The sequence below is a fragment of the Acomys minous genome, assembly GCF_964271855.1.
Source record: "Acomys minous genome assembly, chromosome: 10".
NCBI classification, from domain to species: Eukaryota; Metazoa; Chordata; class Mammalia; order Rodentia; family Muridae; genus Acomys; species Acomys minous.
In genome coordinates, this window is record NC_140491.1 from 55,575,439 (window position 1) to 55,647,527 (window position 72,089).

Here is a 72,089-nt window from a genome sequence, read left to right on the forward strand (position 1 = left end):
GGCAACCACTGAGATGCTAATAAACTCTCATTGTGTTCTTTAGAAAAGCAGTGACCAGGATTTACAATATGGCCTTAATATTGCCAAAGCCTGAGGCAAAGATAAATAAATAAATAAGCAAATAGTGAAATATTAAATTGAGAGTGATTTAGCCATTTTCTGTTCGATGGGCCTTCTGAGTAGTCAAATGAGCTTGCTATAATGTCTTCCAAGAACTCTTATAATCTAAGAAAAGATGAAGACCATGTGTCCATTAGGTGGCTATGAAGTTGAGAAAAAAGGCACTGTGCCTTATTTTCCTTAATTAAATATGATTTCAGAGTTTCTCACTTGCCAGTTCCTTTGTAATATAATGAACTCTAACACTGGTAATATTTTTATTTAACTGGGTTATTAGAAGTAACATTACTGAGAGGGTTTCCTTTTTTGTAATTAACCTTATTTGTTCCCATGGGTATCTTAACTTGGTAAATAACCAAGAGTTTTATCACACGGTATTCTTGCCATATGTTTTATATCTATGCTTTTTCTACACGAGTGTAGAGGAGGGAGCTCAATAAATATTTATAGGATGAATGATGAATAAATAATTGAATGAATGGAGAAAAATCTTTTCATTAAATTTGCTTTCTTAGGTAGAAATAATGTTGTTCAAAAGAGTTGTTAATACATAGCCATATAAAATACCTCAAGATCCCACTGGGCTTTGAACACTTTGTGTTTTTGGATAAAATGTTATAGTGTATGTAACTGAAAGCTTGTTGCTATGCATGATTAGTTTATGTTAACTCTGAAAGCTAATTAATTTTGGTACTTTACTATAGATTTATCCTATAACTCATGAATAAATGTATACTTTAATTAATTAAATACTTAATCCTTTGATACACATTCAAGGTTTTGGGATTTAGATGGATGGTCAAGTATTTGTCTACTGTATGTGAGGTCTTGGTTGAATATCAACCACATAAAAATTATTGCTCATACACATTTTATAGTCTCGAAAGTCTAGCTATTTTATTAAATATAAAGATTTAACTTTCTTTCTTGGCTCTTTTAGACATCAGTCTACATAACAAAGCCATCCAACTTGAGATATTCTAGATTGCATCATTTGTATGATCTCTTTCTAACCTTGAACATGGTCCCATTATGTGCATATATGTAAAAATTCTTTTTATGATACATATGATCAACATATGCACAAATATAGTATATTTATATAAATATAATATATTTATACTCTGTAGGTTCTATAGAAATTGAGAAACAAACGTAAAGAAGAGAATATCACTAGAGTACTGAAACATTTGAAGGAAGAACAATCCTGCTCTAAAGGACAATACAGATCCAAAGCACTGCACAAGGCATTTTTATAGTATTTAGAGAGGAAATGTATTGGGTTGGGATGTTTGCTAAATGGGCTGAACTATTAGAGCAGTGCTATGCTAGGCTTTCTCCAAATGAAGACAAGCATCTCTCTCATACGTTTGGAATTTGAAGAGCAACATGGACATAGCCTATTCCATACATTTAAACTTCTTCTCATGCTTGCACACCTAACTCTAAAGTATTTTAGTTTAAGAAATGCAAAATGCAAGGAATTACATGTTTTTGAGAGCTTGGTTCTCATTTGTGGCACTGGTATTGACTTTCGACACTTCCATAGTGACTGCATCTACATCCCAGTACCTTCTACAACTATGCTATCTGGGAGAAAGTTTGTCACAGACATATTTCCTGCACCACCTAGTTATATTGATAACTAATTGTACTACTTATAAATTTAGGTGATGTGGCATCCTTGAGAAGCATATCTAGCAATTATTATAAGGCTTCTGTTCGCTGTGGTGACCTGAAGATGAGAAATGGGAGATAAATGTGCCATATAAATATAAGTTATGGTTCACTGGGGCCTGTTCATTAAAGCAAAATAAATTCCCAGTGTAATCTTAAATTTTGGTAAAACCAATTTTTACCATTAAAGTTCCGGAAATTTTAAAGCAATGACCCTTAAAAATGAGCTATAACTTTAACGTTCCCTGTCATTATGGGAAAATAAATTATAAATTATCACCCCAATTCAAATTTGAAGTAGTTTATCTATATTTGATTGTAAATATAGAACTTGTGGACATATTAAGAATTAAAAAGAAATTGCTACCAACCAACGCAGCTCTCATTATCATGTTTAATCAGATTGACTTGTATTGATCATCCATTGCTTACAAGGATTAGAGAGAGTGACAACATAATTTTTCCAATGGCCCTATTACTGAAAGGATGGCAAAACACATTGTGTATGTGGATACTGCTCCCTGTCATAATAATGCATGCATACTGTAAAAACTAGAAAATCACAGAACAACTTTTAGTAAGGGGCAACTGTTCACTATTTCAACTTTATCCAACTTCTGGCTTTTTCTTTGCATTATTTCTTTTTAAAATTAAGATGTATTTTTTTTTCATTTTTAATTAGTGTATTTTGTGCATAGAGCAAATGCTTGCAAGGACCAGAGGAGTCAGATAACTCTGTAGTTGAAGTTCCAGGCAGCTGTCAATCACCTGTTGTAGGTGCTAAGAACCGAACTCACTTCCTTTAGAAGAGTGCTATATGCTATTAACCAGCCATATTTAATAATCTCTTCTTCTCTCATATATTACATCCTGATCACAGTTTACCCTCCCTCCTCTCCTCCCAGTACTCCACCCCACCCCACCCCAAACAGCTCCCTTCTCACCCACATCCACTCCTCCTCCATTTCCCTTCAGAAGACAGCTAGCCTTCCAGGGATGTCAACCAAGCGCGCCACATGAAGTTATAGTAAGACTAGGTACATCCCTGACTTTACGGCTGGACACGGCAACCCAGTGGGAGCAAAAGGGTCCTAAAAGCAGGCAAAAGAGTCAGAGGTAGTCGTCACTTACCAAGAAAGTGAGACAGAAGGGAGGATATCCTACTGGGACTCTAGGTGAGAGAAGCATGGGAGAATGGGGAAATAGAAAGATCCAAAGGGTCCTAGAAACCTACAAGAAGAACATTATGATGGGCAGATCTGGGGCCAGGGGTCCTGCTCAAACTATGGCAAAAACCAAGGATGATACAGGCAGTAAACTTCGAACCCCTACCCAGATCTAGCCAATGGACAGGACATTCTCCACAGTTGAGTGGAGAGTGTGGTCTGACTTTCACACGAACTCTGGTGCCCCATATTTGACCACATCCCCTGAATAGGGAGGCCTGGTGGCACTCAGAGGAAGGATAGCAGGCTACCAAGAAGAGACTTGCTACCCTATGAGCATATACAGGGGGAGGTGGTCCCCCTCAGTCACAGTCATAGGGGAGGGGAGTGAAGGGAAAATGGGAGGGAGAGGGGAATGGGAGGATACAAGGGATGGGAGAACAACTGAGATGTAATATGAATAAATTAATAAAATATATTTTTTAAAAAAGAGTCAGAGGTAGGCCCCCACTCCCGCAGTTAGGAGTCCCACAAGGACACTAAGTGATACAGCTATAACATATATAGAGAGGTCATAGGTCAGTCCTATACAGACTCCCTGATTGTTCATTCAGTCTCAGTGAGCCCCTGTGAGCCTTGCTTAGTTGATTCTGTGGGCTATTTAAAAAATTTTCTGAAATGATTTTTAATTTTTATTTTATGCGCATCGGTGTTTTGCCTGTAAATAGGTCTGTGTGAGGGTGTTGGATTTCTCGGAGGTGCAGTTAGAAGCAGTTATGAGCTGCCATGTGGGTTCTGGGAACTGAACTCAGGTCCTCTGGAAGAACAGCCAGTGCTCCTAACCTCTGAGCCATCTCTCTAAAAAATTTAATTTTATTCATTTCTATGTAGTTGTAATCAATGTTTCCCTTTTCTCTTTAAAACTATTTATTTTTATTTCTGTGTATGTGCATGCTCCTGTATGAGTGCAGGCGCCTGTGGAAGCCAGGGGGTTGGGGGTAGGGGGTGGGCCAGGGGGAGGGCAGGGGTGCAGGGGGGAGGGCGGGGGTGCAGGGGGGAGGGCGGTGGGGGGGCGAAGATCGACTCCCTAGAGCTGAAGTACAAGTGGTTGTGAGCCGCCGCTCCTCGTGGCTCTGGGAACCACGCTCCAGTCTTCTGAAAGAGCAGCACCTTTTCCTAACCGCTGAGCCATCTCTTAGTGCCACTCAAGACTTAGGTTTCCAAACACGGGGCTGGCCCCAGCTGATGCTCTTTGAATATAGCCAGTACTTTGAGTACTTAAGGCTTCTTCGTCCCCACTCTCTCTTTGAAGCAGGGTCTCACGGATGTAGCCCTAGGTGGCCTGGAACTTACTCAGCAGACAATGCTTACCTGCTTTAAATTAATAGAGCTCTCCCAGCTTCTGCTTCCCAAATGCTGGGATTAAAGTCATGTGCTACCACACTCAGCAAACCTGTCGAATTGATGAGTGAAAATAGAAGAAAGAAGCCAGTGTCCAGGCCGGAAACCGACTCTACTCCTGATGGATATGACCATAGCAATTGCTCATTTCTTGGGCTTTGGCTAATTTACTCCCTTTCCATTTTATCAGTTCCCAATGTCTGTTGATGGCCAGGTGTCTGCTGGACACTTTTGGAGGCAGTAAAAAAAAAAAAAAATGACTTCTCAAACCATGAATGCATCATTTTTGCCTGGTTCTTTGTTATTTTGATGGCACAAAAGCAGTGGCCAGGAAAGATGCTGGCACCATAGCTTAGAGCCAGGTAGCTGTACCAACCTGAACTCACAATCAAAAAAAGGAGACAAGGAAAGGCGGCTTCACAGAGTGTTCCTGGTAAAGAAGAAAAATTTATTACCTCCATTAAAATGCGGCTTTTGAATATGGGTTTTTAATATTCTGTGTGGCCGGGGAAGAAGTTTCCCCAAACACAGTCCCTGTCTTGAACAAATACCTGAGGTGGTCACTTGAAGAGTGAGATGAAGAATTTTTTTAAATGGAATTTAAGTTTTATTTGAAACAGAGTATGACAAACTAATTAAAAATTGGCAATATTTTCTTGATACTGTACAAGATAAAACTATGCGTTCAAAGAAAACAACTGGTAGTATTATGTCTAAAGATAACATTTAAACTTTCAGAGTAAAGTTTTTATGAAAATTTGTGTCTACTATTCTGGGCTTGATAAGTTCCAAAAGGTTTTTTTTTCTTTTTTAATGAAAATGATAGTGATACTTATCAACGTGATTAAAAAAAAAATGTATCAATGATTGAAGATAGATATAATTCTGTGAACAGTTCCTTCTGAATGACCATGGCATTGTGTTGAAAAATCATTTCATGAATGGAAAATTTGTCCACCGTTGCATATTACTTCCTGGATTTCATGTGAGGATTCATTGATATGGTTGCAGCAGACAGAATTTGCATTTGGCATGTGATAGTACAATGAGGAAGACCCAAATGAGTCTGAAAAAAAAAAAACAAAACATCAGAAAAACTCCTTTGCTGTTACATATCAGATTTTCTCGATATTTTTAACAAAACTAAAGATGTCACCGGAGACATAAGCTGGGCACTGTGTGTTACACACTTGTAATTCCCATACTGGGGAATGTGAGGCAGGAGGATTGCAGATTTCAGGCCATCCTGGGCTACATAGGGAGAACTTGTCTTAAGCAACCAATATAAAACAATACAAAACAAACAACAGGACCAGACGACAAACCATCAAAGGGGGTGGGGCAGGGAAGCAGGTAGAAATTGGCTATCTTTACTAGTGCACGTACAGAAAAGACTTGCAAAAGTGTAAAATGAGGTTTGTTTAGCTTGTGAAAATCTTATTTATGCTATAATACATTGTCATTGTTTTGAAATGTCCATATATATACACACACACAGACACACATATATTCAGGTTCAACTTTCAAAATTATGATTATTCAAAACATATAATTCATGTAAACAAATTTGGTTGTGTCTTTATGCATTTTTAAGGTTATACAGGGACCCAGAGACGAAAGTGTTTGAGCACAAATTATTGACTTTTACCTACAAATCCCGAGCATTTGCTGTTTCCTTTATGCTTAGCCAATTTTTTTTCTGGATCTTTTTAAATAATTTTGTCCTTTTGTCATTTAGCTTGGTGAAGTGGGGGTAGAAAATGGAAAGACTGCTTGCTTTATTCTGTAGCTTATGCAGACAGCCATTATTTTTCAGGCTGTAATACATTGTTCTTAAGAGAAAAAGATTCTTTTTGGACATATCACTAGCAACTTTACTTATGGGCTATTGATGTTTCAAGTTTGTTGACATGAGTTGACACTCCTGTATCTTTGAACCAGTGCAGTTTATGTTACAATATTATTTCAGTGTGATTTCCCCCCACCCCTCAATTAGCAAAGGCAGACCTCACTCCCAGCCAAGTTGCCGGTTTTATTTTCTTTCTGGAAAGCAGGACATGACCTCGTCATTCTTCCGGTGTGAAGAGGTAGCAATCTTTTAAAATTCCAGTGACCGTAAAGTTTTCTTTAAGAATGTCAAATAGAACCATCTAGAGACATTTCTGGTAATCTTACACAGTCATCAGCAGAAGACAAAGGTGACTAGGGCTTTGGAGAGTGGAGGCCTTGATCATGGTCTCTTGCTTGGTCTTTTTCAGTGGGATTTCAAAGGCTGTTTTCGGTAATGTATGTTAATGCTTTATTTTCGAAGTTTTCTTTCTTCCATAAGCTCCTCATTCTTTGACCAGGAACTGACCTTTCCCCTCTTTGAAATTTACCCTCCAACCCACCCCCGTCTCCAAGCCAGCTTTTCATTAGGGAACATGGGAGACGTCCCCTCGTGTTGCTACGCGTTGTGCTCTGGTGGCAAGCCTCCCTGACAAAAATCAAAGAGCTGTGAGAGCCAGAAGCATGGACTCTGTGATCTCAGCCCCCTAAAGAGAAGCGTCCCCTGAGAGAGGTTCAGTTCGTGTCAGTTACATCTTAATTCATCGCAGAGATGGGAAGCAGGCAGCCGTTTGAGTACTTTTATTGAGAGACAGTTTCCAAATCACCCGATCAGGTTAGGACTTCACTTCTCCTTTGAATGGATCCAGGTCCAGGCAAAGTGAAAAAGCGGCTGCTCACATGCAGAGCGACGTAAAATGAGCTTTTAAGAATGGTAACACAAATTTTGCTGCGTTTCTTCAGGTTGAGCAGGACTTGCCCATTTGCAGGAGCCCCTTAACTTTAGGGAGCTTCCCACTGCCTAGAATTATCGAATTCGGATATAACTGTACTTGGAGTTTTCCAGTGCCGTCAGTGGAGATGAGCGAAGGAGCTCACAGGATTTAAAAGCTTCCTGATGTGTAGGTAGCCAGCTATGGCAACCAAGACCGAGCTGGCGCTGGCCTGTCTTTAAAATGCCACTGAATTATTCTCCTGGTTTAAGAGGGACCGAGTCTAATTTTAAAAGTTTAAGAATATCCGACCTTCATGGGAAATATGTTGAAACTTTAAGTGACCATATTAGTTGAATATTAAAGTGCACCTGTCCCCATTTTTACTGCATGGACGCCTACACTAGAATTATGTCACTGGCACAGTCCTGTTGTCCCCAAGGCACTTGGGGTTTAGAAACTTTGTCAAACAGAATTAGTAAGTTTCAGAAATTAAGCAAAAAAAAAAAAAAAAAAAATCTGGGTTCACAGACTGTGAATTTAACCACTTCATAGGTTTCCATTAACAGTTAAAGTACTGAGGAGACAGAACTAATAATAAATTTTGGTGGCAAGTTACAGGATTTTTATACTTTTTCATATTTGGCCTTCCTGATTTAGTTCTCTTTTATCGTAAAGCAAGAGAAATTTCACACCTTATTCCATGCCGTTTTCTAATCAAATGTTCTCCTTTCTTACTATTCAAATTCTACCCTTTCAAAAATGCCCATTTCAAATTTAATTTTCCTCATAAAGCTATCTGCCTTTAAAAACCACACACTTTTCGAATTCGACAGTTGGAATATAATGTGCTAGGTGGGTAATGCGGCTTCCATTCCAGATAAGCTATTAAGACAACTTGGATCCTGCTGGTTTCCAGTGGGGAATGTGCTGTTCCATGTCTGCCCAGTTTTCTGGTGTAAATCCCCTAACGTAACTGTCTTGGGAAGGGAGGGGCGCATTTCCACTTCCACTTCTAGGTGACAGTTCACCACTGAAGGAAGTCAGTGCAGAAACTTAAGGCAGGAATCTGGAGGCAGGAACTGAGGCAGAGGCCATGGATGGGTGATGTTTACTGGTTTCAGTTACCTTTTTGTCTGCCCAAGGCCCTCCTGCCTAGAGATAGTACTGTTTACAATAGGCTTGGGCATTGTACATCAAGAAATCAAGAAAATGCTCCAAGAAACATTCCTATAGGCAGTTACCATAGAGATAGTCCTTAAATTGAGGCTCTCTTTGCCCAGATATACCAAATCCACAGCTAAAGCTAACTATGATGAAGAGCAGTGTCTTTCCCTCACAAACATCCAGGAACTAATAATTGCTAACACACTATTTGCTACTATGCATACTGTTTTGGATCAAGATTTCTGCCTATGTTGGTATCCGTCACTAATCTCCTTGTTCATTAATGATTTTTCACTATCAATAGATTCTGTTTTTATTCATATAGGTTTGTTACTCTTTTAGATGGGTAAAAATGAAATGACAAGGACTAGCTCTGTAGACCTTGCTTTAAAAATCAAAGAATTTACAGATACCTAGTCTAGAGTAGAAAAGTAGGGGAAGGTGAGTTCTGTTTGCAGATTTGGAGAAAGAATAGAATGCTGCTGCTGGGAGAAACAAAGGCCGTACAGGCGGATACACACCTATGGGGTGATCTCGCCTGACAGGTGGACTGCTCAAAGTGTGAAGAGCTTGAGTAATTGACACGAGACAGTAAAGCTAGTTACTGCAGAATGGAAATTTGCCTGGCATTTCACTCAGCAACATTTGTCCTTAAACTGGGGCCAGGGAAGAGCAGTGTCATGTACAGGGGCCTGTAATAACCACTGAAAATTAGTGTTGGAAAAAGTGTGATCATGACAGATGAGTACGGAGCATTACAGTGGATGTGGGGAGCAGATGGCGTTTTCCAAAGCTGTGACTTTATTCTCCCGATCCACGCTTCTAACCCAAGAGAGTCGTTTGAAATTCTTTTCCTTGATTCTAATTTCCTTTTCCTAGTGCCAACTTTGTTTCTTGTTGGTGCAGCTATTCATTTTTAAGCCTTTCTTACTTGTTTCTTTGAATATTTAAGTAATAAATATATTTTCTTGTTCAAGCCAACCACATAATATTTTTTTTTTTGCCTCTGTTTGACTCCTTGCTCCTGTTTTATGAAAACCCTCTCTTTAAGTCATTTTGGTATACCAAATAAAAATTTTCATAATATGTCTCATGTAGGAAGTAATTTTAGTGATATACTTCTATTGCAAGTTCTCATGGAATTGTACTTTTATCTTATGTTGCAGTATTTTTAAAATATATTTTAGATAATATGTAAATACATCTTTGTCATTCAGCTTGGAATCTCCTAGACATGTGTGTGTCTATATCTTTAGTCCCCTAACAGTATATTTTAACGTTTTAGATAATTTGTTTCAAGTTCTGCCTGTTGTTTGAAAATCAGTACTTATAATCTTTACTTCTGTCTACACCGTCTATCAGGTGATTTGCTGACTTTCTCCGAGTTTTAATTTCAACGTCTCTATTTTGGAGGACCAAATTAAGTCTCTAGTTGCTACAGAATTTTTCATGTCTTGTAGGAAAAAAATCCTACAGTTAAATAATAGCTGAAATAGCTCCCTGCCTTGAGAATGCACTGTCGAAGGCAGAGCCAAGTTTTGTAGCCTAGTTAATTGGTCTTTATTTTTTAAAAACCAATATTAAACTTACATTGAAACAATTTTGCTATTTTTATGCCTGTGAATATAAAAAATATGCTAAGACTATTGGGCTTTATTTTGGTAAATGCACTGGGATGAACACAGCTGAATCCCGGTAGATCACACACACACACACACACACACACACACACACACACACAAACAAAAACAAAAAAAACATTCTTGGTAAGGAGCCTCTTGGCCCCAACGCCATGCGGATATGGACACTGTGAACTGATGGGCACTAGCGTGAGTTTGTCACCTTGGAAGACTTGCCTGGCACTCAAAGAGTACTTCTGAGCTATTGGTAGATACTGGCTATGTCTAGAGTAGAGGAAAAGATAGGTGGCAGATTATTGATATTATAATTGGAAGGTGACTCTTGCCATGTTTGTTTTAGAGAGGACTTCCTGAGATATTCAAAGATGTGAAATTACCTAAACAGAGATGAAAATTCTTAAAATCAGATGTCTAAATTACGTATATGTATGTGCAGTTTATTTATACATGCAGTTTATATATATATGTAATTTATGTTCTCTACATTTGTCTCCTTGAGTGTGTGTGTGTGTGTGTGTGTATGTGTGTGTGTGTATGTGTGTGTGTGTGTGTATGTGTCTGTATTATAATGAGACAAAGAGAGGGACATATTACACACTGAGAGACTTTGCAAACAACCACCCTAGGGTTTTGTAAATAACAAAGCCTTATTGAAAAGTAACATATACTTCTCTCATCTCAGTAGTGCTCAGTTAAACCTGGACAAAGAGTTTTCATATAATGGATGTCCATCCCCCCCCCCCCGTAATTGATTGGTCACACAATGTGTGGGATGTTCTTTAGCGGTGGACAGTGCTGCCGGAGGAGATTAACTTTTCTATTAGAGCAGTTTTCTGGTGGTATTTTTTGATGATGAGTGTAAGAAGCAGCTGTGCTCTTCTGAAAGGCAAGCCTTAGAGTGGGTCCGCCTGTGATCTGTGCTCATGATGTAGACTGTATTTACCCTGTATAATTCTTTTCTTTCAGCTCAGTGTGACATTGCTCATTTTTAGTACAAGGCAGGTCATGTTTATCTGTTGCTCTATCTATGGTCCAGTGATCTCCTTTGTAGTCTAAAGGGAACTGTATGAAGACTGAACTGTGTCAAGGAGACTAGGAGTGTTAAAGTTCACCAAGGAATCAAGATGAGGCTTTGCAGAAACAAGAGGGAGTTAAAATTAGTATGAATTGATTTCCTACCCCCTTTTCAGAAATTGTTCTCACATGTTGAGCGCCTTCGGCCATTTATGTTCTGCTCTCTGTTAAGATGGTGACATGCCTATGCCAGAGGATGGCCAAGGTCAATGACGTGACCTATTTTTATTTTTCCTTAATAGGAAAAAGTTGCCATTCTTTCCCAGCACTCGCCGAGGCTTTTTGTGGCTCTGCAGACGCTCCTTGTGAGCATTTCACATCTTTCCTTTGATTAAGCTTCTTACACTGCAGACCTCCTTGAACCCTAAACTTCTCATTTCCAGCTTCTCCAGTCAGATGTTCCAAATCTAGTGATCTATTATACAATATTATTAACTTTGCTGTCATTGGGCACCTTCATTATTCACTTCACGCTTATTTAAAAAATAAAACAAGAAAGAAACATTGTTTTAAAATAGTTCTAATCGAGTAATTTAATTTTTAAGTTTGAATTACTGAAAACAAATAAAAAAGAATTCATGAAATACACATTTCATAAGTCCCAACTTATCTTTTGGGTTTTTTCTCCTTTGGCCAGGGATACAAAGAGATCTTATTTCTTGATTAAATCAGTAACACTTTATTGGCTTGGACATGAATCTACCTAAATTGATTATTAACATATTAAAAAGCAGTACATCAGTCACCATGAAAAATAAAACCAACAACATATACTAAAGCATAGAAAATTTTGTAGAAAATTGAAGCCACATAACAGGTAATTAAAATATAAAATAGCTAAATCCTAGACAAACATTTCTTTTTCAAAATGTGCAACAAAAGTCAATACCCTAAATAACTTTTTACCCTGGATAAAATCAAGTAATGTTAGAATTTTACGTCATAGAATATTGCTATAGGACTTTTAGTTAAAACAAAAGTCATTTCCTGGATTCATAGCTAGAGAAATGCTAAAAAAAAAAAAATAACTTAAATGCACAGGTGAATGAAGCCACAAAGTGGAAAGTTTTGTTGCCAGAAGAAAAGACAGGGGTGAGCAGAGTGAGCCTCTGCTGAAGGGAATGTCTGGCACATCTCAAGCCTGGTGACACCAACAAATTATAAGGAGTTGGATCCACACCAGTCAGTATATGGAAGCGAGAGTTAAAAAACAAAACAACAACAACGAAAAACTAGGAATAGAAGAAAACTCTTCCAGGGTTGGTAGGCAGTTGCCTTGGGTTGAGAAAGTCAAGAAATAGAATACACAAATCAAACATGTACTTTTAATAACTGCGAGGATGCAGTATTCTAACAGTGAGGAGTGCAGTAGTCAGGATTCCAGAAAGAAATAGAGACAATAAGATATACACAGAGAGGGTGGAAGGGAGGAGAGGAGGAGGAGAAATCTGCAGAAGTTCGGTGTGGGAATTGGCTTATGCGATTCTGGTGTCTGGGCACCGCTGCTGTGATTCACTTCTCAGTGCTAGAAAAGCAAGGCACCGATGGAGCAATTCTACTGGCTAGTGAGCCAGTCAGTCAGCATAAAGGCCAAGGGGTATCAGGGAATGAAGGTGATCTCTAATGTGGAGTTTGCAGTTCTCTCCCTCCCTCCCTCCCTCCCTCCCTCCCTCCCTCCCTCCCTCCCTTTCCTTCCTTTCTTTCCTCCTCCCTCCCTCTCTCCCTTTCCCTTCTTTCTCTCTTTCTTTCTCTCTTTCTCTCTTTCTTTCTTTCTTTCTTTCTTTCTTTCTTTCTTTCTTTCTTTCTTTCTTTCTTTCTTTCAAGACAGGGTTTGCCATGTAGCTTTGGCTGTCCAGGACTCACTTTGTAGATAAGGCTGGCCTCGAACTCGCAGCAATCTGCCTGCCTCTGCCTCTGCCTCTGCCCCCATGAGTGCTGGGATTAACAGCGTGCTCCATTTGTAGTTCACTTTCAAACACAGAAGAAAGGAAGAAGGAGCAGAGCTCAGGCTCTTAGGCTTCCCCCCCCCCACCCTCCCCCCCCCTTCCTCAGGGTTTGAGGCTTGGGAACTGCATGGTCTCTACTGAGGAGGCCTCCTCTCAGAGCTGCGAGATTCCTGGAGTCCCGTGGCTCAGGATACCCTTGGGGGCACTTTCCGACCTCAGGGCTAGGATAGCTTCCTATGCCTCAGGGGTGTGGACACCCTTCTACCCGAGTACCGGAGGCAGGCCACCTACATCCACCCACACAACAACATTTGGTGACATGACTTGGAAGGGCTCTCGTGGTTCTTGTGCTCCCGCTCCCTTCGCGGTCTGAGCTGCACTAGGATCCTATGCCTGTCCAGTTGGCCTGCAGCTGACTCACCTTCTGGCTCATCCCCCATCTACCAACAATGACAATTAGGTAAGCCTCCCTTTCTCATCTATGTAAATGCTTCCCTGAGTCTGAAGAAATGACTGTTGAGTGTCCGTCACCTTACTGGTACTCTTGGAGGTGGAGGGAAGGCTATGGCTGGCCACCTTCACCTGACCCATTCTCCCTGCTGTTCCCTAAAGCCCAGCTGGGCTATTGCAACCCTTCCTAAATTAGCCCCTAGTGGGCCATTGTGACCTTTCTTGTCTTAGGCCTTACTAGGCCATTAAGCTAGGAGCTAGAATCTCATAGTTTCTTTAGGTCCTAGCAGGACGTTGCGACCCTACCTGCCTTACTAGCTGCTTCCCTTCAGAGCTGCCTATAGTCCCACAGCTCTTCGGGGCCCTTGTGGCTTTTGTGACCCCTTTCTTTGACGCTTTGCTGTGAATGAGATTCCCTCAGTAGAATCTCGGTTAGCCTTCGGGCTTTTGCCATTCAGGTCTTAGCTAGGCTAAGCTTAGTCCCTCGTTTTATTGGGTAATGACTTATTGAACAGCCTGTGTCACTTCAGGTCTTCAGTTGCTCCTTCGGGCTCCACCGAAATTGCTGGAACTGAGTGCCAGGAGGCCAATCTTTCCGAGGCTTAGTCAAGCTAAGCTTTCAGTTGAGCTAAGTGATGCAGGGTGACGACCCACTGAATGGCTGGTGTCATTCTTCCTCCCCTCTCTCATCCTTGGGAAGGGCGTCTTTTATACCCCCTCATTTGCCCTTGGAATGCCTTGTAGAAAACTTCCAGCCTCTCCACCTGGCACCCGACCTGAAGGGCTCCAAATTTATTTGCCTTTGTAATCGGGTTTGGCCTCAGTACCCTTCAGACAATCATTCCAAATGGCAGCCTAATGGCGTTCCAGATCTCAATACCATTAGGGACCTTTACAAATATTGCGAGTGATTGGGCAAATGGAAAGAGATCCCGGACGTCCACGTCTTCTCTTACCTCTGCTCTCAGCCTTCTCTCTGTCCTCTCTGTTCCTACTACTCAGTTCCTCTCAGCAAGGAAGCCTGGACAGGATGATCCCTTCTCTATTTCCGATCCAGCCAATGAACCTCTGCCCTGTAGGCCTAAACCTACCGCTCTCTCTCCTCCAACTCCCCCGGTTTCCCTTTCTCCCTCTTCAGCAACAGATTGCCCAAATCAACTCTTTCCCAGTCGCCTTTAACACACCAGTAACTCCTAGGCCTCTTGTTACTCAATCCTGTTCCACTAAAATACCTCCTGTACCTCATCGTACCTTGCTTAAACCAGCCATGGCTCTCCCTTTGCAGGAAGTTTCTGGGGTGGATGGCTTGGTCAGAGTGCATATTCCCTTTTCATTAAATGAACTATACCAAATAGAGAAGAGATTGGGGTCCCATGCTGCTAATTCCTCCACCTCTATTAAGGAATTGCAGTGCATCACTCAGTCTAACAATCTTACTTTCCATGATGTCCACATGATCCTTACAAACAATCTTCTTCCCAAGGAGCACAGGCGAGCCTAGGACCAGGCCAGGGCACATACAGATGAAATCCATCCAACTGGCACTGCCCTGCTCACCCTATTGGGACGGAGACAGTGCACAGCCAGGACCCTGGGTGAAATTACAATACCCCAGGGGATTTCCAAGCAAGGGATCAATTTATAACTTGTCTCCTGGTCTGACTTTGTAAGGCTGCCATTAAAGCAGTAAATTATGACAAAATCAGAGAGGTCACTCAGAGCAAGCATGGGAACCCATCGTGATTCCTAGAGCGCCTTACAGAGGCCCTCTTATTATTCATCAGTCTGGATCCAGAGACACTAGATGGAAGACAAGTACTTATGACTTACATCTTCTCTCAGAGCTTCCCTGATTTTAAAGCCTAACTTAGACAACTGGAGAAAAGACTCTTAACTCCACAGGCAGAAGAAGTCTTAACTATGGCCTTTAAAGTGTACTATGATAGAGATAAAAAAGCTCTTAAGCAAAAATACCTAACCCTATCTAAGGACTTGTGGCCAGCCTCAGAAACAGCCGAGGATCCTGGGTCTTTCAAAACCTGAGAACCTCCAGGCCCCTGTTTTAAGTATGGTCAGGAAAGACACTGGGCCTGAGCCTGACCAAAGCTTCATAAGCCGTTGCAACCGTGTCCAAGGTGGCATTAAGAGGGACATTAGGCTATTGACTGTTCTTATAACCCTTGAGGTGTGAGAGAATCATCCCCAAAAAACCCTTCTAGCTGATATCCTAGATCTGGCCATGGACAACTGATGGGGCTCAGGCTCCCTTGGCCCAACCACCACCATCTCTGACAGGGAGCTTTGGGTACTCATCACTGTATCAGGGCAACACATCTGCTTCCTTTTGGATACTGGGGCCACTTTTTCTGTCCTGACAGTGTTTTGGGGACCCACTTCTCCTTCTTGTTCCCCTATTGTCAGACTAGGGGGATAGCCTTATTGACCTCATATGGCTACCACTTAGTTGAACTTTAGGGGTGTTCCCTTTACTCATCCCTTCCTTGTGATGCCAACTTGCCCCGTCCCTTTATTGGGACCTTTCAGCCAAAATGAGAGCCTCTACTTCCCTTGCTCCCCGCATCTGCTTGACTCCAGCCTCACCAGCCATCCGTCTCCTTCTCTAAACCTCACAGTCTGACACACAGCTTCCCAGGTGAATCCCCAGGGATGGAACACTCAAAACCCCTCCATAGCCAAGCGTCATCCCCATCTCCTCATTCAATCACAAAATCCCTCCAAATATATCGCCCATGCTCAATACTCACTCTTCCTCCAAAGCCTCAGGAGACTTAAGCCCTTTATCTCTGACCTTTTTAGGAAAATCTTCTACACTCTCCATCTTCTCCTTTTAACACCCCCATACTTTGGATTAAAAAACCCCAATGGAACCTATTGCTTGGTTCAGGATTTCTGATTTATTAACTCTGCAGTGGTTCCTCTTCACTCTACGGTAGCAAATCTATCTATATCCTTTTCTCTACCATCCACTCACAGACTACTCATTTCTCCACCATAGACCTCAAGGATGCCTTCTTCTCTACTCCTCTGGATTCACAGTCACAAGATATATTTGCTTTCACCTACACCAATGCAGATACTCATCAGTCCACCCAACTCTCTTGGACTGTCCTTCCCTGGGGATTCCAGGACAGCCTCTATCTATTTGGTCAGGCTCTGGCCTCTGACTTTTCCTCTTTGCCCCTTCAAAACTCCAAGCTCATACAATATGTAGATGACCATCTCTTCTGCAGTCCGACTTTGCAAATTGGTCAGCCAGACACCTCTACCTTATTAAACTTTCTGGCCAGCTGGGAACATAGGACCTCACCCTTTAACGTCCAGTTGTCCACACTTCAGGTTACTTATCTGGGACTAGATATTACTCACACTCACAAGGCCATTACCCTACATAGAAAACATCTAATCTGGTCACTTGAAGTCCCTACCACCAAGGATGAAATTCTATCATTCTTAGGGATGGCTGCTTTCTTACGCTCTTGGTTTCTCTCTTTTTCTCCTTGCTTGCCCCTTATATGAGGCAGCCTGTGGCTCCTCTCATGAACCACTCCTTGCATCCATTACCAATCTCCTGCATAGGCTTTAGCAGGCCTTCCTCCAAGCCCCAGCCCTACATCTTCTAGATTTAATTCATCCTTTCTCTCTCTATGTTACCGAGAAGGAAAGGTATGCCTGAGGAGTACTAGGTCATGAGCTAAGACCTTCCTTGTGCCCATTGCATACCTCTTGAAAAAATTAGACCACACTATACAAGGACAGGCACCTAGACTTCAAGCTCTGGCTCAGCTGAAATCCTTATATGGGAATCAAAGAAGTTAACCTTTGGATCATCTATCCCTGTCTTATCTCCTCACCATCTTTCCCACCTGCTGACATACCTGAGATACAAGGGTCTCCAAATATTACCACCATTCCAAGTTCTTTTTCTTCAGTAGAGGTAGTAGAGGATGCCACACTTGACTTTCAGCCATGCCCACCTCTGACCATTTCAAATCTTCTTCCCTAACAATCCTGGAATTCTTCCCATCCCACTCCTGCATTGAACCTTAGAAGAACTACTACCCCATCCCACACACGTACATCAGAGAACACCCGTGCTTGGTACACAGACGGCAGTTTCTTTATACATGGAGGAGTATGCAAAGCATGATATGGTATTGTTTCAGACACTGTGGTGATTGAAGCACAGGCCCTTCGACTCTAGACTACAAACCAACAGGATGAATTGATACCTCTTACTCCTGCCTCCCAACCAGCAAAGGGACAATCCCTAAAACTTTATACAGACTCCAAATATGCTTTTCATCATTTGCTTGTCACAGCAGCTCTTTGGAAGTGTGGGGCACTAATAGTTAATGGAAGGTCAGTTCCTGCCCCCATGTTTCTGCCTTCTGCTTTTTGCCCTGACTTCTCTTCCTGATGTATTATAAGCAATAATGAAATAAACCCATTTCTCCTCATATTTTTGGTCATGGTCTTTATCACCACAATAGAGACTAACCTAGCACAATTACTGAATATTTTTGTTTATTTATAAGTGTTTGGCACTTATAAATAAGATGTTATAAACATTGCCATATAGGTTAGATACATATATATTGTCTTTCCAGTAAAAAAAAATTGAAGGGTGGAATATCAGGGTAATTCTGAAAGTGTATGAAAAATTTTATAAGAAATTTCTAAACATCTTCCAAAGAGACTGAAATAACTTACATTCCTTCCAATAATATGCAAGGAAATCTAGTTTTTGCTGGCAGTTGCTAATTATTCTTATAAAATTATTCTAATGGTATGTAGCAATATTTAATTATACTTTTATTTGCTTTTCTTCAATTACTAATGACTATGCAAATACTAATTAATGAAGTATTTGTGAACCGTTTGTGATAGTTTGGGTCCTTGATATTACAACTTGACTACAGAGTTTAACTTGAAGGGCTATCTGAGGTAAATTTTGAAATTGACTTATATTTTTGAAGGTAGTTAATATCAAGAATGCAAATGGTGAAAGAACCATCTCTTTGATTTAGAGTGTTTAGAACTCCAAGAAGAATTTCTAGGGGAATCTTTGTGGTTTTGGTCAAAGCAATGGTATTTTGGACATATCAGCAAGAACACAGTCAACATGTTATAAAAACATATAAAATAGCATGTGGTTTCCTGTTGTATACGTGTTTCCTCTGAATTGAGACATTCAATCCTTGAGGGAGGAGGGAGGAGGGAGAAAGAAGGAGGGAGGAGAAAGGCTCAGAGGACTCAAACTCTGATAAATGAACAAAGTTCAGGCTGCTCATACAAGCAGCAGGAAGGTCTGAAAGTCACTAGATTCACAAGTTCCTTGCCAGGATGCTGAGAGAAAAAGCCAACTCAGGGAGCTTGGGAAGCAGCTTCCCTGTGTCATCACCCAGAATTACCCACGTTCTTGGGAGTCGTCTTTCACCCATGCTCATGTTAGTAACCCCACTGAACTCCTTGTTTCACCACACTACATTGGAATGGAGTTGTTTCTTTAGTTTGCAGTTAGTGCCTTATCTAGAATGAACAGATATTCATGTTTCCCCAGGAAAAGCTGTGTAGCAAGTATCTTGAAAAGATGTCAGCAATCTCACATTCATTTCAGTATCTTCCAGCAGAGTAATGATATGCAAAATCCCTAAACATCTGGCAATGACTATATGGATAAAGAAATATGCAATATTTATGCATAATGGAGTGGTATCTAATCTTTAAAAAATGTTTTCCAAGGTTGAAAAAGTGATTGTGGCAAACTGATTGGTGACATCCCATGCTGTATCGTCACAAGCACATATGGGTGGACAACAAACATGGGAGAATCATGAAAGCTCAAGCTCTCAGAGACAACTCAACAATGGTTACATGGCAACAAAGAAACACCTGGAGATAAACCCTGAACACCCCATTATTGAAACCTTAAGGCAAAAGGCAGAGGCTGACAAGAATGACAGGTCTGTGAAGTATCTGGTCATCTTGCTATATGAAACTGACTTCAGCCTAGTAGATCCCCAAACACATTCCAACAGATTTACAGGAAGATCAACCTTGGTCTAGGTGTTGATGAGGATGATCGTAGTATGGGTGACAGCAGTGCTGCTGTGACTGAAGAGATGCCACTCATGAGAGGAGGTGATGACACATCACACATGGAAGAAGTAGGCTAACTATGTTTGATGGTTACTTTCATTCCTTCTGATAATATATTTTCCAGGATTAAAAAAAAAATTTTGTTAACATTTAAAATATCTGTGTGGCATGAAAACTAAGGAAAGATAAAAATTCCTTTCTATTTATGATACTGTAGGTTTGATTCAACAGGTTGGTAGACCGTTTGCTGTAGGACATGATGTAACCTATTGTTAACTTTGTGGTCTGAAGTGTTTGGCTGTTGAGCTGGGTTCCTTAGTCGACCAAATTGTTCTGAGATATACTTGTTTAGAAAGGACAAAAAATTAAGATGTATGGCTTAAGTTTCATCTTAGATTATTTTTCATCCCGTGTAGTTTAGACTCTGCGTGTACTAGTCCTAGAAGTAAGAACACAAGTTAAACCAACTTGACAGGAATTCCCCTTGTGGCTCACTTTACAAAGTTCTGAGAACACATCCTAAGCTGCTTTCCAAGGTCTTGTAAGTCAGCAAGGCTTCTGAATGGAGACATAGTGCCCAGCCACATTCTGCTTTAAAGGGAAAATACAGGTGAGCTAAAGAGAAACAAATATTTTCACTTCTAGAAGCATGGAAAAAGTTGGAGAACATTATGGTATGTGAATTAAGCCTGACACCAATACTACTTAGTATTATATATGTTATTTTTAAAACTGGAATTTATAGAAACAATTGATTGAGAGGTAAATTTTAAAATGTATCTTTGATATTATAATATAATTACATTGCTTTCCCCTTCTCTTTTCTTTCCATAAACCCCATATGTATATATCCCTCTGTGCTCTCCTTTAAATGTATAGCCTCCTTTTTCATCAACTGTTATTACATCTTTCTATCTATCTATCTAGCCAGCCAGCTAGCCCTCTCAGGATTTATAATGTTTTTGCGAAGGAAGGATGACTTAAATATGTTAGAAATGTTGGACTTAGGTTACAGGTTTTAATTAGAAGATGAGTCAGTTTTGTGGACAGTGTGTGGCAGGGACTAGAGTTAATCACGACAGTACAAAATATATATTATTTTACTTTCTATGTTACTTCTGTTATTAAACATTATCACACAATTTGTTTTCATTATATATTTTAACGCACAAAGATATTATTTTAAGTGATATATTTTTGCTGTAGATACAGTTTTGCTTAAAATTTCTTCTTGTACTTTTTTTTTTTTTGTCAATTTAACATAGAATTGAGTCATCTGGAAAGAAGGAACCTCAAGTGGGAAAGTGCCTCCATCATGTTAGCCTAGAGCCATGTTTGTGGACTATCTTCTTGATTGATGTATAAGAACCCAGCCCACTGTGGGCAGTGCTATTCTTAGGCAGTGAGAGAGGTCTGTATAAGAAGGCAGCTGAGCAAGTCAAGGGAAGTGAGTCAGGAATCAGCATTTCTTCCTCCAAGTTCCCGCCTTGTGCTCCTGCCCTAGATTTCCTTCCTTTCCAAGCTTTTTTGTTTGTTTGTTTGTTTTCAGTTGTGGTATTACTTCACAACAGAAAGTGTACATCTTTTACTAAGGCAAACTTCTAAATTATGTGCCTTGAAAATTCATAAAATTAAAAAGAAATATACATATATGCACAAGCCACACTTACATAATAATGCTGACTTTTTATTGGCCTTCCTCATGATCACGTTTTATCTGTTCATTTTTTTCATGCATCCTACACAGTTTGACTCCAGACCACTCCTGTCCCCTTCTCAGAAGGTTCTTGCTGTGTAGTCTAGAGTAGCTTCCTCATCCTTGAGCTCAGACTTGTGACTGCTGAGATTACAAGCTTGCTCCATCATATCTTTATATCTTAAGACATTTTTTGTATGGTTTTCTCTTCCCTTTTGTTGGTAGGTAGGAAAAGGTCTTGAATTTTAAGTGCTTATTTGATAATTATCCCTTTGAAGGATTTTAATACTGTTAGTTTGTTTTCCATGTTGCTTTTGATAAACAGTCAGGTTAACTAACAAGCCCTTTGGTCACCTTTTTAGCAGAGTGTATGTCTCATTACCGTCACTGCAAGGAGAGTCTGGAGCCGTTGCTTATCCATGGACATTAACAAGTTTAACTCACTATGCCACTGGAAGACATGCAGGACTTGAGGTAGATGTCTTTCTGTGCTGAACGTATCCTTCTTCTTTTAGTCTAGTAAGGTTTTTGCAAACTTTTAAAAATTTCTTTACATGGCTGGCAACTGACACTGCATCTTTTGGCAGATATGACAGTTACATTATTTTTTTCTTGCCAAAAATAAGTTTAGTAAGAACCTAAGCTGAACTGACATATTTTTTGTTCTTGAATTCAACAAAGAATGTCTGTAGTCATTAAACCATTTTCTCTTAAAATACCTGATGTGAGTTCTATGTAGATGATTGTTTGAAGTTATTTTTGTTTTATCTTCAAGCTAGGTATGTGTGTTGTTTGTCCTGTCCAGCAGGACCAGTAATTACGGGGTCGCGAGGGGAGCCATACCTGAGGGATGGGACAAGAAAGAGAGAGCCGAGACCAAGTAGCGTTCCTATCAAGGTCTGTTTATTGAATCAAAAGCAAAAGCTTGTATGGGGTGGAGGCAGGAGCTAAGCAGCAGGGGTGGGGGCCCGAGAATGCCTCCAGATGATGCCATCAGGGGAACATCCTGTGGTTCATCTCGGAACAATTCCTATCTTATCTTAGCTAACTATCTCTCGGAAAGTCCCGAGCTATCCTGCTGAACAACATCTGCAGGGGGTGAAAGGAGGAAGTTATGCAGAAGCTGAAAGGAGAAAGTTAGCTTTGGAACAGGGCATCAGTATCTTGCCGGTAGACTCTTTTAGCCTTGAATGACCCTGGGCTGGCTCCAAACAGTTGTTGTTGTTGTTTTCATTCATAGTGGTAAATAGTGCTATTTATTTAACAAGCTTTATGGTACAATGATGCATGGGGATGCACCAGGTACAATGACTAAGCAGTGTAAATTTATTTTAACCCTCTATAATAATCTGGCTACCTCCCAGCAGAGATCCTAGAGATTCTTGCATTTGATGGCTTTCTCTATCTCAGCTGCTCTCTCATGATGTCTCCTGGACCTCACCTCATGGCTGAATCCCTCCTTCCTTTCTCTCTTTGCCCCTCCCCTGGCTAGTAGGAAGTCCAGTCCTGTTTTCTCCTCTGCTCAGTCATTGGCTATTAAGGTTCTTTATTGACTAATCAGACAACAATTTGGGAGCAATGCTTATGTAACATGGAGACAGGAGATTCTCAGAACAAGGATTGTAACCAGATATGGAGGTACAGAAATCAATATATAAATCTTTACATTGTGCACAATAACATTATGCATACAGGGGTCAACCAATGTCTGACTTAATTTGAGGCACACTTCATGAGATGGAGCCAATGCCCTACATTGTCTGAATGACCAGGAACTAGAGACTGGATATCCCAGAGACCTAGGGTAGAACCAAACTCAAGTGGCTGCTTTGTCTAGCTGTCATCAGAAAGAGAGTCTAAATTGGAGATCTCCATTGAATCTCTCCCCCCTGGGAGCTGAAGAATGCCAAGAAAGAAGGGGTGAAAAGATTGTAGGAGTCTGAGGGGATGGAGTGACACCAGGAGAATATAGTTCACCAAATCAACTAAGCAGGGATCACATGACCTCACAGAGACTGAAGCGGCAAACATGGGGATGCATGGGGATGCACCAGGTCTGTGTATATATTATAGCTGCTAGCCTTGTGTGTGTGTGTGTGTGTGTGTGTGTGTGTGTGTGTGTGTGTGTGTGTGTGTGTTTGTGTGTTGGGGGACTCCTTAGTGTGAGAATGAGCTGTCTCTGACTCTTTCGCCTGCTCTTGGAACTCTTCCTCCTGTTGAGTGGTCTTTGTTTAGCTGTCTCTTAGAGGCCTGCTGTTTTCTGAAAAGAGATGGTGGGTAGTAGATCTGGGGGAGATGGGAGGTGGAGGTGAGCTGGGAGGGGTGGAGGGAAGGGAAACTACCTAAAGGATATGTTGTAGGAGAGAAGACTATATTTTAATTAAAAACACAAAACCCATAAAAAGGTCCCAGTTCAATATTTCTGGGTACTCAGCGTTGCTGCTGAGAGGGTTTTTGGTTTTTTTTGTTTTGTTTTTTGTTTTTTTTGCCAGTGTGTTGTTGTGATGATGTTTATGTATTTTGAGTCTAGTTAATTTGAGGAATGATTAGATTCAATTAGTCATATAATCTAGAATAACTTATTTTAAAATATATAACTTTTTCTTCATTTCTTGGTAGCACTATATTTTCTCACTGATTGCAGAATTTTTTCCACAAATTCTACTCTTCTAAATGTTAGACGAGTGGTCTATGATATGATTAAATGGTTTTTATAAATGATTAAATGATTTTATAAATACATATTAGAATGTAACATACAAGTAACATATATTTACTATATATAATTTATGGTACTTTGCATAATTTAGTTAAATACATCTTTTAAAATCACGTTTTTTTAAGTTACCTTCACCAGATCAACCTAATCTCATGAACCTGAGAGATGGCCACTTCCTTCATAGTAGCCACATTTTTGTGCATTTTGTTGTAAGTGTCCAGTGACTTTTTCTTTCTATGTTTTGTTGACACTGTTTATCATGCAAGTGTTGGTGTCATTCTGGCTTCAATGAGGGATTATAATTTATTAATTTATTACTATATCCCCTCTATTTTGCATGTGAAGTATTTGTATGCTTTCAGTTTAATAGTTGGCTGCTTCCTTAGAATTTTTATAACACTTTTCATTTAACACAGAACGTTCAGCTATGGTTTTTATCAGGGTGACTTTGGCTTTCCTCCACAGAATCTAAAGACTTAGCATCTCTAGCTAACTTTTTAAAGAAACTCCTTACCATTTTAAAAGAAGCTACTATTTGTGTTTAATTTTTTGTCCTTTATTTAACCTGTAGTAGAAGGCAAGTGGCATGGCTCCTTTCTTGATTTAGTAGGAATTTGCTGTGCATCTAAGCATATAGACAATTGGTAAACTGTTTTTTATATACCGAGAGGAATATCGCATGGGCTAAGGAAAGTTTCAGTGTTCTGTGTTAGTTGCTTAGAGGGTTATCTGTCTATTAATCTATTGAGCCATTACATGATTCATTATATCTTTCTTGTATATCCCATTTGATATCTGTGAAAGAAAAACATTAGGAAATATCGATCAGGTTGGATAGGTGACAATCGTTCATTTCTTCCCAAGTGGGAAGGATTGCTTTAGAGGTGTTGGCACTGCTGTTTCTGCTCTCAGAGACACTGCTCTGTTCCTCTATTCTCCGATACATGTCCTCCTTCCTGCCCTCCACCTCCTTTGCTCTTACTGCCTGCCACCTCTCCATCTGTTTCCTCCCCATCATGGACTTTCAGGTAGCTGAATTATTTTTCTTCCACATAAAATTCCACTGAGAATTAAGACAGATTTAGAAATAAAATTCTCTCTCTTTCTTTCTCTCTCTCTCTCTCTCTCTCTCTCTCTCTCTCTCTCTCTGTGTATGTGTGTGTGTGTGTGCGCGTGCGCGTGTGTGTATATGTGTGTGTGTGTGTGTGTGTGTGTATATGTGTGTGTGTGTATGTGTGTGTGTATGTGTGTGTGTGTATGTGTGTGTGTGTATGTGTGTGTGTGTATGTGTGTGTGTGTATGTGTGTGTGTGTGTGTGTGTGTGTGTGTGTGTGTGTGTGTGTATGTGTGTGTGCATACTAGCTACCAGCCTCAGCCTCTGTGAACACAGGGGTTCTCTGTGACACTTGGGACATGTACTCTCAGCCCCCCAGAAACTTATCCTCTTCTCATTTCCTTGAACATTTGGCACCTGGAACTAGAATGAATCTTTGCAACTTTAATGAGTTTCATTCTATTTCCAGGAATTACTAAACTTTCTTTCTCCACTGATAGTCCACCTCACAGCTTCGCAGTGACACGATGGAATTTTTATTTTGTGTTTCATCCCCTTTCACTTTATTGAGAGGCAAGGAGGTGTGTGAGAACAGTTTGTTATATGAAAATTGAGATTTTCAAACCTGAAAAGAAACCTAAGGACTATTACAGGACATGCTGACAAATGCCCTTGGCCTATTTTGAGTAAACATACAGTTGGTAGACTTACATGTTGTATTAATTTGGTTCTTGTTAATTAGCATTCTTGCTTCTTTGGGATACATTTACAAGCTAATAGGAGATCATGATTTTCATGTATTTTTATACTTACATTTTCTTGACCCTTAAAGATATTAAAAGATGTTTAAATTTATTCATAATAAAGGGAATGGCAATTAAAATTACAGTGAGCAATTATTTCTTTCCTATCAAGTTGGCGAAAGTCCAAGCATTTGATGTGTGTTGGCAAGGCTGTGAGGAAGGAGCTGGTCTCCTGCATTGCTGGTGAGAAAAATGTAGAATACTATGGGACACATTTGGCAATAGCTAACAAAAGCATTTACCCTCTGACCCAGAAAGCTCATTTCCAGGAATCTATCCCAAAGCTACCCAGGAAAAACGTTAAAAGACATGCACAAGGCTGTTTACAAGAGCACCATTTATCATGGCTAGATCTGGAAAGTACTCAAATTCTCACCACCAAGAGAGTGCTCGAACCTTTGTACATTCATCCACTGGAGATACACAACTACCACAGGAGTCATAGCTTATATAAACACAGGAAATAACTTCCAGTATATGTTTTTAGAGAAAAATGAAGGTCAACTTGGAAAAGATTGTGAATGAAAGAACAAAAATATTTAAAATAAATAATTCACATGCTTTGTTTTATGAATTTGAATTTGTATTATATATATTTTTTGCTTATGTATATATTCAAATTTTAAATGCAAACAGCTAAAAACAAAATTAAAATGAAACAAATGAATCTAAATTTATGTTTAATTGGTTGCACAATCATTCAGAAAAGAATTATTGTAGGCTTTTCAAATTATAGTAAGCTTACAAAACTTTTTTAATGAATTGTATTTCTAGGACCAAAATAATAGGAGAAAAACACCAAATTGTCTCTGGTCATCTCCACTCAGTGATACTGCCCTGTAAGTATTGCATGCTACATAAGAAAATAAAACAAGTACTTATACTGATGCTAATAATGAATTCTTTAGATGTACGTTTGAAGAGAAATAGTTGTAAAATTAAACAAGGTTGGGTAGCCTTAAATTCTACATTTGATTAAGGGATATCAGTAGGACATGTTAGTATATTTTTATCTTGAAACAAAAGTAAAACTAATGTATTTTCTAAATTGTCTAATAAAACTCAAAAATAGTGATCAAACACATACTAGTGAAGACTGACATTGCCTAACATGTGGTCTCTAAGTGTCATTTTCTAGTCATCCCCCCATGTCCCCTAGCACGCATACACACACACACACACACACACACACACACACACACACACACACACACATTGCTTCTGGAAAGCAGTTGCTAAATTTAAATCTGAGGTAGGAAACACACCAGATAAAGTTGGAACACTGTTCCAATCCTGAACACAAGGAAGCTGTACAAACTACAGCAAACAGGACTGCAGACCAAAACTGAAGGATACTTATAGTCCAACAAAAGTTATCACGAAAAGCTTGACTTGAGAAATATTTTTAAAGATACAAATATCTGATAGTGATTGATGAAAAAAAACTTACTGATGACTTTATGGCATTGAGGAATCAAAAGAACCATTATTTTGCCTTTCCTCTCTTTTTTTAAATAAATATTTTATTAATTTATTCATATTACATCTCAATTGTTATCCCATTCCTCCCTCCATCCCATTTTCCCCTTATTCCCTTCCCCTATGACTGTGACTGAGGGGGACCTCTTTCCCCTGTATATGCTCACAGGGTATCAAGTCTCTTCTTGGTAGCCTGCTATCCTTCCTCTGAGTGCCACCAGATGAGAGAAGCATGGGAGAATAGGGAAATAGAAGGATCCAGAGGGTCCTAGAAACCTACAAGAAGAACATTAAGACAGGCTGATCTGGGCCCGGAGGTCCTGCTCAAACTATGGCACCAGCCAAGGACAATACGTGCAGTAAATTTCGAACCCCTACTCAGATCTAGCCAATGGACAGGACATTCTCCACAGTTTACTTCCTCCTTTTTTTTTTTTTTTACGCTAGTTAACTTTTGTGTTGCTGTGACCAAAATTCCGAAAAGAACAACATAAAAGGAGGAAAGAATTCATGTTGGCTCATGATTTCAGAGGGTTCAGCTTATGACATCTGGGCAACGTGCATTGGTCCAAACATCATGGAAGTTGCCTTCTCACCTCACTGCTGACAGGAAGCAGGATTTGCCCCGGCCCGCCGGGGTTTGACTAACGCTTGGGAGGAAATTTTTCCTATATAGAGATAGAACACTAGACATGAAGAAGGGGGCAAGACTGCATTCTGATCGAACCCCGTTTATTGAAAATTTTCACAGAGTTTATATAGGCACAGAGGCATGGGTATTTGGGTAAGCAAGGGTTGCTGTGGATACCTAACTCTGGAATGCTCCAGCAGGTAGGTATCTACCTTTACAGCTGCTAATTGCAGGAGAGAAATTCCAGCAAAGTTGTGAAGGATCTGTTTAGTCAGAAAAAAGCTCCTGGAACTGCTGCTCACAGGCAGCTGGCCTTTAATTTGATCTTATCAGTAGTCCCACTGGAAAAGGAGTAGCTCAGGGATCTAGAATGACCAGCCCCCACAATAAACCACAACAGATGTCTAACTGCCGACCTATGACAAGGTCAGCTAGTTTCTGGTGAATGGCAACTTCTGGAGAAATAGGAACCTAGGTTCTGACAAGATGGCTGAACATTGGTCATATAGCCCGTCCCCAACAAGGACTGGAAAGAGACCAGGGGCAAAGTATCACCTCTAATAGTCTTTCTCCAGTGATGCAAGTCCTTCTGCTAAGCCTCACCTCCTAAGGATTCTTCAACTCCCAGAACACTTACCAGCTATGGACCATGCATTTAATGCATGAACCTATGAGAGGCACTTTCTGTTTAGCTTACAGCACAGGCAAAGGGACTTCTCTGCACAACATTCCGTTCAGTGAGTAAAAAGCATGATAGAATTAAAGTGTCTCCATTGGCCCAACCCTAAATGAAAGAACAGATGCAGGTGCTGATTTCTATAGATGTTAGCTTGCAACAATGAGTTTCAACAGAAATTATGAGCCTCCTGAGGAAAGAGTCTACCTGTGAAGTCTCTCTCTCTCTCTCCCACCCTCCCTCCCTTCTCCCTCCATCCTTCCCTCCATCCTTCTCTTTGTCTGTCTCTGTCTGTCTGTCTCTCTCTCTCTCCCTCCCTTCCCTCCCTTCCTCCTCCCTCCTTCCCTCCATCCCTCTCTTTGTCTGTCTTTGTCTGTCTGTCTGTCTGTCTGTCTCTCTTTCCCTTCTTCCCTCCCTTCCCCCTCCCTCCATCTCTCTGTCTGTCTGTCTGTCTGTCTGTCTCTCTGTGATGTTAAGACTGTAATAAGGCCTAACTTAGCCGACACTGATTACCCTTAAACTAGTCTGCTTATAGTGACAGCCTTTACTTGATGTCCAGAACCCAAGTTTCCCTAATGTGCACATCTGTTGTGCTTAAATAATTTGAGTGGACATCACGGCTCATGGAGAGTCTTGTCTCCTTTCTGAAAATCTTGCACTGTGCTATGTTCTAGGCAGAGAGTCCTTTTATGGCCATCTCCCAACAAAAATATTGAACACAGAGTCTGTTGAGCATCTCTGGTATGTGACATTGTAGAGTGTTGTCACTTGTTCCAGGTGAGTGAGCTGTGATTTCATCCAGAAGAAGCATCTGTTATCTTCATCCATTTGTATATTTTTCTTTGTATTCTCTCTGAAACAGACCATGACCAGAAACTGGGAAACTCCAAAGGTTTAACACTTTACTCCCAGTTTGCAAGACATATCTGGACAGAGAAACAGCAACACCACTGGAGATGCCACCAGCAGAATCTAGACCTTGGAATGCTCTAGAGTCTTCTTTTCATTTTTTTAGTGTTTATTTATTGCTGGTGTGTGACAGAGCACATGATACAGATATTGGGAATCAGTCTTGCCTTCCACTGTGTGGAGCCTAGAGGCCGTCAGGCTTGGCAGTAAGCACCTTTCCCCACTGAGCCACCTCACCAGTGCTCTGGGCCTTCTTTTAAAAGTTACTAAAGTATAAGGAAAAGAGAATTTAAGCATCTATTTACAACTAATCTTATGGAATGTTTCAAGAGTCAAAAAGCAAATGGTGTATATCTATGACTAAATTTTAGTGTAAGCTTGTAGTGGTAGTGGAAGAGAAAATGTAGAATTCTAAAAGAAAAAAGATTAGTCATAAATTGAGATTTATGAGAATTTTATAATAGGTTAAATAGATTTATTATACTTCACAATAATACTTAATATGATTAATTTAGTGTATATGAAAATTTAAAGATACATAATCCTTTAAAATTTTGTGCTAGTGTTTCATGTTTCTTGCATGTATATTCATATTTGATATTTCAAATTTTCTGTCTTTTACCATTTTTGGTTGCCTGTCAAATCACATTTATGTTTTCTTCATATTTTTGTTGTTGTCTGAGCAAAATACATTTTAAAAGTGTGATCTAGTATGTAAAGATTTGAACAAATCTATTTTTAAATAGGTAATTTTTGGTATCTATTTTTATCCTTTTCTCTTTACTTTTTTATGGTACTAGGGATTAACCCAGGGCCTGTGCATGCAAGACAAGCGTTCTACCACTTACTAAGCCCCTAACTCTCTTCAATTTTTATTTTCATTTTACGTTGATGGTTCTTTCACAGCTATGCAATATTTTATATTTTCATAGATGATATCCATTTAAAATTCTGATTTAGAGAAACACATACTTAGACTTATTTAATTATACTTTATGGACTATGAATCCATATATACATTATATATATATATATATATATATATATATATATATATATATATATATATATATAACATTTCAAATGGTATATTCAGTATGTCCTTTGACATTGTAATTGTGTAATCTTTCACCCTACATTTAAATAAACTCTTGTCTGTACTCCATCTACTCGAGTGAGAGAAAAAGATTTTGGGTAGGCTTGTAGGTAAGAGAGGAAGTGGAATGGAAGCTCGCCTCTTCCAGGGGTCAGAGAGGTTCTTTGATAGGGATGCTTCGGGACCTTGGCCTTTGGACAGTGGGCCTGTTTGAAGTTCCTAGGTGGACAATGGGGCTAGCAAATCAAAGCAGGAGGGCTCTGGATTGCAATGAGAGAAGTGATTTCCTAAGCTGCTTAAGCACAGCCCCAGCTGCTTCCTCCAAAGAAATCAGCTCCGGGCTTTTGTTCTTGTGATTTCCTGGGCCCTTTCTGCTTTACATTTCACTTATGTTTGATCTGACTTTTAAAAATCTCCTTTCTCCTGCTTTACTGAGACTTTCTCAAGTACTCTTTCTGAAGCCAAATCCTCTACCACTGTGCTATACCCTCGAAGCACTCATTGTAAAGGTTTGAGATGATGTTTGGTTGATTTAATTCTCACTTGTTTTCTTTAATAAAACTGGTAAATAGGATGTGAACTTATTTTCCATGTATCATTGGCTCTGTCCCCAAAGTCTGGATATATAAGTAGTACTAAATTTCATGATTTTTCTAGATTGTTATTTTTAAAATTAGTGCTGTGGATAAAATAAGATCTGCACGTAAAAGATATTTTATCATCCATCCACAACTAGGCAAATGTATTTGTATTTTCAAGTGTTTGATTTGCACATCATTTACTCTCAAGGTTTTTTATTAGTATAGAGTCATCGTCAAGTGTGTTTCATGCCAGTGATGTCTCTCCTCGTTCTCAATCGTGTCTATCTGTGCCTACTTGTACTTAAAAACAAAATGGTATTTGCCTTCACCATTAAGGGTGAAGGCTTCCACTTTGCCTGCTTTGTCCCCATGCGACACTGACTAGCCCGTTGTCCTCATCCTTGCCCACCTCCTCCACAGTCCTGTAAAGTCTGCACTTCTTGTTGGGCTTTACCCATGGTCATCATTACTATTTGGGGGTACATTATCCTGTTTGTGAGTCCCAAGACACTTTATTCCAGTCGTTTAAAGTGTCCCAGAAGCAGGAGTCTGATTATCAGGAGACTTTGCAACTGAGGTGAGCACAGCCCCTGACAGCCTTGCTGAAGGGCCCTTTGAGACAGGGTTATATATGCCACAGTGTTGTGTTTGACTTAGGTGCAGGAAGCTGAACATGTGTGTATTCTCTCCGATGTATTTGACAATGGAATCTATATTTCCTGCAGCAGGACATCACCACTGAAAACTTATTTCTAGACTTCAAACCTACACAAGCTCATCCATTTATTCCTTATTTTATTTTTAGCTTTGATTAATCTCCTGATGACACAGAAAAAAAATTTATCAAAGCTATTGTGTAAAATGGCCTGTTTCTGGAATGTCAAAAATGTTTCAATCGCACTATTATAACAATGACTGGCTAGGGTCCAAAAGCCTTAGATATTTTTTTTTCCTCCAAGTACTACAACTGCTTGTCAACTTCTGGCATTTTCAGACCAGCTGAGCCATTGTTACTCAGGATCAGTGCGTCCTTATATTAAAGAATCAGACACATCACCACTATGCATCTCAGAAAGTATTTTTCCCTTAGCTGTTGTGGGTTTCTCAATTTGTCAATTTAAACCTTAAGATGAGAAAGACCTTCGGTTCCTACTTTATTATCTAACTGTGTATTTGGATTTCCTATCATTATGCATAGTTTTGAATTTTGTACTTTTTCTTAACCATTTCTACCTGATTTACATGACTTTATCTTCTTCTGCATACAAGAGCCCTTGCTGGCCATATCTGTTCTTCTATATGATGATTTAGTTTTTATTGCTTGAATTTGGCTCTTTTGGTGCCACTATGATTTGGCAGTTTTATCTGGGGGCAATTTCTTTCTATTGTCATTTTTCCGTCTGAAGTCAGGATTTATCACTTAGTCTCTTGTGTGTAAAATCTCAACATGATAGACCATCCATGTACACACACACATACACACACACACACACACACACACACACACACACACCTTTAATTGGAAACATTTGTGTGTGTGGAGGAGTCTTTGTGACTAATGTGGAACTTTATGGGTGGAAGACTCACATACAGAAATGCAGAGAATGTAGGTTTGGTTCCAGAATCTTGGAGCAACATTGTAAGGGAAGTGAGATCCTTTTTAGCCCCTGAGTTCAGCTCTCCTGGAGACTGACCCATGAATTTATTCCTGACATCCATTCTGCAGCCCACCCCATTCAGTGCCCCTAGATAGACAACAAGAAGTGAAAACATAACACAGATATCTGTCTGGTGGGCCAGGAGTAGAAATTATGTCTTTTGTAAGCAGGAAACATTGCCTTGTGGAGAGTATGTAAGCTGACAGATATCTACATAATCGCAAAATGTAATGCCACATATTTTAGGCCCACCGTAAGAATTTTTTTTACCATGGCATAGTTATCTATTTCCTGAGTAGTTTTGGTTGTAGCGTGACCCTTTGGGATGGAGTTTTCCTTCTAGTACCTTTTGTAAAGCTGGATTTGTGGATAGGTACTGTTTGAATTTGTTTTTGTCCTGGGATATTTGGATTTCTCCATCAATGGTTATTGATAGTTTTGCTGGGTAAAGTAGTCTGGCCTGGCATCTGTGATCTCTTAGGGTTTGCAGGATCTCTGTCCAGGCCCTTCTGGCTTTGATGGTCTCTGCTGAGAAGTCGGGTTTAATTCTGATAGGTTTGCCATTAAATATTATTTGGTCCTTTTCCTTTTGCAGCTTTTAATATTTTTTCTTTGTTCTAAATGTTTTGTGTTTTGATTATTATGTGAGGGGCAGTTTTTCTTTTCTGGTCAATTCTATTTGGCGTTCTGTAGGCCTCTTGTATGTTTATAGGCATCTCTTTCTTTAGATTGGGAAATTTTCTTCTATGATTTTGTTGAGAATAGTTTCTAGGCCTTGGAGTCTGATATCTTCTCTTTCTTCAATGCCTATTATCCTCAGATTTCTTCTTTTCATGGTGTCCTTAATTTCTTGGATGTTTTGTGTCAGGAGTTTTCCAGATTTGGCATTTTCTTTAATGGTTGCTTCAAGATCTGTGATTGTATCTTCTAGACCTGAGATTCGTTCTTCCATCTCTTGGGTTCTGTTAGAAAAGCTCACCTCTGTGTCGCTCACCTTCTTCTCTGAGGTCTTTTTTTCTGTCTGTGTGTTTATCATTGAATCCATTTTCATCTTCAGATCTTGAACTGATTTTTTTATTTCTTTCATCTGATTGTTTGTATATTCCTGAGTTTCTTTCATTGCCACTTTATAGGTCTTCAGAGCTTGAACCATTTTATTTATTTCTTTCATCTGGTTGTTTGCATTTTCCTGAAATTTTTCCAGTTCCACTCTTTGTGCTTCTTTTATGTCTCTCACCTGTTTGGCTACATCTTCCTTCATTTGATTACAAATTTTATTTGTTTCCTCCATTATCATCCTCATTACCAAGGATTTGAGGTCATTTTCTTGTATTTCCATTGTATTTGAGTTCTCTGGGTTGTTTTCTTTGGGATAGCTGGAAACTGGAGACTCCATGTTGTTTTGGGTTTTTTGCGTATGCTTTTATGCTGTCCTTTAGACATCTTGCTGTCTTTGTTTTTGTTGGGTAGCTTCCAGAGTTGGATGGACGGAGTCTGATGATAGATTCACTTGTTTTCTCATGATTTCCGTAGGCTGGAAGCTCTGATGCTTCACTGGTGTGGATGGCAGGAGGTTAGCCCTGTCGTTTTGGGCTCTCACAGCCAGTGATCCTCAGGTCCCTTGTGCTGTGGGTCCTGCAATTGTTCTGGGTCTCTGAATGTGTGTTGGGTCAGGCCAAGGTATCTACAGCCTTCTGTGTCCCCTGCCAAGTCCATCCAGGGATACTGGGCCCGAACCAAGCGTCGAGCTCAGCTAGGAATTCTGGGCGCAAAATGAACACAGAGTCCAGCCAGAATTTTTGGGCTGGGACTGCGCACCGAGCTCAGCTAAGGGCTTTTGGCCTAAAGTGAGTGCTGTGGTCAGTTATTGTCTCAGGGCCCGAACCATCCACCAAGCTCAGCCAGGAATTCTGGATTCAAACTGCACACTGTGTCCAACCAGAGTCTTAGAGCCGGGGCTGTGCCAAAAGCTCAACTAGAGTCTCTGGGCCCAATCTGTCTGCCACAGTTAGGGACTCTAGCCCCAAACTGCACACCGGGCTCCACCCGAGCCTCCGGGGCGGAATTGTGCACCGAGCTCAGCCAGGGACTCTGGACTCACACTGCGTGCTGAGTTCAGCCCGGGACTCCAGGCCTAAACTGCATGGATAGTCCAGCCAGAGTCTTAGGGCCGCTGAGCCTGTGCGCACAGCTCAACTGTAGTCTCTATGCCCAATCTGCCCTGCAAGTCCAGCTATGGCCTCTGGGCTGAATCTGCGTGCTGACTTCAGCCTGCGTCAGCACCCCAGAACTGCCTGCTGACCTGAGTTAGTGTCTAGGGCAGAACTGCTCACTGCACTGAGCTAGCACCTCTGGTGGAACTGAGCGCTCTGCCCTGCCTGCATCACAGCAGGAGAACGGCGGTTGCGCTGAGCTAGAACCTAGGGTGGAACTGAGTGCTCCGCTTAGCCTGCGTCACAGCAAGAGAACTGTGGCTCCACTGAGCTAGCGCCTTCGGTGGAACTGAGTGCTCTGCCCAGCCTGTGTCACAGCAGGAGAACTGTGGCTACGCTGAGCTAGCACCTAGGGTGGAACTGAGTGCTCTACCCAGCCTGCGTTGCAGCAAGGAGCTGTGGCTGCACTGAGCTAGTGCCTCAGGCAGAATTGCTTGCTGAGCTGAGCCAGCGCCTCCACGGCATAGCTCACTGAGCTGAACCTGGGACTCTGGGGCTGAACTGTCCGCCAAGTCCAGTTTGGGTCTCAAGGCACCATGCGACCCAAATCCTGTTCAGAATCCCCTCTCCCGCAGCAACTCCCACCGGCCACCACACCAATCTCCTCCACCGGAAGGCTCTGATCTGTAAACCTCAGCCACCGCTGCTGGTGCCGCTGATGCCGCTGGTGCCACTGCTGCTGCTCTGATCTGAGAAATTCCATCCTCCTCCCGTGTGCAGGGGCATGCAGGTCCTCCACACCCTGGTCCCTCCGAACCGTGGAGCACTCCTGCTGCTGTGGTGTGGGGACCTTGGTGTTCCAGGATCAGAAATCTGTGCAATTTCCTGAATTGTTCACTGGAGCTTCCAAACATGGTCCACACTGCTCGCCGCCATCTTGGATCCTCACCGTAAGAATTTTTTTAATGTATAAATGTATTGGGGAGTTGGTCTGGTGCTATGAGTTCTAATGCTGATCACTGGCTTCTGGATCTGGTTGTAGTTGAGGCAAGTGCACCTTTACGTACACTTTCCTCTAACGGATTTAAAGTTAACTGGTTAAAGAACATTGCTGTAGCCTGTGAGTGGACAGAAGAGATAGGCAGAGATTAGGCTCTAGGCTTTGAAGTGAGATGGAGACTGTGAGCCAGGGGAAGAGAATGTTGGGAGGGTGCAGGGTCTGGAGAGGAGCTTGCCAGTTTAGTTTACCAGGTGGACTAGGAGCATGCCCTGACTACAGATTGGTGGAGCATAAACTGCCTGGGAATCATCAGACTGGCAAGTGGTGAGCATTTATGTGGATTATAAGGATGGTAGGATTAAAAATCACTCAGGACCTGACCTGTATAGTAGATACAGCTTAATAACAAGTCAGTCTTTCGGTATCAATCATTGAGAATCTAGCAGGTTAAAGAAAACCACCACTGAGGTAATTTTCTGCTTTCATTATTATTTTTCATCATTTTACACAAACATTGAAGAAATTCTTCATTATTACAAATCAGAATGTGTTCTCTTTTTACACTTATTATTCCGGCCTCTAAAAAGTACTCAGAATTTATTAAGAATTTTATTAAGAATTATTAAGAATTTAAGTGAGGGGGCTGGAGAGATGGCTCAGCAGTAAAGAGCACTGTCTGCTTTTCCAGAGGTCCTAACTTCAATTCCCACCACTCACATGACAGCTCACCACCATCTGTATTGGGATCTGATGCTGTCTTCTGCAGGTGTATATGCAGATAGAACACTCATATACATAAAATAAAAAATTAAATCTTAAAAAAATTGTTTAAAACTCCAAAGAAATAAATATATTTTTTAAAAAAAGAACTTTAAGTGAGAGCTTTGCACACACCCCTGTCCTCTGCCACCTTTGGCTGTAACCATGGTCAACCCCACCATGATCTTTGCCAATGGCAAGCCCTTGTTGGCAAAGTTCAAATGACAGCAGAAATCTTTTGTGCTGTAAGCACTGCAGAGAAAGGATTTGGATAAAAAGTTCCTCCTTTCACACAATTATTCATATGCCAGGGTGGCAACTTCACTTGCCCTAATGGCACTGGCTGCAGATCCATCTATAGGGAGAAAATTGAGGATGAGAATTTCATCCTGTATCATACAGGTCCTGACATCTTGTCCATGGCAAATGCTGGACCAGACACAAATGGTTCCCAGCTTTATATCTGTACTCCTAAGACTGGTTGGCAAGCATGTGGTCTCTGGGAAGGTGGAAAAAGGTATGAGCACCATGGAAGCCATGGAGTGCTTTGGGTCCAGGAATGGCAAGACCAGCAAGAAAATCACGTCCCCTGGATGCGGAGGCCTGGTGGCACTCAGAGGAAGGATAGCAGGCTACCAAGAAGAGACTTGATACCCTATGAGCATATACAGGGGGAGGAAGTCCCCCTCAGTCACAGTCATAGGGGAGGGGAGTAAGGGGAAAATGGGAGGGAAGGAGGAATGGGAGGATACAAGGGATGGGAGAACAACTGAGATGTAATATGAATAAATTAATAAAATATATTTTAAAAACACACACACATACACAAACCCACACAAAACACACACAATACACACAACAACACACACAATATACACACAATAACAACACATAAACACACCACACTCTCACACACACACAGACACACACACATGAGTCCATTCAGCCTTTCTTGAATGTAAGTGTGTCCAGACCACTTTGGATTAGACAATCTATGTGGAAGCTTGTTGGAGGATATTTGTGTGTACTGTGTTTTTAAATGCTGGTTTCTGTACACAGAGATCTGATATAATGACTTTGGTGTTGTCATTGTTATGAAGCATCTCCTGTCTCAATGTTGTGTAAAAATTGTTCTCCATCACCTTATTATGATCAGTTAATAAAGAGTGGAACAGACAATAGCTGGGCAGGACAGGTAAGGTGGGATTTCCAATTCCAGTGAGAGGGTCTCAAGAAGGGACCAGAGAAAAAGGTGGAGTCACCATCGGAACATGGATGAAGAAACAAGTGCCCGAGCAAGACTATGATGGCAGGTAACGGGCCACATGGTGGGAAGTAGGCCAGGCCACTGTTAGAAAAGTTGAGTATCTGCCCAGCTCTGGGACCTGAGGCCTTTGATAAATATAAAGGTCTCCATGTCATCATTAGGAGCTAGGGCGCCCATAGGAATCCAAGCTAAAGACCCGAGAGAAGTCTTAGGGCTGGGACAAACGGAGAGGCTGAATTGTGCCTGCGTTGGATGTGGCTGCTTAAGAGCTTCAGCCCAACAGCGATGCTTGTTTGTCATGCCACTCTGTGAACTCCAGCCCATAGCTAGGACAGGCGACAACCTCTGTGGCCAGGAGCCGACTGCGAGGCACCAGGATGCTGGGTCTGTGGTGGCCCAGACCAGGCAGTCAATGCTCATGTTCAGTTGCCAATGCCTTTAGATGGTTCTTCCCAGCAGCTACTTGAAGGATACAGGGGCCCAGGCTGGCCCAGGCCCCTTGTTCACGTGCTGTGGACTGTGGGAAAAACTTCCTGGAGACCACAGCCCAATTTTGGTCCTCAGGCGAAGCCTGCAGACTCCAAAGTCTGGCAGAGAAAGGGATCAACCTGAGGGGGTGGAGCCAGCAGTTTGTACTGCAAGCTATCTGAGCTGCAAAGAGACTTGGCTAATGTCAACTACGGACACACGGGGAAATGACAGAAGACGGAGAAGCTGAAAAGCCATCAGACTGACTATGATACTCCTTAAAAAAGAGAGTTAGGTAAAATTACAAAGAATAAGACAAGTAAAAAGGCAAAACACAATGACAGAGGGCACTTTTATTCTGTATAATTTTTATGCCTCTCTGCATAGAAATAATTATATGCTTAGTTATGATTGTAATTTTATATATTCTTTTTAAGAAAAATCAGGATAAAACAGATAAGAAAAGAGATTTAAAAAATCCATGCTATGTTATAAACAAAAAAATACACAATTCTTTAAATCAGAATAGAGAATCTTCAACTACAGCGATGGCAGAAAGGTGGTTCCAGATGAGAAAAATCCACAAGGGATTGAGGAATTAGAAGGGCACCTCACAGAGATGAAATATTCTGAGTTAAGACTACAGATTCTATTTACAGCAATGCCATAATTATGTTTCATTTTGTGGAGTTTGGAGAATTAAAGTATGTTCATATGTATAGTTGATCCATACTCAGATTTTTAACATGCTTCTGCCTAGAGTTCTAGAAGGGCTGATTCTGAGATTGCACATTTATTAGAAGTGATGGCTAATCTTGGACATGCCTTTACAGATTAAAGCTGATGATGTTCCAGCATACGTATCTAGTAAAATACAATGATCTTTTTTAGACATTATGGGATAGAACATGTTACAGATATATTTTTACAATTGTACTGGACAAACAATTGTGGGAAATCTAACCATACCTTCGAAGATAAGCTCATAGGAGGGGGATATGGTATTCTACAGAGATAGATTAAACAATGCTTTATTGACTTTAGAAACACTGGATTTTAGAGAAGACAGCTGAATTAAATCAGTCTATAGATATGTGATAATCTCAGAATGGAAGTCAGGAGAGGTTGCACTCAGGGAGAGGACGTGCTCTTGTTTCAACAGAAAACAATGGATTCCATCAAAACTGATAAAGATTACATTTGATGGGAGTAGGGGTGGAGGAAAACTCCCGAACATACTGGCTACAGAAACAAAGGAAGAAACCAAGAAGAATAACAAAACAAGCAATGTATATGCTGATCCCTCTACTTGGAGAAAACAACAACTCTGAAACTGCCTGAGACATGAAATTGTCACTGCGTAGCCTATCTTGATGGCTACAGAGCTCTCAAGACTGATCATGCAATCCTTTCATGTTTCATGGATGGAAATTTACATTACAACTTGATTATATAGTCCAAACCTTCTAATAAAATTTTTATGGCTTTCATCTGCTATAACAAAGAGCAGAGAATCATCTTTATCAGATTTGTGCACACTGCACATTCCATACATGTCAATGCAGAATGTATATATTACCTTTAAAAGTATATATGCTTACAGAACAAAAGGACCAGACACCAAAGGAGACAAATATCCCAGGTGATCCAAGCTCACAGACTGCCTCAACAGCTGTTTCCTCAAAATTATGCATTTAGAACAACTTCAAGATGCCTGGCTAAGATGCTCCATCCTCACAGACTGTTCCAGCCAGGACTTCAGTTAGGCCCTGAATTTTTCCACCACACAGAAACTAGTAGGAAATGTCACGGTGAGCTTTCTTAGGACTTGACATTTATCCCAATTTTCTTAGGGTCCCCAAAAGAGAATGTCACCCCCAGACAGAAGGAAGCAATTTTAAGTGAACAACACCTCATTGTCAAGAGGTGGGGGGTGGTTTTGGTCATTAGGTGGGTGATGAATGTTTGTCATAGTTTAGGGGGTTAGTCACAAATTGTTAATGGTCTTGGTCAAGGAGGAGACAAATTTAAGATTAGATTCAGGGATCTCTTGTTCCCTCTCTTTTTTTTTTTCATTTCTCTATCCTTTTTCTCCTGTCTAGTGTTAGAATGAAAAGGGATGAAAAAAAGAAAGGGGAGATACAGGAATGACAGGACACAAAGGTAAATATTGAATCTACTTTCAAACTAAAGAGCAACTGCTAGTCCCAAATATTTCACACTGGTATGGATCTTTGCATATTGATAGGAAATTAAGTTTATTTTGGTACAACATACTCCATATGTTTCAGCTCTTCTTTTAAGCATTGAACCTATGCAACTAATTGTTTAGGACTTAAGAAAATGCTTTAGAGTCTAAGAAAAATATTTATAGGCTGAAAAAAAAAGATGATAGAAAATGTTTTAAGTAAAAAACTCTGTACTCATCAATCTAGGTCCTTTCTCTAAGGTTGTCAAATGCAAATAGACTGGAAATTGTGAATGTATCTTATCTGATAGTTTTCATATTATTCTTATTGCTCATAGTTTATTAATGTAAGGAAAAAAGCCTTTTATTGGAATAAAAGGGGGAGATGTTGGAGAATGATTTTATGCGCTGTAAATACAAATGTATTTCTGTATCCAGAGACCTGGATGTAGTCAAGAATTTGGTACTGTCATTGTTATGAATCATCTCGTGCCTCAATGTTATATAAAAGTCATTCTCCATCTCCTTATGATTGGTTAATTAAAAGACAAATAGTCAATATCTGGCCAGGAGAGTTAAGGCCAGACTTCCAATCCAGTGAGGGAGGGTGTCTCAGATGTGGATCAGAGAGAGACGTGGAGTCACCATCAGAGAACGCTGATGAAGAAACAGGTGCCAGAGTGACACTAAAATGGTAGGTATTGTGCCACGTGGCAGGAAGTAGAACAGACCAGTATTAGAATAGTTGAGTATCTGCCCAGCTACTGTGCCTGAAGCTTTTTACTAAATATAAAGATCTCTGTGTCATTATTTGGGCCAGGGTGGGCATAGAAAAACACCTTGCATTTTACAAGAGCACCTCTCTGGAAGAAACTCACTTTCACCCTGTCATATATAAAATTCTTCTGGCTCTTAGAATCTTGTTGCTTCCTTTTACACAAAGTTCCCTGAACCGTATGTGAAGGGGTCTCATTTCAGTTGGGATTAGGCACCCCACTGTCACTTATTTTATGCCTTTTTGACCAGTTGTTGCAATAGCCCCAGACCACTGAAAAGAAACTTCTCAGGTGAAGGTTGAAAATTACACTTATTTGTGGGTATACGTATAAGTACTTAGAATGCAATTAAAAATTATACTGGTTTGGGAAAACGCCACTAGTAAGTTTTCTTCTCAGCTCTATGACCTCTTCAGTCACAGTTAGTTAGCTAGAGGTTTTCAGAACCAGGTGAGCTCAATTGGATGACTGTTGGTAGCTCCAGCACAGAGGTGCCACAGTTACAATATTGTGGATGACTTCTCACTTCATTGGCTCTGCTCACAGTTAAGATTATGGATTGCTCCTCTCCCTTGGCAACTCACACAGATCTTTGTGATACGATGAGAATTAGGCTCAGTGAGAGGCTTCCAGGTCAGCTCCAGCTTCTGAGCGAAGTCTTCAACCACAGGGCCTTCCCTTCAAGTTGTGGGAGGCAACCCTAGGCAACAGCAGTGCTTCTCTGCACTGTTTGGGGGAGTCTTTAGGACTCCCCTGATCAACAACTCACAGGAAGTTTCCCATGCTTTGTGCTGAGTATTTTGTTTGATAGTCTATGGCATGTAGGGAGGAAAAAAATATTTCATTTTCAGTATTTTGTCTGTGTCTTACTTTGCTGTTTTTCTAATTATTTGATTCTGTTAGTTTTATTTTCCCTGAAAAGCTGCTATATATTTAGTTGTTTATATTTAATTAATGGTGTTATGTAGTTATACAACAGAAGAGGTAACTTCCAGATTTCCATGAGTGCTGGAAGAACCTTGGAACAATTACAGATAATAATGTTCAGAGGACATCTTTAATTTTGGAACTGGATTTTTCTTTTAAAGTCAACCAAACCTGAGGGTGTCCCGTAGGGCTCCCAAAAAAGAAAACTAAGGCACATAAATAAACAGAAAGAATAACAGCAGCTAACTCATGATATCTCTGTCTTGTGACACTGAATAAAACGTATTGTGGCTCATATACGGAAAGAATTTGTCTAAGGTGACCACAGAGAGGTTTTATTTCCTGCCTCCTACTAACGGGGCGATTCCTTGATCATTTCTTCAGCTGCCACAGACCTTTCTATGTGCAAATTAATCATTCAGACAATCAGAATTCCCAGAGGACTGAAGAGGCAGGGGGCAGCTCTGAGCACTGTGATGATTAACTTTGGTTTGCTGACCTAGGAGTCGTCATAAACTGTGCTGCACTAATGCAGCTACTCTCACTGTCTACTTCTGCAGCATGGCTATTCTCCTTGTCATTTTCTGTAAAGCTGGGTTTGCTGTTTGATAAATTTCAAAGCTTCTGAAGGTATGCCCAGTGTCTTAAATCTAACTCAGGGCAAGTATGTTAAAAAACACCTTGGAAAATCAACAGCATTCGTAGGCATTTAAAGGACTCTATAACTACAGTGCATATATGCCAACGTATTTTTTTCTTAACTAGATTAATGGATCCATTAATGTATACTGTAGGGATATGGTCTTCTGAACTCTGGCCTGTTGTGATTGTGACCTGGCCTTTCTTTTCAGTCATTTAATTCACGGTCAGGACTCAGAGTTAGAATCTCACCCAACTGGCTGCTGCGATATATATTGGAGAAAGTATGGTAATGTCTTTCAAATCAACAAAGGCCATTGTAAGAAATACCCTGTACAGAATTCTGAAAGGCTTACTAGTTGCTAAATAGGAAGCAAGTTTTCTCCAATCAAGAAATCCAAGAAGACAAGTATTATTCCATTAGGCTAGAGTCAGGCAAGGAAGATGCAAGCGAGGTCTGAAGAAGGACATCACTGCTACTTCTCCAATGCTCCCATCACGCGGAGTCTACATGGTGACTATCCATTGCCTGGTGTCAAAATTCTGCTTTGTTCTGCCTTTACTCTCTAATAAATAATACACGTATTTTCCTATAATTTGTTTATAGTGAGACTGGACAAACAAACATCTCTAGAGATCAAAATTCAACTTGACATGATGGCCACCATCTTGAGTCAAAGCAGACATGATTGCTTCTCAGGGTGACTTGGTTAGTTTTCTCTGTCTATTCTCCCAGCGCGTACAGGCAAGGAAAACCAAGAGAATGAAATGTAGCACTTCATAGGAATCACCAGGAACATAGCTGATATTTTTAATATTAGCTTGAGCCACATAGATTCTGCCTTGGATAAAGATGTTTTCACACTGACAACTTTGTGTGTACCCTTGCGATTCAAAGTGAAAGGCATATCTGATCTTTTTGTCACCAAGAAGGGGTTTTGTCAATATGTCCTTGGTAAGTTGTATTCTGTGGAATCCTAGATCTTTCTGCTCCTTTTGCTTTGATGGAGCCTTGGACCGGTTCTCCTATATTGAGAGTGGGGTACTGCAGAACACCGAGCTTTACCTTTAGCTATGGAGAGCTTCAGTTTCCTTAAAATGACTTGGCAAATACTCAGTTAACTCTCATGGCTTTATAGGACTCAGTGGTGAAGAGCATTTGTTCCTTTTGCAGAAAACCTGGGTTCAGTTCCCAGCACCCACATAGCATCTAACAGCCATCTGTGACTCCAGTTCCAAAGGATCCAAAACCTTTCTCTGACCTCTGTACAAACTGCACATGTGTGGTACATAGACATGCATGCAGACAAAACATACATACACACCAAATAAATCTGGGCTGGAGAGATGACTCAGCAGTTAAGAGCACTGGCTGCTCTTCCAAAGGTCCTGAGTTCAATTCCCAGCAACCACATGGTGGCTCACAACCATCTTTACTGAGATCTGGTGCCCTCTTCTGGCCTGCAGGTGTCATGCAGGTGAAATGCTGTATACATAATAAATAAATAAATCTTTAAAAAAATCTGTATTTTATATTATTGTTTCATACAGCAGTAAGATTATGAAGGGGAAAAAAGTCAGTAATAAACAGATGCAAGATAAGGGTGGCTATTTTAGATAAAATACTCTGGGAAGTCTATTAAATAAACAGATATATTTGCCAGTTCTGTGATTTTTCAGCCCCAGATGAGGCCATGACAGTAATATGAGCAAATCATTAGTTAACAAACTGGCCTTCTCTCACCTTTGTTATATAGACATAGTCATTGATTAGTCATAAAAAGAATAGAAAAATATGTCCAGAAGCAATCACGTGTGCATACTTTGAGGACAGGGTGAACAAGATTAATATTTGAATGTGTGATGAAGTAGAGTAGGAGCTATAGGAATTCAGATAAATCTGAGAAATTATCCAACTTCAGGTGGTATATTAGTCTTCTGTTCTTTTATAATCCATAAAAAGCACACACGGCATATGGTAATGTGTCAAGATTTTTTTAAAAGCCTATTTATGTGTCTAAGTTCACATCAGATGCACCGTCTTTTGTGAATTATATAATGATGCTAAAATATGGGGTCATTTAAGGATTTGCCAAACGTGGAGAAAGAAATATATTTGCAGTTTTCACATTAGGATACAATTATGCTGTGGAAAATACAGTTGCCTAAATACATCTTGAGAATGCGCTTCTGGGAGGCAATGAATAGCACACAAATTCTGATTTCTTCTAAGTCATCTTGAGAAACAGACCATAGACAAATGAGCTGAGCCTTAATAAGCGTGAATTAGGAGCATATGCCACAGTTTGAAAAGTGGCTGCATGAGACGCATAGGAAGCTCAGCTGTAGAGGCGTTGCACAGGGTGTGTGGGGCACACTGATGTCAGTGGGCCAGCCCCATGATGGTGCATGTGTGTAACTGTGGTGCTGACAGAGCTCATGATGGTCTATTTCAATCCCCATTTGTAGAAATGGCAGTTTAGCATGAAAGTAACTTGCCTCAAAACACCTTGCAAGCTGGGTCACCTCACCCACACTGCCCCTCCTCACCTTACTTGTCAGCCATCTGGTTAAACTTCACAGAATTCCCTTTTGTACATTTTCCTTTCCTTTCCTTTCCTTTCCTTTCCTTTCCTTTCTTTCTTTCTTTCTTTTCTTTATTTTTTATTTTTTATTTTTTATTTTTGAGCACTGTCTCACTATCTAGTTGAGATTGGCTTCAATTTCCTGATCCTCCTAGCTCCACCTCCACCCAATAAGAATACAGGATAACTTTTCCTGCTGCTTACTAAGCTGTGTTAGCAGACTGTTCTACAGAGGGTGGGGGGGGCGTGGGGGGAGGAGAGAGAGAGAGAGAGAGAGAGAGAGAGAGAGAGAGAGAGAGAGAGAGAGAGAGAGAGAGAGGAGCAGTAATGTTTAAAGGTTCCAAATGCTTATCTTTACCTGTGCCCTTACATAGAAAATTTTACCATTTGTAAATACCAATAAAAGATACAAACGTGGAGGTCAGAAGATTATTGGGCCGGAGTTGGTGAGAGAGAGGAGAATGCCAGACCGAATCCAAAGAGCCCAGATATCAGATCACCAACACAGCCTTAGCTTTTCGTTGTCTGGAGAACGGAGGAGTTTGCTTGACTATTTCTGAGATTCTGTGTACATAACTGGTCAGGACTGGTTATGCATGCAGTGCCCAGGTGTTCTCCTGTTGAGGCAGGTATTCACCACAGAGCTACCTCTGAACCCTGTATGTACTCTTTGGCTGAACCACCCGCTGCTCTTTATGTGCAACTCGGGCGATGCTGGTGTATTTTCGGGTGAAGGCAAAACCTTCCAGGATGCCGGTTGGTTTATCAGCTGACTTGGCGTCACATGCAACTACTGATTGGGGGTAGTAGTAACAAGGGAGATTCAGAAGGAAAGGTTTTAGTGACCACAAATCATGTGCCAAACAGAATCCCATCATGAGAGTTAGGGAAGAATGATGGTTAAAACGGCGTATAAGGTAGCCTTGGCTTCAGAGCTCAGCTCTCTAGTTTTGCTATGTGAAATCTGGCAGGGTTTCTAAGGCCTTATCTGGCCTGTGACCATGTCTATAATTGACTGTTCACCCCTCACCGCTCCACCACCTCGTTCCCCACCGTCCTACTCTCCTGTATCCCTCCCCTGCGGCCTGCCCGCCCCCCGCCCCCCTCCCCACCTCCTGTCTCTTCCCCTTCCCCCCCTGCAATGTCCTTTCACTTTAGCTCTCAAACCCTTCTTTGCTTAGAGGAAGCATGCTTCTATCTTTTTTTTTTTTTTTTTTTTGGTTTTCCGAGACACGGTCTCTCTGTGTAGCCTTGGCTGTCCTGGCTGGCCTCGAACGCACATCGATCCACCCGCCTCTGCCTCCCAAGTGCTGGGATTAAAGGCGTGCACCACCACGCTCAGCGCATGCTTCTAGTTTAAGGCCTTTCTTACTTGCTCTCTGCTTCAGGTTTGTCTCAAGCACTGCGTAGCTAAGAGGAGCTTTCTCTGGTTGTGCTGATAATGGGATAAACCCAAGTTCCCACGTGCTGTCCTGCTTGATGTTTTCTCAGTCACTCGCTACGCTGTGGTGCATTTATTCTGTCTGAGTCTCCTGCTTAGGTCATGCTAGGGAGGACATCAGTCAGTGCTGTCTTCATTTTACAGTTTTTCCTTGTCATATAACTGAGGTCTAAAACAAGGTCCCACACACTATAACTGTTAGAACATGTCTGTTGCACATATCTATGGCAAGAGCAATAGTAAGAGAAATGGCTACCACCTTACCTCTCTGGGGAGAATGCCCATGAGTGGAGGAGGCCTTTACCCTGTGCACATCTCACTTGCTATAACTTATTTTTAAAGAAATCATGGCTAGATTGTCCTCCAAAATATACCATGATCTTACACACATTTAATCTGTATCTAATTCCATGACTTCCACTTCAGTCTCCTTTGCTTCTGATCATAAACGAAAACGAGGCAGCAGGAGGGAAGCACCCGCTAACTACAAGCATCTCCACAGGAGGTGATGCTCTGTAGCCGGGATGCTGTGGACTCTCGCTAATGACCACAGGGATGCACCTAGGAAAAGACTTTCATGGGAATTAATCGGAATGGTACAAATTTAAACTGTGTCCAATGTGAGTGTGCATGCAGTTTCCAATGTGGGCACGGTCACTTTCAGCGACTGCTCAGACCACGCATGTGACAATTGCTCAAGCCCCAGTAACTTCAGATATTTTCTGTGTCTAGCATTTTTAATGCCCTTTGCGAAGCTTTGTCTTAGCGTTTGAGAACTTAGGGGACTCAAAGCCCCACGATGTGGTGGACAACAGTGGAGGGGAGGACCTCAGTGTCACACGTGAGAGACTTATTCCTGAGTTCGGCTCCTGTAGATTTTTAATGGTTTAAGATGAAGTATTTGGAGGATGGATTTTTTTTTCAGCTCTGTACTTTGTCCATTCTGTGCTGTTACAGACATGAGAAACAGACATATGAGGGGATTTCTTTACATAAGCATTTAAATCAGTAAAAAGTTAACAATAACGTTTTTGCTCTCCTTTCTCCACTCAGCTCCCCTCACCCCATCGCATCGAATCCCTGAGCGTGCACACACACACACACACACACACACACACCCATGCACACACACACACACCCATACACACACACACACACCCACACACACACACATACATCCCTCCTCACCCCAGGACTCAGATCATCAACGCTCAGCTGGGCCTTGCTCCCGCCCGAGTCACGAGTGAGTTCTAACAAACCCCTCTAAAGCAGCCTCCTGTCGCATGCTCCTCGGGACAGGATGAGCACATCCACTGAAAATCATGTTTTCTTTGCATCCTAACTGAAACCCGCATTAAAGGGGGAACGGGAATTCAGCGCTGCCGCCAGCTGCAGTATCTCTCCCATCAGCTCCCCAGTAGGGCCTGCTAGGGACCTGCCGAGCCTCTGGATAAATTGTATTTTCCAAGGGTTAATTAAGCTGTCTTGAGCTTCTGCATGAAGAAGAACAAACTGGCACTTTGCAGGGCTTTCTGAAACCCGCTGTCGACATTCCAGTCCCTGCTGCTTTTAGCTGTATCGATCCGATGCCTGACCTGTGAAATCCTTGATGGCTGCTAACACCAGAAGCTTACTGGAGCTTTCCAAGGGAGCTCGGGACAGCGTGTGTAGTCAGGTACAATTACCTATCCCTCCAGGAAAGCCAATTAGTTCACAAAGAGGTGGAGCAGAACAAATGTTTTGTATGTGATTTAGAATCCTAAAAAAAGAAAGGGGAAAAGAGGAGGCAAAGGCTTTGTTCTGTTGGATTCTTTTGTTCCTAATTTTATGATTATTGTTCAACTCACAGTGGTCCTCACATTTTCTCACACGTTTCTGAAAGAATTGTGAGACCAGGGATAAACCAGGTTTACTGCCTTCCCTTTAAGCTATGAAAATTACCTTGTGTTGTTGAAGATCCAGTTTCTAGACTAATTGTGCGAACTGGAAGGTAAAAAAAAACCCAAGTTTGTTCTACTTTTCACAGTTCAGAAACTTTCTTTAAATGAGACAATAAGCTTCAATCATCATTAGAAAAAAAAAAAAACAAGGAAAACCCCTGCCCCCAAAATAACCTAGGTGAGTGATAACTCCTGTTAGTACTTGACTTAGCAGATAACATGTAGGAGTGAGAGAGTCCTAGGTAGATGTCCGCTCTACTGAGCCAAGAAAATACATACATAGCTTCACAAACTTTATCTAATCAAATGTGGTGTCCTTGGAATAAGAGATGCTAAAACTGGTAGGCACTTCCTGACTTGTGTCAAACCCTGATTTATTAGTCAGAGATGGTAGTGCTGCTGCAGTTGTCACACCTGTGACCAATGTCCTTTGTGACCAATGGTCTTCATTTGTGAACCAGCAGCAAAATGTGGTCTTTTCATCCCATTCTTTTTCCTCATTTGAACACTAAGTCAAGTAGATAGCGAAAGTTATCTCTTGAAACACAATGTACTGCCAGAATTAGCTAAAATGGAATTTAATGCACTCTAATGTTAAAAAACTGGCAAAGTGAGAAAAAGGAAAGCAGTTACTTATAACAGAAAAACTATAAGTCAAATCTTTTGTCAAAGTCAAATCATATGAGTGTATACACTGAGATACATATATATGTAATATATTCCAAACACACATACACCCACTAGCTATCAAATAAACTTGGATTAGGAGTTTAATGGAGAGGGACACACACACACACACACACACACACACACACACACACACAGAGAGAGGGGGGGGGTGCAGGCTTGCTATGGAAATTTTTCTTGTTTGTTTTTTGTTGTTGTTGTTTTTTTAAGACAGAGTTTGTGTGTGTGTGTGTGTGTGTGTGTGTGTGTGTGTGTGTGTGTGTGTGTGTGTTGCCTTAGCTGTCCTAGACTCGCTTTGTAGACCAGGCTGGCCTTGAACTCACAGTGATCCATCTGCCTCTGCCTCCCGAGTGCTGGGATTAAAGGCATGTGCCACCAACCCCAACTTAATTCTTATTCTTAAAAGAAGTAAAATCAGATTGATGAGCCTTCATTTTACTGTAGAAATAGTAATATAAAGTAAAAATAGTTTCCTGGCTAAGTCAGAAACACAAAAGCAATAAAGATTAAAAAAAACTTATGAAATTCAGTTGTCTTTCACCACAGTTGCTTCTTATAAAATGTGATTTTATGATATTGTAGGGAGATAATTGCAAAAAGTAAAATGTGGGTTTGTTATGGGCTTTCAGAGGGACTTGGTTTGCTACACATGGGATGAGAGGGGGGTGGCCAGGACCTGGGTGCACGCTGGTGTCTGTGTGGGTCAGGAATCTGTGTGATGCAGCCCAAGGCAGTAGCAGCAGACCCTTCACCAAGAGCGTTACTGCATGGAATGGGAGACGAGCAATCTCTTCCTTCATTTGGGTGATAGCAAAATGGGTTGGGGACTTGGCGGTAATGTCAGTGTGCTGTTTCAATGCTTTTCTCTCCCCTTATCAATGTCAAGTGGGGTCAAGACCACTCCAGTTGGGGTACTGGAAAGGAATTGGTAACAATTTCCAGCACTAGGCAGGCCTGGCATACATGAGTTTGGAACTGCATGATTCAGGGATAAATTCGACATTACATTTGGTAAGAGGCATACAGAGGGTAGACTCTGTTTGTGCTCAACCTTCTCTCCCTTCTTCTCTGCCCCTTTTCCAACCCTGTCTGTCTCTCCTTGTCTCTGTCTCTCTCTCTGTCTCTGTCTTTCTCAGTCTCTCTGTTGCTCTGTCTCTCTGTCTCTGTTTGTCTCTCTCTCTGTCCCTCTCACTTTCTCTCTCCCTCTTGTTGATGGTGATGTTCAGAGACTATTTTTCATAAAATGAATTATACACTAGGAGTTTAATCTTTCCAAAGCTCTACTTCACTGCAGGCACATTGGTCATGGCGTTGCCTCTCTAGGTGATTTTCATTTATACACTGTGCTCCAGGAAAGCAAACCTTCCACTATTATTGGAAGGCCAACCCAAATTGGGTGTCAACACTATGATCCTGAAATATGAACTGCATATAATTTTTTTAAAAAAATATGCCTTCTCATAAAACCAAAATAATTTTTTAGAGAACCATTGACAATTCTGCAGACAATTTTTCTTCAGAGCCATTCTTTGGATGAGATAGTGGGAAGTCATTAAACTTCTTTGACTTCTGTGTTGCTCTCCTCCATAGAATCTTGCTGCCTCTTATTTCAAACATGAGGAACTCTGTCCAAAGTTTAACCTGAAACCTACAAATGTAAACTAGAGGGCAGTAATAAATTTGATGGTTCTCCTACCTTTTCATTGTTTACTTTCTTCAAGTCTTCTGCTCAAGAGAGAGAGAATAAATTCTTAGGAATCCAACTTGAAAGATTTCAGTCTATTTAACAGAATGGTTTGTCTAAATCATAAGAGAACTAGAGCTAGATACAGAGATTATTTCATGCAAGCAAGATTATGAACTTTTTTTTTTTAAGTTTTGGAGTAACAGGTCCAAAATACAGAAAAAAAAAAAGAGCAAATGCCTTCAAACTGCATCATTATGAAGGAAGTAGAGAATGGGCTGAACCTAAGATCTCCTCTGCTAGCTTCATTTCTAAAGCTTCTAGAATCTTCTTCTTGGAGATATTTCTACTTACATTTATCCTGCTGCATTGCCTGTAGCTACAACTACCAACCTATGCTTCTTCTAACAAAGATCTCCAGGAAGAGAAAGATTGCGTGTCTCAGACTTGAGAAGTGCAGGGATTAAGATGACAAAGTGAGTCAAGGAGACACACGCAAGAAAAACTATAGAAGAATCAAGGAATCGATTGCAAAGAATTGTACTTACTTACATCCAAATGTTTGCCTTTTGTTGTCTGCTAGGGTTTCCTCAAAGGAAACACGGAGCAAGAAGAAAGCTGACCATGGAGCGCTGCCTCTAGTGTTGTGGGAGTTCATGGGTTTTACGTGTGTATTTTCGCACATTGAAAGATAATTATAAACAATGAAAACATGAAATTCTTAGTTTTTATACTGATATAAGTTCACCTTTCTAGAACAATTTCCCCTTACTTATAAACTTACTTGTAGTGTCTAATACTGTCCACCCAAAGAGGGTCTTGTTCACGTGTCTGAGTCAGCATTTTCACTTTGGCCTTTTAAAAGTTGTCTTCTGACTTTATTTTACTACAGATAACGAGACACAAATTATTCTTTATATATACTAGCTAATAAGAAGTTACAGTCATACTTCAATTGCTTTTTTGTTATCTCTTATCTATTTACAAGGTGCTTTATCTAGTTGTTTATTCATAGAAAAAGTCATGTAGGCTGGCTTTGAACTCATGCAGATACATAGTACACCTGAATTGATTGTGTGTATGTGAGGGTGTAGATTTTTGTATATGTGCGTACGTACATGTATGTGCTCGCATGCATGCATGCGTACACTAGTGCCCATAGAGGCCAGGGGAAAACACTGATTATCTTCCTAAATGGCTCTAAACTTAGTTGTTTTAAGACTGAGTCTCCCACTGAACATGGAGAGCACCAATTCAGATAGCCTGCCTAGCCATCAAGCCCTATGGAACTGCTTGCTGAGGTTACAGGTGTGTTCTTCAGGGCCTGACTTTTTGTGTGGATGTTGGGGAATCCAGACCCAAGTCGTCAAGCTTGCCTAGCAAGATTTTGCTGACTAGGCCATTTTAACCAGTCAGTGTACTGACATTTTATCCTGTTATTTTACACAAAGAATGGGATTCCCAGCGCAGACACTAAGATAATATGGACCTGAACGCCTGCATGGTTACAAGTGTCTGCAGCTGAGAAGTCCTCTGTAAAGATGCGGCAAGTTCATGTCCGTGTTGGCAGAGGTGTTGCTTGTGTTGGATCTAGCTGGCCTTTTTATCGATTTCTTTTTTCAGTGTTAAGAGATTGAATTCAGGGCCTTGGACATACAAAGCAAATACCAGGAAGCCACTTCCTCAGCTTTGGTTGGCTGTCTTTCTAGTTCATCTGAGACATAGCTTAAGCTGTGAATTTAGCATTTAAAACAAAACTTTAACTCAGGAAACAAATTGGCAATAATGATTAAGACTCATTAGAATTCTGTGTCTTCTGAATATAGTAAGACCAATTAACACAATAATGAAAATGTATCTGTATGCAAAACTTAATGGATTTGTTAATTGGTTTCTTTGGAAAACAGAAATACATTAATTGTCCTCAAATATTTAAGGTAGACAAATTATAATGAGGATTTGAAAATATATGTGGAGCTAGCATGCCAACCTCATGCTAATCTGTTTGAATGATGCAAATAAAAATATGTCATAGAAACATTTTGCTACATTTGTGTTGTTACTACCTTTGATTATTGTGGGCATGGGAGTTTACTAATTTTTAAAAAATATTGTACTCTCTTTTTTTTTTACTAGTCAAAATAAGTGTTTTAAGACAATACATTTTTCTGAGTGCTAATGTCACCTCTATATACCCAGACTTCTGAGATATGGAGATTTCACTCTAACCCTTAGAGTTATTACTCTTCTCCTTAGGCTGTAACTAAAGCCAGTGTGGTTTTGGCTATGCCAGTCTCCCCTGGCTTTAATGTATGTGCTTTGGTGATTCACAGCATGGCACATTGAAACTTGTAAGTCTTAGTCCACATAATGTAAACCGTTCCCATTCCTAAGGTAGTCGGTACTGACAGCCTTTCCTCTTCGCAAGATTCAACCTCTATTACAATTTAAAAAGTTTCTGTACTTTTTCGACCACCAGATAACCTTGTTGAGATCAGATTGAATTTTTTTTTACAGTGTTTTTCTTACTGTTACACCTCAACTGCCTTATAAATCTTGACTATCACATTATACTCACTACTGTACTGTCTTGTCATCAGTAATTAGTTTACTGTAAGTTTTACAGTGTCTTTGTTCATCATGAATTTCAAGTCTTGGATTGCTGCTCTTAAGAATTTAATTTCCCCTTAGCTGGAGGACACTCCTGAGAAACAGAGATTGCAGGAAAGTGTCTGCGGACTTTCAGTCCCTGGAGTATCTGCGGTGTCATATCTGAATGACAGAATCTCTGATACAGAAGTGCGATTGTAAAATTTCCTTCAGGATGTTGTGCAGTGTTTTCAGTAACTTAGAGACACTCGAGACTACCATCCCTTCTATAACATCCCTAATTTTGGTGGATGTTACTGACTTCATTTTCACCACTGTTTCCATATACTTTTCATTGTTTTGCATCATTCCATAAGCCAGCGGATCTCAACCTTCCTAATGCTGCAACCCTTTAATACAGTCCCTCACGTTGTGGTGACTCCAACCATAAATTATTTTGTTGCTACTTTATAACTAATTTTGCTACTGTTATGAAATCATGATGTAAATATCTATATGTAGGATATCTGATATGCAACCCCCAAAGGGGTTGTGATTCATAGGTGGAAAACTTCTGCCATAGGCTGTCTCTCATTGGTAAACTATCTTTTCTAACCTTATAGAAACGTATTTCTACAATTTCCTCAAATCCTTTGTTATTACATTCGACATATTTACTTCTTTTATAGCTTTACTTTCAGAGTTCCATAGAAAAATGAACTTTTTATTTTGTTTGCCACTCTGGTTCTGATGTAAATTAGGTTTCTATCTGTGTTATGTCTTCTAATATGTATGTATGTATGTATAAATTTTGTTAACTAGTTCTTACTTTTACATATTGCTATTATTTCAATGGGATTTGAGGAGCTGATACAGACAAATCCATATCATAGGGATTTAAATACAGTCTATAGAAGATGCTTCACGTTTGTGTTACCTTACATTCTTCTATCTGAATGAGCTTTTGTGCTCATTGCTCATGCAGTCAGAGACTAAATCATGAGGACCACTTAGTCCTCTGTGCTCTGTTCACTGAATGATAGCATGGCAATGGCTTAATTAAATAGCATGGCATTTCTAGATGATTTGGAAAAAAATATGTGTATTACCTAATATATCTTGTCTGGTTTTGACGAGCTCACTCACACATGGGGCAATGGGAGGCTACTGTAGGCCCTGAAGCAGGCAGGGTAAAGAAAGGTGGGAACATCTTCTGTTTACTCTTACTGAGGCCTGAATTCTTTTGAGGAATCATCATGTCCAAACAGTGACACGAGGTCTATTTGGATTGCCCCGGTGAGGGAAGAATGGGGAGACTCAGACAGAAGTCTTAGGCAGGAAGAACTGGAGTCAAGATGTTTTCTTAAGTAAGTAGTTTTACCCATGATTCCTCCCTTGTGATGAGACAGTCCTATGGAGTCTCCATGAAGATCCTTCCTGTCACCTCTCAACACAGATGATAGGGGCAGAACTAGTTCACTTCCGTTCTTTCATCACAGAGAAGGCAAATTTTAATGAGGACACAGTTTCTCCTTTACTTTTATTCCTCTTTCATATACTGTAGTAGAAATTTCTTCCTTTGTGGTATGGCCAAATAGATTGTCATCATTTATTACATTCTGATCAACGTGAGAAACACATTCACTTTTTCTATACCACAGAAACAGTGTGAACATAAATAAATGAATATATATGTATACATGTACCTACGTATATACATATGAATATATATGTGGGGGATTGCAGAAATATGCAGAAAGTATTTTAAAGTATTTAACTATAGCAATATATCTCTATAAAGTATATAATGATAGTTGTGATATCTCTTAAAATGTATCAATAATGGTCATATTTCATGGGTAGAGTTGAAATGATTTTCCTTACTTTGTGGCTGGACTGACTCATTTCTGAGCTAACAAATCGAAGTGGCAGCTCCACCAACAGATGCAGAAGCAGTGAGTCGATGGAAAACAAATCCACCATAGAGCAATGATGTGATGACCACTAGGAGGGAGCCGAAGTGAGGAAGCACAGCCAACACGAGTTTTAGTAAATCAGGTAAGGAATACAGCAAACTGTTTTTGTTACAGTAGTTTGTATCTGTTCGGCCTACAATGCAAGTAACTGACACAGGGAGACTGAAACGTACTTTAAAGCTGCCAGCACTTCACTGGGCAAAGTTTGAACTGATTCTAATCTACTTGTAAACTAAACAAACTACTCTAAACCTTATTACACACATATATTCCAAACACTTGCCACTATGACCCCTGGGCTGGTGTGCGTCCAGTTCCCACCGTCGTACTCCAACCGTCCAAAAAACCTCTTCCTTCTCCAACTGTCAAAGTTTTCTCCTCCCTTCCAGGAAGTCCCGCCTTCCACTTCCTGTTCTTCTGCCCAGCTGATTGGCTAAACAGCGCTTTACATTCACTTAGCATTCCTCAACATGTTTTTCCTTCAGAAGCTGGTCAAGATGGCAGAATGAGTATACAGTACTCTCAGATTTTGAAGTTAACATTCTGTTCCTCCTTCTTTTCCTCATCTTCTGTACCTGAGTTTTTAAAACTCTGACATCAATTGGATAGAATTTGCACAAAACAGATATGATGGCATGTCAGTCTGTCCTTCATGAAGGCAACAGAATTAGATCATCCAACACTTAGTGAGAAGTTCAGGAAGTTCAGGAAGCTCAGGAAGTGAAATGTATGAGAATTTCAGTGACTTCCAGGTCAAGGTTCAAGCTCTCATTGAAAATGTTCGAAGTAAACTTCTCTGAACCCTTCAGTTCTCTGTGGAAAGAGTAGCCCCCAATAGGGCTCTCACTGCATAGTGTGCTACTTGACCGTGTTTTTCTTTGTTTTTGAATTTTCAGTTTCCTCAAGTACAGAGTAGGTGAACGCTCCAACTCCTCAACCTCCTGAGATCACAGAAATGAGAATATATCCCAACTACTTCAGTTTTAAACATGAAGTCTCTCTCTCTCTCTCTCTCTCTCTCTCTCTCTCTCTCTCTTTTATTCATTAATTTATTGACTTTACATCCTGGTCAGTACTTCCCCTCCCTCCTCTACTCCCAGAGTCCCTCTCTTCCCTCCCTTCCCCTAACCCTATGCCCCCTCCCTTTCTTCTCAGAGCAAAGGAGAAACAGAGGCTGCCTATGGAGTATCAACCAGCCTTGGTATATCAAATAGGACTCTTCTAGTGAGACTAGATAAGGCTGTCCAGTAAGGGGAAAGGGATCCAAAGGCAACAGAGTCAACGATGGTTTCTCCTTCTGTAGTTACAGGTTCCACATGAAGACTAAGTTGTGCATCTGCTATATGTGTGTGTGTGGGGGGGTGGAGCTCCATCCCATGCATGCTCTTTGGCTGGTAGTTCAGACTCTGTGATCTCCCATGGACGCAGGATTGTTGATTTTGTAGGTTTTCTTGTGGTGCCTTTGACCTTGCTGGTTCCTTCAGTCCTTCATCCTCCTCTTCCATAAGATTCCCTGCACTCCGCTGAATGATTGGTTGTAGGTCTCCGTATCTGTTTTCATTAGCTGATGGGTGAAGCCACTCAGATGACTGTAATCCCAGTCTCCTGTCTGCAAGTATAGCACAATATTATTAATAAATAGTGTCAGTGGTAGAGTCTTTCTTGTGGCACGGGACTCAAGTTTGGCAAGTCATTGGTAAGCGTGAAATCTTACTACAATTCCTCTTCCTGGCATTAATACCCACTTATATAACAAGATGTCTAGCATTTGGTGGCTTTTTTGTTTGTTTGTTTCTTTGTTTCTTTCTTTTTCTTTTCTTTTCTTTTCTTTCTTTCTTTTTTTTTTTCTGAACATTTGGTAAATGTTAGTGGAACCTGGATTTAATCCCAGCACTCCAGAGGTAGAAAGGTAAGTGGATGTCTGTGAGTTTGCAGCCAGCCTGGTCTATATAGTGAGTTTCAGGACAGTTAGGGCTATACAGTGAGACCCTGCCTGAAAAACAAAACAAAACAAAGAGAAACAATTTTGGGGGGAAAAGAAGCTTGGAAAACAATAGTGTCTAAGATGTTTCCTTACTGCCCTCTTTCTCCTATTTCATGTGTGGTACATTTCTGAACCCACTGAAGACCTTGTGTGTGTGTGTGTGTGTGTGTGTGTGTGTGTGTGTGTGTGTGTGTGTGTGTGTGTGTGTTTTTAATTCGTTCTAATGGAGGAGTAACTGTCACTTTGTAACAATTCTGAGGACATATGAAATCCACTTAATTCAAATCCTGTATTACAGACATGAAACTAGAGGTCTTTTAAAGACAGAAACAAGAACCTTTCTTTGCAATCCCTCAGGCTCCCGAAGGCATGTACCTCAGGGCTGGTGCAGGTGACAGGTTTCTTGGAGGGTCCTGTGCAACTGCAGGAGAGAGAGAGCAAGTAAGAATTAAAATTAACGGGTCTTCCTCTCCTTTTAGACAAGGAATTCTGCACTGCCAGACTTCAGTGCTGGCTAAACAGATAATGCACAGAGACAACATGTTGGTGAGAACTGCTATGCAGTAAGAAGGCAGACTCTCCCAATGCTGGGTCTGTACCTTTAAGTTCTAGCTTTAGAGATTAGAACAAAGACAAAGAGCATCAAGTTATAGGTATTTGGCTATGATCATGGCTTTGCACCACATGACAAAACACTGAGATAAAGAACTTATAAGGTTCGTATTGACCTCCAGTCTTGGAGTTTTCAGTCCATTGCTTTAGGGCCTGTGGAAAGACACTGTCATGGCATGAGCATGTGACAGGAGTCATAGCTCACTTCAAGGCATCTGGGAAACAAAGAAGAAAAAGAAGGGGGAGTAGGGACAAGGCCACACCCACAGTGACCTAATATATTTCTCCTATGAGCTACTTGAAAAGTTCTACAATAGCCTAGTAGTACCTCAGGTGAGAGACTAGACTTTACCATATGGAGCATTGTGACATTTGAGATTCCACTTATGGTTAATTCAAGATCACCCCCGACGAGCCATGATGTAAAGTGTTGTTACACAAGCAGACTACTGGAGCCCCATCTCCAAGCCCCACATTAAAAAGGCACGTGCTGTGCTGCCTGATTCTAATCTCGGTGCCTGGGGGACACACTGAGGAGGGTCCTTGGGCTTGCTGGCCAGCATAGCTAAATTAGAGAGCCCCAACCCAAGCACAGGTGCTGGCTCAAAATCCAAGTGGATGGATGGCTCCTGAGGTGTGATGCTCAAAGTTGACCTCAGCTTCCGCACATATATTAAACAGGCACATATGCACACAGTATGTGAATGATAACTTTTAAGTCTAATTTGGAAACCTAACATCCAGTACCACACTGGGACCTGCTTTTGGGCACCACCATGATGGGTGAGAAGTCTCTGTGAACATGTTCTTGAGAGGAAGCAATAAGATGCTCACCAGTGCTTATTTAAGTGTCTGTTTTAATGGAGTAAGAACATGTAACAAATGCAGAAAAATCTCTGAATAGAAAGGGAAAGGAAAAGGAAAGTGTGCAAGTACACAAGTAAAGCAGAGGAGTGGCAGTCTGGGCCCATGCCATCAGGAAAGTAAGAGATCCAGACTGTTATTGTGGGTGTTTCCCACTGCCACTCTACAGAGCAGGAGTGCAGCAAACATGCAGGTGCTCTCTCTCTCTCTCTCTCTCTCTCTCTCTCTCTCTCTCTCTCTCTCCTCTGCTCTGATAAGACCTATGTCCAACTAAAAGCAATTATATCATTTACATGTAGGAAGGACCTCAAAACTGTCTGCATATTCTCTGAGTGTCTCCGTAAGCAAACCCAAGAGTAACTGATATGTTCAACCACTTCCCTTCCCAGTGGCCTTGGCTGTGCACCATAGGCCTGTGGGTCATGATGATTCCATGAGAGACAGTCTAGAATGTCTGTGTTACTGACAAATCGACTGGTTATATTCGTGGGATATGTGTGCATACATTTAAAAAAATATTCTGTGCTTTGTCAACGTGCTACATAACCATCACCGTGTTTCGGAAGGAATCATATTATGTAGCTGCAGTTTTAAGGTCTCAAGGCTTCCTTTGGTCTGCTTCTTTAGAATGCGAAGGTCTGTTACACATGAGTGGTGGCTGTTGACAGGGTGGGGCCACCTGCCTTGTTTATTAGATGAACTACCGTTTGCTTGGAAGTTATACAATGATTTTAGGAGCTTCTGATGCATGCTAAATATTTGAGTTTATTTAAAAACCTAGGTTTCTTTACTACGGCAACTTTCCCTCTTATCATTTTGTTGTCTGGTGCTCATCACTGGGCTGTAGTTTGCTATGAGTCAATTTTTTTTTCCAGATCTGCTTGATGCTGCTTATGAATTCTTCTTCATGAACACTGGGTACTGTTACTTGTAAATATCCCCCAGGAAAGCTGTGTGGCATGGGTAGGGTTTGAGTATGTCCCTTAAAGTCTGTAATGAGGTAGACGATGCCAGGACCTTTAAAACAGAAGGTCAAATGGAAGGTAACTATGTCAGGGCAGGTGCTGTGCTGAGGACGAGTTCATGAAGTTCTCACAGGACCTCCGTTACTACCCTCGAGACCAGGTTGTTATTGAAAGAAAGTATGGATATGGTATGCATAGGTCTGTTCTGGTGTGCATGCTTGCACACACACACACACACACACACACACACACACACACACACTCACACACATACACACAGAGTTCAAAACCTACATTTTATGGCTTGAATTATAATTCTATTAAGCAATATTTTTATACATAATGTGTATAGCTGCTAGTTTGCCTTTTGGTGCTGGAGATTCAACGCAAAATTTTATATTTGCTGGGCAAATGTCCTACCTCTGAGCCAAACTGTCAGCCCTATGAATCCTTACTGTGGGTATATTCATGAAAGGGAGAAATTTCAACAAATATCAGGAAAACGAGTGCACTGAAGCTGTCCATACTTTGTTATAAAGCTTTTTTTCTCTTTCACAACCACCTAATGATAAACACAGCATCACTACAATCACCGTCTTTATGGGAGTATCTGGCTAACCTAGAGTTTATAGTAATAAACATTTTCATGAATATTTTAGATCCCCAACTGGATCTTAAAACAAGGACACTATGGAATTTGGGTCTGAATAAACTTTGTCTCTCCTACTAATGCAGATATATTCACAATCTTGCAAAATATGTGTATAAAACTTGATTGTAGATTAAAAAGTCTTTGTGGATACCATATTTTGTCTATCCGGATACTGAAAACACATGGTAATCCTGAGATCCTTTGCTTTTCTTAAATTTGAAATCTTCTTTATGTCATCTGTCACTACAGCTTACTTGTATTGCCCTGTGGAATTATTATTGGACTGCATTATAATTGGTTTCCACTCAAGTTTCCCCTTTTAACTCTATTTTATCTTCCCTCCCTTCCTCCTGTAAATAGACAATTAGAACTAGGCATATAACCAACACGGAATTATTTGGGTAGTGTAGCAATGTCTCTAGTGTTCATTTAATATTACATAATTGTGAAATTTGTCATATAAAGTACTATGCATAGATTCCTGGGACCACATATTAAACAAAATATTCTCAGTTTGACTCAGTATGGAGCTGGGCTAGGGACTAGATGTAGTTACAATCAGATGATCTGACTAGACATTACTATGATAACTAAAATAATAACAAATATGTCAAATACACTTTTTCAAATACATTGTAGCTTGGAGCTACAAACAATACAAATAAATACAAAAGCCACGAATAAAACAAATAGTATATTTGACATATTCGTTATTAGATATATATTATATAAACGTTTTAGGCAACAGTATGACATTGTTTATAGTTAAATACTGTTTTATGTCATAGTTCATATAAAATGCGAAAGATCATTCGGTTAATGCGTGGACTATCTCGAACATTCACACATACACTGTATTGATTGCACAGCGTAGTAATTTTCTATCTTAATGACATCTTAATGACAGCAAATTCACAAACATAGTTGGAAGCAACCTAGATTTATTAGCTGGCAGTAGTGTAGTGAAAAGTCATGCCTGGCTTCGCGTACTTTTCTGGCTTGAGTGACACAAGGTTGAGAGCAAGGTGCAGCTTCTGGGGAGAGCCTGGGGAGCATCTTCTTCTAAACCAAGCCAGGCTAGCGGTTGAATTCACTTCCTTTTCATTTGCAGACCCAAGGTTCTCCTTTTTTGCTTAATGGCAGCTGAGGGCTAGTGTCCATTTCTTACATTTTACCATGGGCCCAACTCCAGTGAGGATGGATCAAATCCGTCACAGATGGAATCGGTCCCACTTCCCCTTTGCTCTTCCTTGCTGGCTTCTTCTCCTCTAGTTGGAGAAATTCTAACAGATGTTGAGGCTTACACAATTGGGGTCATCTGGATTCTGCATGGTATTCATCTTACCTCAAGGCTCCTAACCTTAACCAGCTGTGTAAAATACCCTCTGTCATATAAAGATTCCTGGGACCTGAACCTTTGGTGACCGTTGAATGCTCTAACACAGAAACTCTTGCAGACTCTTATGGGAGGCATTAAGAGTCACAGATATTATTAGGCTAAGTATGAAGGAATTCAGGAACAGAGATGTGGAAGGCACATGCTAGAATTTATACAACTAGTTAAGGACACCTCTGCCATTAAAAATATGTCATCTCGAATTTTAGTATAGGGTTTTTTTCCTAAGTATGTCATCATCAACTATTCATAACCTGTGAAGCAATAGAATTTTAATTTTGTCCGTAATAGACCAAACAGAAAACTCAAAAGAACTCAGCAAAAAAATTGTGCTCTATAAATATTCTAGTTATCATACAGATAATAATACTAAGATAGTTGGGCAATGTTTTTTTTTTCTTGTTGCTCTAAGTTTTGGGTATTGTTTAAATCCAGTCTGAACCAGGAGGAAACTTACTGAAGTGAGCCACACACTGAAAACAAGAGCTTCCGTTGGCTTTATTCAAAGAGAAACGTCCAAATGTAGAGAGCCCTTGTGATTTGCTGAAAGTTCAATTTGATATTTATCACAACTGTTCTTACGTGAGAACCCTGTGCAGCCATTATTTACATTATCTTATAAATGCTGAAGTGGAACTGTGGCACACAATCTCATCCTTCCAAGTGTAGCGCTTCGTGCAGGTGAATCCATAAAACTCTATGCTGGCGCATCAAATTAACCTTACGTCACGGTGCTCTAGTGAAGCATGCCTTGAATTTTTCAATAATTCTTCAGTGCACTGAAGGAGACCACTAACCGCGGGAACCCTCCGGGAGACATGGAGATGTTCAATTCCTGAAGGAAATAAATTCACTTCAGATGGGCATTCACAAGATGCAGATAAGCTGCTTCTGGCTTTTGTCCTTTTATCCTCTTGATCCTTTGTTCTGCTCTGCTTGCCTCCTGATTCTTTTTCCTAAAATCCCTGCCCCCACCTCTTTCCATTTTTAAATGGAATGCACAATGAGATGACTAGGAAAGCATACCAAGCGCGTAGGTTTAAGCACTCCTGTAGCAGGGGTTGTGGTCAGCAAATAATCTAGCTGCCTCCCTCTCATTTGTATTTGTGTCCCGTGTCCAGGCCTATCCAGTGATTGGGAGTGATGTGTGTCACTGCTCTGTCATAGCAGTTAACTCCTTGCTTCCTTACTCTGTTTTCCTCTGCCATGGAATACCAATGACCATGAAATGACGATGTTATAAGCTGGAAGAAGACTGCATAACGTATCTTGAATTTCAAGGAAGCAAAACCCAACGCAACCTTAACCGAACCAAACCCTAAGCCATCGAAGAACAGCAGCCATGGTCCTGTTATACCCCATGGCTGTGGGCCTCAACAAGGACCGCAAAGTGACAAAAGAGCGCCAGCAAGCCGAGGCACACTGGGGACCTCACCAAGCACAAAAAGTTCCTGCCAGACATGCTCAGGGAGAAGTGTAGCCTTGGAGTTGCTTAAGGTGTCCAAGGACACTCAAGTTCATCAGGAAGAGGGTGGGCATGCACATCCGCTCCCACAGGAAGTGGGAGGAGCATAGCAGCGGTATTGGAAGCCATGAGTAAGGCGGTCAAGAAGGACTGATGCTCCCTCCCCCAATAGCCCTTTGTACAGCACACACACACACACACACACACACACACACACACACACACACACACACACACACACACACACAGGAAAAGAAGGAACTTGACAGCTCCTAGGTATGGTTTATTGTAGATAGTAGGAAGGGCATAACCAGAGCCAGAGCTTTCTCGGGGAGTCCAGAATGGACATGACCAGGCTAAGCTGGGCCATATGGGGGGCACGGGGAGAAGGGAGAGGAGAGAGAGAGGAACCAAGTGCAGCAGCCAGGAGGCCAAAGGGACACAAAGGGCAAGTAACCAAAATGTCTAGATTGTATGGGGAAGAGAGGCTGGAGGAAGGGCAGCTGAGCCATTGGGGTGGAGAGGGCAGGGTAGAGGGCAGGGTATGCCAGCCAGGCCCTGTAACAGGTAGGAGTGAGGGATGCCGGGAGAACCCAGAGACCAGGTCCACTTTGATATGGTAAGCACGCACCTCAGCCATTTGTCCAAAGCTTGAAACTTAATAAGCAGTTGGCAAAATTGGCTACTCCTGAACTACAAATTTGATAAATTTGATATTGTCATCAATAGTAACTTCTGAGGCTAACTGTGTTTGCACTGTGCTAGCTGGCAGCTCTGGGCAGAAAGACTTAAGAAGAGAATATCGGCCCTTCTGGTGGGCTACTATTGGTGTGTGTGTGTATGTGTGTGTGTGTGTGTGTGTGTGTGTGTGTGTGTGTGTGTGTGTGTGTATGTGTGTGTGTGTGTGCGCGCGCGCACATGTGTGTTTATGTGTGCATGTGTGTTTGTGACTGGTTTGGTTTTTGACAAGAGTGAAACAACCATAGAGACATGGATTTGCGGAGTTGGAAAAGCTAATGTTTCTAGGACCTGGTCAGTAATACATGGTATCACAGAATGAAACGGAATGAGAGAGAGAGCTAAAGGGGGGCAGGAGGATGAACACGATCAAAGATTATACACATGTATGCATTTTTTTATTCTTTAGGGGGAAACCCCTCAAGTTTCCAATAGAAGTTTGATAAATAAAGTGACTATGGGAAAAGAACTAAATCATCACCTTGAACCTCTCATTCAATTTTGAAAACTTCAGAAGGACCACGATTGTCTTGAAAGAGAATGTTGGGTTTCACTGGCGTGTAACAAATCAGGACGAAGGCATAGACAGTGTTCATGGCTTTGTTTAAATTATATTTATTAATTCCTTGAGAATCTCATACTTGTATACAATGTATTTTGATCACTTCTACCCCAAACTCCCCTTCTCCAGTTTTTCCTGGACTCTTCCCCACTGTGTTCTCCTCCTCCCCACAACTTTATGGCTTTAAAGAAAGAATAACTCACTGAATCCAATCAATGCCACCCGTGAGTGTACGAACGTCGCACAATCCACTAGAGTATGGGCAACTCACTAGTGATTATATGCTTGAGGAAAACCGATCTCCTTCCTCAGCAGTCCTCAAGTGTCACTTCCTCATGTGGGGCCCAGTGAGCCTCCTCCCCATACATGCTTAGAATTTTGACCTGCTTGAACTTTTATACCTTTGGATGCCTTGTTCAGGCAACCACAGCTGCTGTAGTTCATGAGTGAAATGGTTCTGACATTCACGGAAGACATCCGTTCACATCAGTTCTCCCCAGCCCCTGACCCTTAGAGTCATCAGTGACTCCTCGTGGTGTTCCTTCACTCTTAGGGTGAGATGGTGGGGTGTAGTTGTTCTTCTTAACGCGGAGCAATTTCTGCCCTTGGCGCAAGTCAGGATTCTCCACATTAACTGCTTTCTATGGCAAAAAGAAGTTTCTCTGATGAGGGTTGAGAGCTGTGTAATTTTAACTGTACTTAGAAGGCAGTTTTAAACTGTCTGCTTAGCAAAACATTAGGAGGTTCTGCCCTAAGGTTAGCTCCATAGCATTGATGCTACTATTGCATGAATAGGCATATCTGCCCAGGCTGGCCATTATTGCAGAGTTCATAGCAGGGAAAGATTGCTGGCCTTTCTCTCACTTGAGCATGTCTAGCACTTGCCAGGAAATTTCCAAGTCAGTAAGGTGTTTATTTTTGTATGCCCTGAGTCGTAAGTGTGTGTGGTGCTCTCAAGAATCAAGTCTAACCAGCAAGCACTGGTGGTAACTTAAAGCAATGACAGTAGTTTGTATTGTTTTCATTCTTTGGAGGGGTGACAAACAGGTAAAAGGGAGGTACCCCACTCTGTGCACTGACCTTTTTTTTCTGAAAATATATTGCATCGGGGAGAAGCAGTACAGACACACACACACACACACACACACACACACACACACACACACACTTAAGAAGCTTATATAATAGTAGGTCTCCACATGGCTTTTTAAAAATATATCCTACTATTAATTATTTTTTTCCTTACTCTTTTGCCCTTACCTTTCACCCGCTTTCTCCTGTCACCTCATCATCAAATTATCTCTTTTTCCTCTTCATACCATGTGTATTATATGATCTTCACTCTTTCTCTCATAGCCCCTTTAAATTATTCTGAATTTTATGGGTACATCAAGTTTAAAAAACAGAAACACAAAGATTCAAAGCTGGGCTACACATGTCAGAGATACTATGCAACATCGCGCCCTGGGTCTGGGTCACTCACTCAGTGCGGTGTTTCCCAGTTCTTCCCATTTACCCACATGTTTCATCTTTCTTTCAGCTGAATAAATTATATTGTGTATATGTACCGCGTTTTCGTTACCCATCAATCGACAACAAGAATGTTTCAATTTCCTATTGTGAATCAAAAAACAATAAATATGGATAAACAAGCTATTCTACCATGCTGTAATGACCTCTGTGAATAGGTGCAGGGATGGTATAGATGAGCCACATGGTAGATCTATTTATTTCTAATTTCTTGAGAGCCTGGCACACTGATTTCCGCAGTGGCTGCACCAGCTTACACTCCCAGAAATGGTGAATAAAGACTTGCCTTTCTTTACATCCAAATGCTTTACATCAGCATTTGGATTCCTGATTTCCTGATTTGATTTCTGATTAGAGTAAGATGAATTCTCAAAGTAGTTTTAATTTGCATTTCAATGATAGCTAAGGATGCTAAACACTTTTTACAATATTCCTTTGTCAGTTGTGTTTTTTTTTCTTTTAAAAGCTATTTGTTTAGTTCTAACACCCATTTTTAAATTGGATTGTTTCATCTATCTATCTATCTATCTATCTATCTATCTATCTATCTATCTTCCAGATATCAATTTTTTGACCAATATATTGCTTGGTCAAAGAAACCAAAAGAACACCAAGCCACCAAGGACCGTTTCCCCATTCTGCACTCTGCCTCCTCAGCACTGATGGTTTCCATCACTGTACGGGAGCTTTTGAGTTTCCTAAGATCCCTTTGTTGCCAGTGAATCTTATCTCGTGTACTATCAGAGTGTTGCTCAAAGTGTTTAATTTGAAATGTGTCCTCTGTGCCTTCCATTGTCAGTTTAGGGGGCTAGATAGTATGCTGAGGCCACTGGCATGTTTGGAGTTGGGTTTTGTGCAGAGTGGGAGGAAAGAAAGTTTTCTCCTTCTACCCATAGCCAGCCACAGTCCCAGCTATCTTTTCCCTGTATTTCTGGCATCTTTGTCAAAAATCTATTCCATTGATCAGCATGTCTGTTATTATGTCAGGACCATGCTGTTTTTATTATTATTATCCTGAAGTATAACTTCAAGTCAGGAATGGTGGGTGATGCCTCCAGTAGGGTTTTATTGTTGAGAATATTTCTTTTGGCTATCCGCTAACAATATGCACTGCTTTATGAACTATAGCCTGGACTGGAGAGATGGCTCAGTGCTTAAGAGTACTGACTGTTCTTCCAAAGGTCTTGAGTTCAGTTCCCAGCAACCACATGGTGGCTCACAACCATCTATAATAAGATCTGGTGCCCTCTTCTATTGTGCAAGTGTACATGCAGTCAGAGCACTGAATACCTAATAAACAAATCTTTAAAAATATAAACTATAACTTACTTAAGCTATGGAAAAAAACCATTTTTTCCCCACAGATTCTATATCTTAGGAGTTCAGGAATAGCTTAGACGCATCATTTGATCAATGTCTCATGATACTGTAGTTTAGAGATCAGACAAGGTTCTGATCCCAACTGATGAATTCTCTTCTGTGCACCTGTAGTTCTGGAAAACTTCATGTCCTGATATCTGTTATCCTCAGAGCTTCTTCCTTCTTCAAAGCCCATAGTGGAGACATTTTTTTGGTTAGCTCAGTCCTCCCAGAGCAATGTACTTGCTGATTAATTGAGGGGTACCAGAGTTATACTTACAAAAATTTCATCACTCTCCTGTGGTGGCCATTTCCCATAAGTAAATCTCAAGTGTGACAGCCATTGTATTTAGGTGCTTTCCCCTTCTGTATACTATTGTAAAGGGGAGGCTGTAGCTCAGGATAGGTACAGCAGGATAATAATTTGGGAGCTATTTTAGAATTCTACCCTAGACAAGGATTTGGGGAGAGAAAAATGAAGTTGGGGTGATGGCAAAGCAGATTTTCTAGTAGTAGAAATTATGTAAATCAGAGAGCATTTGGATCTTTAAAAAAGTCAGACATACATAACTGGAAACAAAAAGATCACAGACTATTTGTGGAAAAGGGGAGCTTCCAATAGACCCAGAACTTAAAATGTTCTAAAACCTTTCATTGCTTGAAAATTAAAAGAAGCAAACAACAACAACAAAACCCTGGGGCTGGATCGTCAGGGAGAGAGAAGTGAACAGGAAAGCTATGCAGCTACCAAGAAACACATCTTGGCCTGCTTGACTGAAAGGAATGGACCTCTGTGTGTAGCTTTTAAGGTCATAGGCAATTATGGGCAAAAAGTATTCTGAATTAAATGGGGGTCTCCCTAAGGACCTTTTGCACTGTGAAGGAAGAAGGCATTCAGACCTGTGGCTGTCATGTATCCCAGTTGTTATAGGCTAATTTCTATTCCCTTCCTTCCAATTTCACATGTTGGCATCCTAATAATTTGACCTTGAAATGCAGCAGTACATAGAAATGACTGGTTAAGAGGTAGCTAAGTTAAAGAGAGCTACAATCCAGGCAAACTGATTTTCTTCTAAGAGGACAGAGGTCTGGGTGCATAGGCACAGGGAAGAGCACAGTGAATGCTGGGAATGCTAGTGTCTAGGACTTGGAAATAAACTTCTACTATCTAAGTTCTCTGATGGCCTGTGGTGTTTGTGGTGAAGCCTAGAACACTAGCAGATCACTCTTCTATGTTTTCTTTCTCTTGTTTCTGGTCGTGTATGGGGTGGGTCGTGTTTGGATGATGAAGGTTTGTCCCTTGGTATATAGCACAAGAGAAATGTCATACCAACCAGAAGAAGATGCTCCTGGAGTGGAAGTGGAAGGTGCTGAGGAAACAACAGCTCTCCCATGGAGGCACTGAGTACATTTGGAGGATGAGAAGAAAAAAAAACCCAACCCAACCAACCAAGCAAAATGCCTGGTTTGTTCTAATGGCAATATAACTCGCTAAATTCCTATGTGTTTCTCTAGATTTCCTAACCAAAGGGTTTCTGTTGCTGTTGCTGTTGTGGTTTATTTGTTTGTTTGTTTGTTTATGTCCTTAGCTATCCACTGCCTCTTTCCACAGGAGACAGTAGAGGTTTGGACATGGTTGCTGCTGCTGAGTGGTTGTGGTATAGCGCTTCCTTCCTGAGGGCAGCCTGGAGCTCTGCTCTGAATAAGGACATACATCTAAGGAGAAATGAAGTTGTCCACTCAGAGCAGAAGCTTCTGAGCCAGTTAGTTTTCCACCTGATGATGTTAATCTATGAAAGTCCCATGGCAAAGAGAGACTTTAGGCAGGAGAGAGGTTTGAAATGCTATTAGTGGGTTTCATTGGTATCGGGAATGGCACTCAGTGACAGAGTGGGTAGTAGTTCTGGAGAGAGTGGTCTTTATGCACATGTACACATGTGCACACACTTTATATAATTAGAAAAGTGGCAACTGTGTGCCAGACTACCCACTCTACAGTTCATAGGTTCCATCAAGGCAAGAGTTCAAAGCCTGACCACCCGAGTTGGATTCCCAGGACCCACATACTGTAGGAGAGAGCTGACTTCTGCACATTGCTCTCTGATCTCCATACATGTGCTATATAGCATGTGCGAATGCACGCCTGTGTGCACACATGTGTGCTCATATGCGCATGCAGTTTCAACCACACCTATACTCCTAATACAGGACTTTTAAAAAATCAGTGGTCTTTGCTCTTCCTCAGACAGAGTGCTTGACAATCATGCTTCAAGCCCTGTTTAATTCTTAGTATCTAAAAAGGAAAGAGAAGAGAGAGAAAGAAAGAAAAATAAATAAAAGACATAATGCCAAGCAGGAAAGGAAGAAATGTGAGTTTGGGTGCTCAAACCTGACCACAGGTGCAACTCAGTCAAAACAAGGCTGCCATGAAGAAGGGAGGTAAGAGAAGAAACCAACCCTGGTCAACATTTACTCTTACCTTGATACTCTTACCTTGTTCAAACTTGTAAAATATTCTTTGTTTTATATTTCATTTAAATCAAGTGCTAGCACACCAGACCCTGTGAGTCAAGTCTTGTTGACTACCTGTTTTGTTAGATAAAGTTTTCTTGAACAAGGTGTGCCTATACTACTAACCCCTTTCTTCTCTACGATGGCAGAACTGCCCCATTACAACAGACACATACGGCCCTTTACAGAAAGACTTTGCTGACCCCTGATTTAAAAGATAAGCCTCTATACAGAAAAAATTGAATGTGCTCAACAGGTAAGGTAAACTATGTCCGATCCTTTCCTCTTGGACTAAGTACTAAGAATAAACAAATACTTGTTTCTCCTCCTCCTTCCTCCTCCTCTTCTTCCTCCTCCTCCTTCTCTTCCTCCTCCTCCTCTTCCTCCTCCTCCTCTTGCTCTTTCTTATCCTCCTCTTTCTTCATCTCCTTCCTTTTACTGTTTGGTTAGTAAACCACACCCTTTGTAGTTTCCTCTATACCACATAACTATACAATTCTTCCCCACCGTGCATAACATCTCCATGACTCTGCAGAGAAATCCATCCTTGTGGGAAGCCCCAGTGTTTTGATATCCTTACACAATCATAACATAACTTGTGGGGGGCCCTTTCAGGAATTCAAAAGCAATTGTGTCTTTTAATACTTTGATTTTTGAAATAGTACCACTGTTGGATCTGAAATCTGCCCATGAATGTGAACTTTCCTTATGCAGTTGACTGAATTGAAGATAGATAAATATAGCATGCTAGTCACCATGAAATTGGGAAGTAATGAAATCCAGTCGGATGCCTTGCTTGAAATTTTCTTTCTAGACATGTTCCTTTTGGTGTGGTCTGCTGGATTGATCATACCTCACCCACCCTCTTGGATATTTAATAACAAACAATGGGCTGGTAAGAAGTGTTGGAGCACTCAATTTGGTAGCTACTGTAAGCTGGAAGTTTAGAAAAACAGATCAGGGAGTCAATTTAACAAAAAGCTGTGAAGTGCCCTTGAAACATGGCAGATTTTTAATTGTTCATGATGCCTATCCTAAGGGATCCCATGATCTAGACATTTTTCTTTTCTTTTGTAAGTAACATCTTGAAAAAGATGTACACATATAAAGGGGGAAACTCGATGCACTGTGGGAAGTGGCACTCTACTTCATGAGCCATGAAGTGATGGATCGCAAAGAGGTGTACGGAGGAGCCTGCGAGCAACGGCCAAGACTTTCTGTGTTGGTGACTCTGAATCGAAATATCATTCCCTCTCTCATCATCCTGGCACCTGGATAGTATTAAATTGGAACCTTTGATTTGATTGATACATCTTGGCAGCAGGACATTAGACATTTATGCCATAAAACCCAAAATGAAATATTTTATGTCATTGAGCAGCGGCCCTGCAAGGTACAGTAGTTAAAATCAAATGAAGTTACTATCCATTTCTCAGTTATTTAAAAAGCGCACACACAGACTCACATGTGCATGTATACACGTAAACTCACCATAGAAATGTACCTCCCTTGTTTGGGAATGACATTTAGTAAAATCATAAAGTTTACCT